At 36.0% G+C, this 72,089-nt stretch overlaps 2 protein-coding genes across 7 annotated transcripts; one reads left to right on the top strand and one right to left on the bottom strand.

The window, feature by feature from the left end:
• The first annotated feature begins 28,811 nt into the window (after positions 1–28,811).
• On the top strand, positions 28,812–31,903 carry LOC131049197 (uncharacterized). The gene is made up of 6 exons (XM_057983230.2): positions 28,812–29,494; positions 29,607–29,839; positions 29,933–30,085; positions 30,222–30,622; positions 30,748–31,147; positions 31,260–31,903. Exons 1-6 carry the CDS (start codon positions 28,896–28,898, stop codon positions 31,772–31,774), a joined length of 2,301 nt encoding a protein of 766 aa, XP_057839213.2. The 5' UTR covers positions 28,812–28,895; the 3' UTR covers positions 31,775–31,903.
• Positions 31,904–34,097: 2,194 nt separating this feature from the next.
• Positions 34,098–61,615, bottom strand: LOC131071620 (lysine-specific histone demethylase 1 homolog 3). 6 transcript variants are annotated; one of them, XR_009112548.2, is made up of 11 exons: positions 61,239–61,598; positions 60,972–61,037; positions 58,400–60,642; positions 49,773–49,914; positions 46,608–49,283; positions 45,072–45,165; positions 42,193–42,683; positions 41,270–42,040; positions 40,747–40,821; positions 34,867–35,013; positions 34,098–34,765 (listed from the first exon to the last, which is right to left on the bottom strand). XR_009112548.2 is itself a non-coding variant. In XM_058007545.2 (11 exons), the coding sequence occupies exons 2-11, from the start codon at positions 61,275–61,277 to the stop codon at positions 34,957–34,959; spliced, it is 6,654 nt and encodes a 2,217-aa protein (XP_057863528.2). In that variant the 5' UTR covers positions 61,278–61,420; positions 61,506–61,615; the 3' UTR covers positions 34,098–34,956. The 6 variants fall into 6 exon arrangements, 5 of the variants coding, with proteins under 5 accessions (XP_057863528.2, XP_057863530.2, XP_057863527.2 ...); XM_058007545.2 differs by having other exon boundaries at positions 34,098–35,013; positions 61,239–61,420; positions 61,506–61,615; XM_058007547.2 differs by having other exon boundaries at positions 34,098–35,013; positions 61,310–61,420; positions 61,506–61,615.
• Between the last annotated feature and the right edge of the window lie 10,474 nt (positions 61,616–72,089).

Below are 72,089 nucleotides of genomic sequence, written 5' to 3'. Positions count from 1 at the left end.
TTTCATAGTCCAAACGGTCCCACCAAGCGTGTCACAAGGATTTGCACCTTGAAGCTAAGCCTAATGCTCAAAAAAACCATGAAACATTGGAACATCTTTGAGCCTGTGGGTTGCTCATTATGAAGATGAACCTCAAGATTATGGGTTGGCCCCCCTTTAGATATCCTAGAAATACTAATTTTGCTTGATAAAAAGGATAGGAAGATACTCTTGAATTAAAACTATTGACTAACAGGTGATGCACCAATGATTTGATTCTAAAATGACTATTATTTCACCTATAACTTGACTTAACTCAAATATTTTTACATTCATAACTTTGCTTATAAAATGCTAATCATAAATGTTTCATGTAAAGGTTTTGTTTTCTTTCCAATTTTTGTTTGAAGGTGAATAGAATCACATAACTACAAATATCTTAAAATGAAAGTAAACACAATACACAACCTAATCAAATCATGATACTGCTTGCCCAAACATCATGAAATTGAAGAAGAAAACAAAGGATTTATACAAAATCACAATGTATTCTCAGAAAATTCATACAAACATAATGAAAGAACTAGAAACATATGCAGGAACAACTAATCTTTATTACTCTTCAAGAAAAGGTTGATTATCATGCATGAATAAACTGCATAAAAACTCAAAAGTGTTTAAGTTACAAAGTATTTTCTTGTTGTTGCAGCAAAGACAAAACTAAGAACTAGAGAAGAAGGGAAGAAGAAGAAGGACTTTTATCAAAATGAGGCTCCAAAATGTGAATTTGAAATTTTCTTTGAGTCCAACTATTTGACTTGACTAGCTTTGGGTATGAACTCCAAGTGTAGGTAAGGTGGTTTCTCATTCTCCTCCAAATCAAGTGCTAATTGTAACGATCTCCTTAGAATCATGACCAAACCACCTTTGAATTTGAAAATTGGTTGGTTGGGCGGATGGATATGAAAATACCTTAAAAATGGGTTTGGAACTGGAAGATACTAGTTGTTTATGCTCTCAAAAGTTGCCTCAATCAGTGGTTGACCCATACGGAGATCCAAACTGACTTTGAATTGCTCTAAACCACTCCAAACCCCCTCATTTTTAGGCTTCTAATTGAACATATTACAAAATTTGAAATTCAAACACCAGGGTTTCTTAGGTTAACCACCACTGTCATTATTTAAAAAGAATGGATGTCTTTGTTCTTGACACTTTGAAATTTCCAATTTGACACCTGTTCTTTATCTATACAAAGAAGTGTGGCTAGTGACTCCTTGTCATGACTTTGATAGTGAACATAGCCTAGAATAATGTCTTTTGAAGGCTTCTCTACACTGACCCTTTAACTAGTATGCATCAATTTCTATGTTTACCTCATAAGCTGTGAATATTCATCTTTATTTAGGGCCTTCATCATGGAGTGCTCTAATTGTTGTAGTTATTTTCTTCTGTCAAATTTATCATGACAACCCCTCCTTACACTGTCCTCAATGGACTGTTATAATAATGTCTTCATGCCACTTTGTTTTGACAGTGAATAACTTTTACAGTAGTCTTTTCTCACAAAAAATGTGATGACTTCTTAATGTGTAAGATATAGGGGATTGCATTTGATGACCCCAGAGACTACTCTTTGAGCTATATGAAACTCTTGATGCTACATTTTGACATATCCATAGTACCATTGACTGAAAACTATGTTTGGTGCCACTATAAGTTTCATTGGTATCTTAAAACCTCTATGTCTTTGATGAACATGCTCGTTGTTGTCTTTGTTTGCTCTCAATATTAAACTATTTATGATTGTGATGGCTAATTCACTATGCAAAATATAGGGACTATTTTGTGTCATTGTTCTTTGTCACATAGATCTTATTTGGTGATGGGATGCTCTTTCAAAAGCCAATTTGACAGGTCTTTCTTTCTATGGAAAGCATGCATCACTATTCTTGCCCTTGTTGATTCATGATCTTCTAACAGAGACACAAAGAACTGTGTCTTGAACATCAAAGCAATCACTGTCATAACTCCAACTATCATGATTGTATACCTTGTTATGAAGCTCATGTCACTTTTGACAACCCTAGAGACTTCAATAAAGCTCCTTAAATGATTGATGTTACTAAATTCTAAGAATGAGAGATCATTATGCCCACTATTTATATTCCCTAGTAGGGCTACTGTCCTTTTATATTTGGAAATTGTCATGGTCTTTTTTTGTCACAAAGACCCTAAACTAGATTCCACCTTGATTGAAATGCCTATGTATGCCAGCCATACATTGTTGCTCCTTAACTGTTGAGACTGTACCTTGTCTTTCTAATTGTGACTATGTGGTGTGAGACCTTTGATGACTGTCCTGAAGACATGTTACAATCAATCCACCCTCCACTATTGTTAGGATTACTGTTGTCATAGGTCTCTTTGATGATGGTTGTCATATGAGAAATATGGACTATTTTCTTTATATCCTCATCAAAGACTCAAAGAGATATAATTTTCTTTCAATATATTTAGGAGCACTACCTTTTATAACTATTGGATTGTCTATAGGATTGCTCTCATTATTTTGTAGTAGTTGTCCTTTAGAACTTTAGATGTCTTGCATCAAGGTTACATAACCTATATTCCCTTAGGATTCCTTTAATGATCTTTGGAGATGCTACTAGAGGCTTTGATCTTTTGTATACCCTTTTATGACTATTATGACAATCATTGAAGACTTGTATCTTTGCCATTTATGATGATTGGGTTGTTTATGAGAACCATCTTATTATCTAACACAAGATTAGGTTACAATTAAGACATGAAGCCTCTTGTTTTTCAAATTGGATAGTGGGACAATGAAAGCTCACTATTTAGGTTGTTGACTCTTTCTATGGGGTTCATGTTCATGTGAAACAACCTTTCAATCATGACTTTCATGTTACTCAAATATGCAATAGAAGACAATATTGCATGCAATATTTTTTTTGGTGAACAAGCAATAACATCACTGCCTCTTATAGCTTCAAATAGTGAAACAAAACCCGCTACCTTCCCAAAAATAGATCCAAACATGAATAAAGCCTAACAAAACAAAAGGTTTTGAGAAGGCATTTCAGGAATAAAGGTTTAGTTTTCTTTTACCAGTGAGAGAACAATTCAAATTTAATCAACACTCTTTTCTTCTTTACGCGTGCTCTTCCATTAAAATATGCCCAGACCTCATGTGATTCACTAGCTGACTGTTGCTACCTTACAATGCATTCACTCTTTACTGAAACTACTGCCATGTTGACTATCCTACCTGTTAATCTTTCGCAAGGACTGTTGTACAAGTATGAATAATTAGGCATTCCATATCATTCTATCTACTACTCCTGGCTATTAATTTGGTACCTTTGTGCCTTGAGACTGGTGTTCCTTCTCCATGCAGTGTTTTTAACTCCATAAACCTGCCTTGCTTCTCTTTGAAACTATTGTTCTCTTACTAGAACTTCTCATTTGGCGGCCATGAAGAGATGAGACAGGATTTTGGAGTTTATTTTCTCTTTCACTCTCACCTGACTCGAGTTAGAGCTTGGGGTTGAGAATTTTTTACCAAATGAAAGCTCCAAATTCCCTCCAAATTGAGAAGTCTCATGATAAAAGATTTTTACAAGCTTTTTGGAAAATTATAAACACAATGGTGAACATTTATTAACTTTACCTTTTAAAGCTTTGACTCATTAAAGGGGAAATTGGCTTGGTTGCTACTCATTTTTAATAAGACCAAGACTTCTAATTTGATCTTTTAAAACTTCCCTTTAAAATATAGAACCTCTAAAGATAACGTAATACCTGACCCAAACCAAAAGTGATGCACAAGGATGAACCAAGGGCATAACCCAAAAAATGAAAACTAAGACTAATTAAAATATAGCTAATAGATAGAATTTCGACCCATGGACTAAATTGGATAACAATTCCTAGGTACAAAGCCGCTATTTTGAGCACTTGGTAAATAGACTCAAACAATTGGCGTTCCTGCTATTTTGAGCACTATGGTCTATGACAGTAAACCCACGACTTCTTACTAAGTGAAATGACAACACCTAGGTTTTTGCATTGCAAACTCACTAATTTTGGTAACAATGACTTGTTTTTTTTTAAAGAAAAAGATAGTAAAGTGGCACAAACACGACAAGCATAAAAATAGTTTTCTGACTAGACTGACAGATGAGGAGGGCCTAGATTAGCCCAAGTGTAATGATTATTGGTATGAACATGAAGACAAATCAAGCACTTGGCAACTTACAACTTGGAAACAAAGATACTACTCACTAAGGCCTTTCGCTATAAATAGAAATACCTTAGACAAAGTGGATATGTAGAGATCTGGTGACATTGGCTCCCCCACCACAACATGGGCACACCAAATCTCATTCTCCAAAATCAAATAATTTATGCCTCACATTGAAGGGTACATGAAGGGTTAAATTCGGGATACAAAATGCAATCCCTAAATTAGTGAGCATGGGTTTTTGGTCACTACAACAAAGGTGTCTAGTCGTAATTCTAAGACTCAGTGGCTAGCCATTCAGCAATGAACTTGTCCCTGTCCTTGTGAGAGGATTTTTATGTCTCACATGAATGTGGATACTGGGGGAATCATCAAGATATCCTTTTCACCAAGAAGACTCAGCTTTTCACCCTAACCATTTATATAGTGGATCAAATTGAGAGTATCGCTTTGATGCATTCTCTCTCACTAGCATATAGAAATGGTAGGCATGCTTTCTAATAAGATAGTACACATTTTGTTACTCCTAAGGTCACCCGAAGGCACGAGGGGAGAGGATACTTGTCTACTATCTTAGGGATCAAATCTAAACAATGAAAACATAACAAACAATGATTCATTACTTTAGTAAATTCAAGTGTTTTCTAACTAAAAGGAAGACACATTGTTCATTTTAGCCCAAAATTTTGTTTTGTGCACCCCTCTTTGGTGGTCCTACAACAAACAAGTGAGTAATTTAGATTTGGGGTCTACTACAATCGAATCTGCATAAATGTTAGCAAAAACAACAAATAGAAACCAGATTAGCAGGTTATGTCAAATTTAACAAATTTATTATTATGGAAAAACACATAAATATGCATTCCCGCCATTAAACAATTCATTCCCACTATTTCCTAATTTTACCTGCAAACCCACTAATTCAAAGTGCACACCCTTCGTTTGATTGTTGAAATGTAAACTGCTAAATAGAGACATAATAGCAAAAACACAGACAAAACAACAATCCCATTATTTTACAAGCAATCTCGTTGTTCCTACCCGCAAACCTACTATTACTAAATTCAAACTCATCATTTGACTGTTAAATGCAGACAAAAAAAAAAAGACTCGAGAGCAAAAATTTAAACTTATACCTTTTGTATGATAGCAGGAATGCATTCCCTCTATTTCTAGTGGCGCTCCTGTTGTTTGACAGTGCGTTCCCACCATTTCTCTAAATTGACCTAGAGTCGAATTGACTTCCATCGAAGCAGAAATCAACCTGTATTCTTGCATTTTTGCCTACAAGTGTCCAAATTTTGCAAAAATAACACACTAAAACAATAAAAAAATGTGAGATATGACTCATGAAGTGGGTCCCATTGGGCATGCCAAAAATGTGTGCAAATTAAAATGATTGAAAATAACAAGTATCAACCTAAGCAAACACAAATCAATCAAACACTCAAGATAAGGACACTAAGAAGGAAATGAAGAATGTGAATAAAAATGTGTGCAAATTAAAATGATTGAAAATAGCAAGTATCAACCTAAGCAAACACAAATTAATCAAACACTCAAGATAAGGACACTGAGAAGGAAATGAAGAAAGTAAATCGATAAGCAAAAAAATTGCAAACTCTCCATTCTTCCTTGATTTGGTTGTCCTTCGAATTGATGTGTGCTCGATCTATGTTTCCAAAGGTACTATCATACGCTCCATGATTGATGATTTATGCAAATTATGTTGAAAACGTATGCAAGATGGTTGGATATGAGTAGCTAAGCCGACATTACAACGATATGTGTAATACCCTAAAAATGGTCACCTAAACCATGGGCCCCTAATCTTGACAACATCACCAAGGTCCTAACCATTGGCAATTAAATCAACCTTGAGCATCTAATTAATTAATTCTTCAATCATTAATGTTAGATGGCAATAAATCACTCTATATTAATTAAATATTTATTTAATTAATTAAAATCATTCCAAGTAAATCATTTTGATCAATTATCCTATTTATTTAATTAAATATCCTAGCATATTTAATTAATAAATCAATTTGTCATTTAATCATAAAAAAAGAAATTAATTTACAAAAAGAGTTTTATCACAAAAAGAGGAATTAATCTTCAAAAGAAAGAGTTAAATTCAAAAGAAAAGAAAAGAATTAAATTGAGAGAAGAAATCAAACTTAAAATATATCTTTTTCTAAAATTGAGATAACTTAAGAAATCAGAAAAGCAATTAAATTGAATTAATCATTTTCTCTAAAAATAAAACTTAAAAACTTTTCTTGAGGAAAGAGGTTCAGTTGCATTGAAAAGGCTTTTTCTAAATAAAAATCTTGAATAAATTAAAGAAAAGCGCATGAAATCACCTATTTTTATCTCAAGTGCATGGAATCAACTAAATTTATCTCCAATGCAGACTTACTTATAATCTGAATGCATTCAATCAAGCTATAATTGGAATCTATCTCAAGATTAATTGAATCTGATCTCTCAATTATTTCAGTTATCCTAAATTGTGCTTTTTCTTGAATAATCTCAACTGCTCATTGCTAATCGATCTTGACCGTTGGTCTTTCTTTTGAGTCCCTATAAATTCAGCCTTCATCTCTCATTCAAAACACCCTGGAGATTTATTGTTATTATGTAGTTTTTGCTCCAGAGTCATTGAAGATATTCTGCTTTGAGATTATTGCATCTTAGTTTAGCTTTTTTGCATATTTAGTTTAATCATGATTGCTTGAATTCATTTAGCTTATTATTCATTCATTTAACTTAATATTCATTCATTTAGCTTATTATTCATTCATCTAGCTTATCTAGCTTAATCTTGCATACATTTAGCTTATTCTTGTGCTCATATAGATTAAATCATTCATCTTGGTGTAGTCTAGTCACTGGTATTGCTTATACAAATCTAAGATCAAGTCTATACTCGCATCTTTTAGAAGGAAATAGGTCAATTTGTTATGGTTTATATATTCATGATTATATCTGTCTAACCATGCATGCAATGACTTAATTGAAGTGTTGTGTCTTACAGCTTGCAGATACTTATTCCACTTTTCACACACACATTTTTGGCCCACCGTAGGGCAGAAGACTACATCTTTCGGCCTCGCAGATTAGCTTACTTTTATTTTTTAGATTTATTTTTCAGATTTATTTTTTGGATTTTTTCCATATAGCCTGATGATTGACAGAGACTAGTTTTTTTTTTACAGGGACAGAGTTTTGATCACTGAGTTGTTTATTGTTTTCTCCAGTTTCAATATTTCAGTTTCAGTTTCAGGGATGAAAACACAGTAAACATGCAAAATGTATAATGATTTGTAGTATCTAGGGTGATGAGACAGTATGGGAGACCGCAGGGTATATCCTAGGAGTTCACAACCTATGCTCAATATGGAGAGGAGAGACAAGGATGGGCACCGAGACTGTCATATGCGTTGAGCAAGCAGGAGTTAGCAGGTTTACAGCCGCAGAGATGGGATTATCTAGAGGATGTAGCAGACGCGGGGGCATTACCCCAGTATAGAGATTGATTTCAGAGACATCCACTTCCTTGGTTTATAGATCCCGGAGAGCATGCACCTCTTATAGAGGAGGTTGAGGAGGATGCACCAGCACAAGTATAGGTACCAAGTCAGGTACAGGGATAGAGAGCAGATGCACCTAGGCGGGCAGGAGGAGATCCTGGTGCTAGTAGCAACAAGGTACCAGCGGGAGTTAGACAATGACAGAGAGGGGAGGGTGGATCCTTAGGAGCTATTGGGGTTGAGGCTGGCGGTTCTAGGGCACCAGAGGTTAGACGTGAGGAGGAGAGAGCGGCTCCTAGGCAGGTCAGGCAATGGAGAGATAAGCAGGGAGGCGGAGAGGGGGATGTCAGGAGAGAGTAGGGAGTATCAAATGTAGTACAGTCTTTAAGGATTAGGTTAACAGGTTTGCAGTCATAGTTGACAGTGGCACAGACGCAGTTGGCAAAGCGAGACCAACAACTTGTTGAGGTGAGAGTAGAGCGTGATGCTCTTCAGTGAGAAGTTTTGCATCAGACAAGTCGTGCAACTTATTACGTTGTAGCTTATAGTGTAGTGATCCCAATAGCGCAGCAAGTTGTTCCATATTCTCAGTATATGGCTCGATCTGAGGGATATAGGGCACCCAAACATGACGTCGGTCAGCAAGCACCACCTCCTCCATCTAGTGATGAGGGAGAGGCAGAGAGTTAGATTTGTTATATCTCCTAGATTTTGTTATATACCCCATTTTTGGGGCCTGTACGATTCTTGCTCTGATGAGACATTGTATTTGATAGTTGATATCATTTGTACTCTTAGACACTGAGATTATGATGAGATATATACGAGCTCTTGATTTATTTCATCGTACTTGTGTTGATTTATTATTAGATGTCTTTTTATATGCTTTATTCTGTATGTATGCATATCTTTTTAGTATGGATGTATGTAATGCAGATGAATATGGATTTTTTATTTATTTCTTTTTCATATGCAAATAAATGATGAAAATGAGTAACGAGTAATGCAAATGTTTATTTTTCATGCAATAATATGAATGCAAATAAGTATATAATGAAATGTATGGATCCATGTAAGATGCTCATGTATGCAGCTAACATCTCAATACACAAGTACTCGATCAGAGAAATGATGATGAAAAATAGACCACCTAGCTGAGAAATGACGATTACTTCAGACCCTCATTCAAAAGATAAAGAGATCATTGTTATCACACCGAAATCACTTTAAATGCATAAAATTTAGAATGAATGCAACCTATACGTAGTCACTAGATTTGGTATGCTTAATTTTCATCACTGGCCATTTTACAAACACAACGGGTGAAACAAAGCTCCTTCCTTTTCATATGCAATATTAATCATCTTGTCCGCAATGACCCTTTTTTCGTTCATATCCTTGGACAGAATGTGCATGCCTCTGGATTGCACATTAAAGAAATTTCCTCAAAACAGACAAAGAAGTGACTCCAACCTCCCTGTAGCATAAAAATAAGTGGAGTCAAGATATGTGTGACGATTTCACCTTGATGTGAAGGCACTTATCACAGACACCCAATTGATTAGATGTTTCCAGATCATCAGATTCATTCCTACAAGTAGAAAACAAAGAAAAGTATTATGCCCCCAATCCTTCCTCCTCTTAGTCAGGATAGACTTCCTCGAGTTACTCAGAGGGAATAATAATCAAAAACCAATTTAAAAGACAACACACAAAGAAAACGTCAATCATATCTCAAACAGTTTAATGATTGTTTTCAGTAGTCTTGTTTTGCTTGTTTACTCAGTGATAAAACTCTTCAGTAATTTGGAGACAAGTGACTGACTCAGATTGGATGACCCAGTACTACCAACAGAAAGATGACTTGGTTGAATTACTTAGGACATGTAGATTGATCGGTCGATTACCCTAAGACTAGGACATTGATCGGTTTCAAACCATGAGGGTTCCAAAAGAAACAGGATGTCACAAAAGCGACTAAAAGATATGTACAAGCGAAAGCAAAGATGCAAGAAAGAAGGAATGAAAACGGGAAATGTCAAATTTGCGTTGATAGATGAGGCGCTTGAGTACAAGAGGCGCATGTTTACTAGGTTTTCATCTACTTGGCAAAGATCCTTTCTTTCTTTTTTACCAAGGTGCTTGTTTACCAAGTTTTCACAAAGGCATTTTATTTTTTATTATTTTATTTTATTTTTTTTCAAGACTTTTTAGCTGTACAAGTTGCTGGAGCAAAGAATACTAAGTGAATAATTTCTTCAAGTGGATGGTGATATGGTTGCATGAAAGTGAATGAATTGCAAAGGAAAATGAGGGGGTTAAATAGGATTTAATGGGATGAGGGAGATGCTTGAAGATTTCTCACTTGTCTCAGTTGAGGACAAGTGGCAATGCGAGGATTGACAAGTGTCCTTCAAAAGGCAAGTGTCATGACAAGTGACAAGTGTAAACAAGTACACACATATCAAATTTGGGAGGTAGCCACCTAAAATTAATTTATTTTCCTAATATATAGGAAATTAGGAATATGCACACATGTGTCAAGTAAGGTTAGAAGGATAAGATTAGTTTGAAGGGATAGGTTTGGTTAGAAATCTTGGGTTAGTTTGCGGGTTAGGCTAGAGGAAGGGTTAGATGGAGGATTAAAGTTAGGAGGCATGCAACCAAATGAATTATTTGATTCAAATAAAAAGAAGAAGAGGATGACATGAACTAGATAAAATAATATTATTGTATTTAGTAGAAGGGTAAAGGAGATTAATTAATTGTTTACACGAGACATTAATCAATTAACTGGAAGGGGATGCAATATTTAATTAATACATGCGGCTAAGGGAATTAAATTTTATTAAATTAATTAACCAAATTTAAGTGTCTACACATGTATATGTATATGTATATGTATATGTATATGTATATGTATATGTATATGTATATGTATATGTATATGTATATATACATGCATATGTATGTATATGTATATATACATACATACATACATACACCAACACACACACACACACACACACACACACACACACACACACACACACACACACACATATGTTGGCATATGTGCAGAATATGTTGACATGATGATATTGTGTTGTCATTGATGTCAATATGCTAAAAGAGAACCAGTAATATGTTGAAGAGTGAACCGGTAACATGATGAAGAGTGAACAGGATTATTGAAGTTAAGCAACTGACAAAGAGAACCGGTATGATGTTGTGAACCAACATATGTGAAAAAGTGAAGCGGTATGCTTGTCCAAGTGAACCGGTATGATGTTGTGAACCGGAACCGGTATGTTAGAACGAGAACCAGTATATGGAATGTTTTGTATCTAGGGTTCATATGGCATAACTACCTATTGGTAGTCTCAGCTTCAGGGTTTTCGATTGAAGTGTTTCGAGCCTGTGTGTTTCAACTGATGCAATTGTGTGATGAGTTAGCATTGTAATGGAGATCAGATCGTGTTGCCACGTCAGCCTCATGCACATGAAGGATCTTGCATGAAGGATCTTGCATGAAGGAGATTGATCCTATCTACCTCGGGAATGCGAGAAGTCTCTGCAAACGATGGAGAATGTGTGATGGGTTATCACCTCTAAGAAGCGGCGAAGAACAAACGATGGAGAACATCTTGAGATCTGTTCAAGACCGTTGTATTCAAATGCAAAGTGTTCAATGGTCAGGATTGAACCAACTAAATTTATCAACCTAAGTGTTTAGGGTTTAGGGTTTATGATACCGACTTATCTGTTTCCTATAAGGTCGATGTGGTGTTTCATGCTGAGGTTGTTGGCAAATGTTGTGTGTGTATCTATGTGCATAGATACGTGATTCTTGCTAGACCAGTTGAGAGGATTGATACCTGCATAGTGTGTGTGCAGAAGGAAGGAACTAAAGCAGATCTACATTGGCATTGAGTGCTATTACCAGATCATTGTAATACCTGTTGATCTCTAATCACTTCAACAGTTGGAAAATCCCTTAACAGGGTAGCTTTAACCAGCTTGTTTTAAATCCTTTAACAAGGTGACTCAAAGCCATTGAGTTCATAAAATCCTTTAACAAGGTAACCTCTAACAGGGTTTAACCCTTAACCAGGTGATCCCTAACAGGATCGGTTCCTAACAGAACCTGTTGTAACAGTCTTTAACCGGACTAGGCTTCTTACAAAGCGGACTTCTAAAGAGTTCAAAATAGCTTGTGGGTATTCATCCCCACCGTGGTCTTTCCCAGTTGGGTTTCCACGTGAAAAATATGTGTGTCATGTGTGATGTCCTTTTCATGTGATGCTTTGTTGTTTTTTGTCAAGCGGTGAATCATGTTGATCTAGCAAATTATTATATCACTAATGATAGATTATTTGTTTATGCATAAGGACAAAGTGGAAATGAGAGAGTAGGTTGTATGGAAAGCTAAGAAGATTGACCGATTCATGTCTTTCATAGTTGCACGGTGTTTAACCGGTAGTAGTCTGGTTTGGACCGGTGTTAGGGATTGCCAGTAGTTTACATTCTCCAATCAAACCGGTTCAGGAAAAGTCTTTGTGCCTGTACCGATTCACCCCCCCCCCCCCCCCCCCTCTCAAAACCGGTTTGGTACTCACTATTCATCACTGAGTTATCAATTGGTATCAAAGCCCCCTCCAGGTCCTCTGTGTTGTAAGCTTAACCGCTTGAGGGAAAGATCCTATTGTAATGATGAAGAGGGAAGGTCCAAAATTCAACAAAGATAACTTTAAACTATGGAAGGACATAATGAAGATATACATCAGAAGCATGGGTGTTGAGCTATGTTGACAATGTTTATGTTATCCCTACCGGTACTCTCACCGATGACCAAAAGAGAGAGATTCAGGAGAATGGGCAAGTCATGGAAGCCCTAATCAGTAGTTTATCTGACATTGAGTTTATTGATGTCCAGTATAAAGAAAATCCCAAAGAAGTATGGGATACTCTTGAGAATATCTATGGCGGTGATGAGCATGTAAAACAAGCTAAGGAAGAAAGACTTAGAGGGAAGTTTGAAGTTTTGCGGATGGTTGAAGGTGAGAGACCATTCAACAATGTAAAATAAGAATCAAAACTGTTGTTGGAGATATCAAGAGTGCAGGTGGTAAAATGGAAGATTCCACTAGTGTTAGCAAAGTTTTGAGATCCCTATTACCAGTCTATGCAATAAGGTTTGCTGCTATTCAGGAGTTGAGATCAATAGACAAGACTAAGGTATCCCTAGACTCCATCGTTGCAAAGTTGACAGCCTATGAGCTAAATAGTTTTTATGGCAGTGTTTAGAAGATTGAATCAACTTTTAGAGCATCTGTTGCACCATCTAGAAAAGGAAAAGAAGCAAGCACCAGCGGTGAACCAAGACAGAGTAGAGAAATGGATGATGAGGAGATTCTGATGGAATTTGAAGCTCTTCTTGCCAAGAGACTTCCTAAGGGAACCGGCAAATACAGAGGTAAGCTTCCTTTGAAATGCTTCTCTTGTAACCGGATAGGACACATCGCTATAAATTGTCCTAATGGTGACAACAAGGACAAACCAGAAAGGTTCAAGAAATTCAAAGGAGGAAACCGGAGAAACTGTTTTGTAGCAGTTGATGAAGGTGTCATAGATGAGAAATCAGAAGATGAAGAAAATGAAGATATTGTGTTTGTTGCAGTCAAGGAGGATGTGTCAGACAAAAAGGCTCTTGTCTCCCGCTTTGATAATTCCAATGAGTGGATTATTGACAGTGGTTGTTCTCACCATATGACTAGCGACCGAAGCAAGTTTTTATCTCTGGAAGAGTATGATGGTGGGGTGGTTCGTTTTGGTAATGATGCACCATGTATGGTCAAAGGCAGAGGGTCCATCTCACTAAATGGAAAGAGCATGCTGACAATGTGTATTGGGTGGAAGGTCTCAGACACAATCTATTGAGTGTTGCCCAGCTGAATGACAGTGGAGTCACTCTGGAATTCAAAAATGGAGTCTGCAAAATCAAAGGAAAGAATGGTGAATTGATGGCCACCGGTATCCAGACCAAAGGTAACTTATTTCAGCTGAATGCAAATATAAGTACATGTCTTATGGCTAAGTTTGATGATAGTTGGATATGGCATAGGAGACTCTGTCATGTAAACTTTGATAACATAGTGAAGGCCAGTAAGATCAAGGCAGTTAGAGGACTGTCGATGCTGAGCAAACCGGAAAATCCTTTGTGCAGAGAATGTCAACTGGGGAAAATGTCTTCCTCAACCTTCAAAGGTAAATCTTTCACTACTGACAACTTACTTGATCTTGTGCATACTGATTTGTGTGGTCCTATGAAAACTAGGAGTGTGCAGGGAGATAGGTATTTTATGATTCTTACATATGATTGCTCAAGAATGATGTGGGTCACATTCTTGAAGGATAAGTCTGAATCCTTTGGAAAGTTCAAAGCTTTCAGAGCACTGGTAGAAAAGGGAAGTGGTAGAAGAATCAAATGCCTTAGAACTGATCAAGGAGGGGAATTCACTTCTGGTGAATTCAACAAATATTGTGAAGAGAATGGCATCAAGAGGAAACTGTCTGCCCCCCAGACTCCACAGCAGAATGGCCTAGTAGAGAGAAACAACTGGACTGTGGTTCAAGCGGCTAGAACTATGTTGATCCAAGGAAAGGTCGCTCACACCTTTTGGAGAGAAGCGGTGAGCACTACAATCTACACAATGAACCGGGTACTCATCAAGAAAGGAAAGGATAAGACTCCTTATGAGTACTAGACCGGTAAGACACCAGTGGTAAGCTACTTCAGAGTGTTTGGTAGTAAATGCTATATCAAGAGGAGTGAACATCAGAGCAACTTTGATGCTAAATGTGATGAGGGAATATTCCTAGGGTATTCCACTAAGAGCAAAGCTCTCAAATGTTTCAACAATAGGACTCAGAGAATTGTTGAAAGCATCAATGTTAGGGTTGATGAAAACTCTGAGAAATCAGAGGAAACCGGTAGAGAGCATGTAGGAGATGAACCGGTAGTAACCTTCTGGGAACCGGTTGCAAATCAGCCCAGTACCAGCAATTGTGCTCCTACACCGATAGATGTTGATGAAGATGAGGATAATGAAGAAAAGCAAGAGGAAGTTGTTAAGAACATACCTAGGTATGTCAAACTCAATCATGATCCAAAGGAAATCATAGGAGACAAAGATGCAGGAATTCTTACAAGAAGAAAGGTCAGAGAAAGCTCATGTATGAACTCTAAATTTGAGCCTAAATCATTCAAAGAGGCACATAAAGATGAAGACTAGATCAAGGCAATGGAGGAGGAACTTGACCAGATAGAAAAGAATGGTACATGGTCTTTGGTACCCAGACCAGAGCATAAAAATGTCATTGGAACCAAATGGGTTTTCAGAAATAAGCTAAATGAGGATGGCACAGTGGTAAGGAACAAAGCCAGACTAGTATGTAAAGGATATGCCCAAGAAGGAGAAGACTATGGTGAAACCTTTGCTCCAGTAGCAAGATTGGAAGGAGTTCGTATGCTTCTTGCATATGCAACTTTTAAAGGATTCAAGGTATACCAAATGGATGTAAAATCTGCATTTTTAAATGGAATACTTGAAGAGGAGGTGGATATAGAGCAAACCAGATGGGTTTGCCCTATCAGAAGACAGTGACATGGTGTGTAGGCTACATAAAGCCTTATATGGACTAAAGCAAGCACCAAGAGCATGGTATGAACGCTTGCATTCCCATCTTGTGAAGATTGGATTTGAAAGAACAAGTGAAGATAGCAATATCTACTTGAAATCAGAAGAAGATCAGATTCTGATCTGTGAAGTATTTGTTGATGACATAATCTTTGGTGGAGATGACAAGATGAGTCATGACTTTGTATATGAGATGAAAAAGGAGTTTGAAATGTCACTCATAGGGGAAATTAAGTTCTTCATTGGACTGCAGATTCAGCAAATGAAAAATGGAATTTTTATTACTTAGTCCAAGTATGTCAAAGAGGTGTTGAAGACCTTTGCAATGGAAGACAATAAACCGGTTGGTACACCAATGGTGACCGGTTACAAACTATCAAAAGAGGATGACTCGGCATTGGTAAATGAGAAGGAATATTGATCAATGATTGGTAAGTTGCATTATGTAGTGCATAGCAGATCGGACATTGCACATGCAGTGGGTATTACCGCTCGGTTTCAGCAAAGCCCAAGAGAATCCCACTTGGTAGCAGTCAAGCGGATTCTTAGATATTTGAAGGGAACTATTGACTATGGGTTATGGTATCCATTTAATAATGATTTCAACCTGAAAGTGTTCACAGATGTTGATTGGGCCGGTAATGTAGATGACTGGAAGAGAACAACCGGTGGTGCATTCTTTCTTGATGGAAGACTGGTCTCATGGTTGAGTAAAAAGCAGAGTTGTATCTCTCAGTCTACAACAGAAGCAGAGTATGTTGCAGCTTTTATGAACTGTACCCAGACAATTTGGATGAAGCATGTACTGAATGGCTTCAAAGTTCCTGTATCTGAACCGGTAAGTATATTTTGTGACAATACAAGTGCAATTAACATATCCAAGAATCTGGTTTTACATGCTAGAACCAAGCACTTTGAACTCAAGTATCATTTCTTGAGGGAAAAGGTTCAGAACAAAGAGGTGGTATTGGAACATGTTTCCAGTAAGGAGCAGTTAGCAGACATATTCACCAAGCCTCTACCGAAGGCTACTTTTACCTATCTGAGAGGTGAGTTTGGGGTGTTGCCCCTCCAAGAGGTAATCTAAAGGTTTGTTCTCCACATCAGTTCGAACTTACTTTTCTATATCTTTTCAGGATTGATGTGTTGAAGGATGCTACTCCTCAGGGGGAGCAGCATAGTGGAACAGGGAAGCTTGTGCCTCCACTTTGGCATTGCTGTCAAAGGGGGAGAAGATGTGAAGTGGAAAAGATATATGTAGTATTAAGGAGAAGATGTGATGCAGACAGAGAGATATCTTTGTATATTGCCATCAATGCCAAAGGGGGAGATTGTTGGCATATGTGCAGAATATGTTGACATGATGATATTGTGTTGTCATTGATGTCAATATGCTGAAAGAGAACCGGTAATATGTTGAAGAGTGAACCGGTAACATGATGAAGAGTGAACAGGATTATTGAAGTTAAGAAACTGACAAAGAGAACCGGTATGATGTTGTGAATAGGAACCGGTATGCCGGAACGAGAACCGGTATATGGAATGTTTTGTATCTAGGGTTCATATGGCATAACTACCTATTGGTAGTCTTAGCTTCAGGGTTTCTGGTTGAAGTGTTTCGAGCCTGTGTGTTTCAACCGATGGCATTGCGTGATGAGTTAGCATTGTAATGGAGATCAGATTGTGTTGCCACGTCAGCCTCGTGCACGTGAAGGATCTTGCATGAAGGAGATTGATCCTATCTACCTCGGGAATGTTAGAAGTCTCTGCAAACGGTGGAGAATGTGTGATGGGTTATCACCTCCAAGAAGCGGCGAAGAACGAACGATGGAGAATGTCTTGAGATCTGTTCAAGACCGTTGTATTCAAATGCAAAGTGTTCAATGGTCAGGATTGAACCGACTAAATTTCTCAACCTAAGTGTTTAGGGTTTAGGGTTTATGCTACCGACTTATCTGTTTCCTTTAAGGTCGATGTGGTGTTTCATGTTGAGGTTGTTGGAAAATGTTGTGTGTGTATCTATGTGCAGAGACACATGATTCTTGCCAGACTAGTTGAGAGGATTGATACCTGCATAGTGTGTGTGTGTAGAAGGAAGGAACTAAAGCGGATCTACATTGGCATTGAGTGTTATTACCAGATCATTGTAATACCTGTTGATCTCTAATCACTTCAACAGTTGGAAAATCCCTTAACAGGGTAGCTTTAACCAGCTTGCTATAAATCCTTTAACAGGGTGACTCAAAGCCATTGAGTTCATAAAATCCTTTAACAAGGTAACCTCTAACAGGGTTTAACCCTTAATCGGGTATTCTAGCCATCCCTTAACCGGGTGATCCCTAACAGGATCGGTTCCTAACAGAACCTGTTGTAACAGTCTTTAACCGGACTAGGCTTCTAACAGAGCGGACTTCTAAAGAGTTCAAAACAACTTGTGGGTATTCATCCCCACCGTGGTTTTTCCCAGTTGGGTTTCCACGTGAAAAATATGTGTGTCATGTGTGATGTCCTTTTCATGTGATGCTTTGTTGTTTTCTGTCAAGCGGTGAATCATGTTGATCTAGCAAGTTATTATATCTCTGATGATAGATTATCTGTTTATGCATAAGGACAAAGTGGAAATGAGAGAGTAGGTTGTATGGAAAGCTAAGAAGATTGATTGGTTCATGTCTTTCACAGTTGCACTGTGTTTAACTGGTAGTAGTCTGGTTTGGAACGGTGTTAGGGATTACCAGTAGTTTACATTCTGCAATCAAACCGGTTCAGGAAAAGTCTTTGTGCTTGTACTGATTCACCCTCACCCCTCTCAGTACCGGTTTGGTACTCACTATTCATCACTGAGTTATCAACACACGCGCACGCGCGCGCATACATACATACATATGATCTGGGGAAAAAGTGATCAGTAAAGAATTTAAATAACTTAAAAGAAAACTAAAATTTGGGAATGTCAAAATGGTGCAATCTAAGGGGGATCTTGAAGGGATAGCTACATTCTAGAGACCCCAATTGGTTCTATTAAAAAAAGATGGTAGAGAACGAACATTGGTTGGATGCAAGGTATGAAGTCTTTCCTCAAATCACCATTTGATTTTGATAAATGTCTATGGACCAATAACATGTATAAAGGGGGATGACCCTACAATGCAACGACAACATTGCAAGTGGTATTGATACCATGTTCTTAGTTTGAGTCTAGGCATGTTCATATGCTAGGTCGAACTCGTCTCTTCATCCGATGTGTTAGTAGGAAAAAAATTCAAAGTGCGTTGGACGAGTTGTACTCCCTGACTACACACTCCTATTGGTACACGTTGGTGTTCATGCCACAGTTTCCCGCAGGTTGAGGTTGATTGGTTGTTGATGGATGATCGTTGATGATCCCCATTATGATCCTCACCACTCATTCGTGATCGGGTGCATGTAGTCGCATGTAGCTTGGCGACAACAAGCTGGAGGTGAAGGTACAAAGCAGTCCCCATTGATGGGTGCACAGTGGTTATCCCGAAGCAAGGAGATGGAGGTGCCAAGACGAGTGAATGGAGAGATAAGGGCAGTGGAGGGATAGGGAGGAGGTGTTAAAGCATGGAGAGATAAGGAGTAGGAGTTATAAGAAAAAGAGATGAGGGCGGAGATAAGGGAAACAGAGGAATAAGGAGGAAGTGCTTATGTGTGGAGAGATAAGGAGTGGGAGGTATAAGGAGAAATATGTGGAGATAAGGGCAGTGGAGAGATAAGGGCAGTGGAGAGATAAGGAGAAGTTTAGTTAGGTTCCACAAATATGATCTTGGAGGTGTTAATACCTCAGATGATAATGTAACCACATGGAGGGGGTCCTCCAATTGTGACCCTCACTAGTTAGAAACTCCAATATAAAAAAACATTATCGGTCAGAAAAAAAATGTACAAAGAAAAAATAAACATGGACTGAGATAGATTAGTTTCTAGAAACATATACAAATGGTTTTCATATTGTTGGAGGGGTATTTAATGCCATACTCCATAGATAAGATAACCAAGGAGGGGTCCAAAAAATGTATGTCTCGAGTAGATTTTCAGGACTTTGTGGAAAGAAGCCATCTAATAAAGATCAAATAAACAATGGAATTCACACTTGGACTAACTGAAGATAGGTCTTGACAACATAGAAAATAAAATAGATAGGTTCTTATGTAAAGGAGATCTAAGCACATTCCCCTTCTTTGAATGCAACACCATTCCTTCCTCTAGTTTGGATCCTTATCTAATTCAACACTGTGTAATGGGGGGAAAATTCCTAGCTAGATGCCCATTTAAATTTGAGAACATGTGGATGAAAGATGGGGAATTTTTCAATCTAATTGAGAAATGGTCGATGGAAGGATATCAATGAAGAGCTAAAATATTATCTTTCATTTCCAAAATGAAATATGTGAAGCAACAGTTAAAACTATGGAACGAGAATCACCTCAAATGTATACTTTGGACTTATTGATATAGAAGGGAGATTACAACCATTGATTAAGGAAATCTTCTTACTACAGATGGATTAAGAAAGATATCAAACCTAATGAGAGAGTATGAGGATGTATTGGCCAAAGAGGATGTGTTTTGGAGGCAGAATTCAAGAGAGATCTGGACTAGTGAAGGGGACGTGAATACAAAATTACCAAGATCAAAATGACAAACAAATCGATTATTGAATATCATGAATTGATAAAAAAGGAAGTAGTCACTTACTTTAAAAACCTACTCAATAACTCAGAAGGCTTAGACTAAAAGGCACAAAATAAAATATGGGGAGCATTCTAAGCTTGGTCACTAAAGAACAAAATAAGATGCTACAAGAAGCCTTTTCAAAAGAAGACATAAAAATAGGTAGTAAAGCAATTGCATCCAAACAAAGCTCTACGCCTAGATAGCTTTTTGGCCATTTTTTATGAAAGGTAGTGGAAAATCATTGGAAAAGATGTAGTGGAAGCAATAGAAGTTTCACGAAAGAAAGGAAAGTTTTTAAAAGAAGTGAATAATACTTTCATAGCATTGATCTCAATAAAAGAATAAGCTCTATCTCTAGAGGAGTATAGGCCTATATCACTATGTAATACCATATACAATATACTGGCAATGGTTGTGGCCAACAAATTGAAAAAAATTCTCCTAGACTTCATATCATAGAAGCAGATTGGGTTTGTCTTGGGAAGGTTAATAAAATATTGGGTAATCATAGCTCAAGATGTTATATCTCGATTCAAAGATTAAGAAAATAGAGTGTGTTAGTAAAGTTAGATATAAGAAAAGCATATGATCATTTAGATTTGAGAATTCTCTTCAAAGTGTTAGAGGCATTTGGCTTTGAAAAATTGTGGATGGGCTAGAAATTCAGATACACTGCCAATCAAATATATTCAGTGTGGCTCCCTTTAAGGCTTCTTCAAGGTCTCACATGGGAAGCGACAAGGAGGCCTATTGCCACCTTTCTTGTTTATTATTATGGGAGAAGCACTAGGTAGAACCTTCTAATAGACATCCATGACTGACAATGAACCCTCAAGAATTTAATCAATGAAAAGGCTACCATATCAAAGCTGTGGAATTTTATGAGTAAATGATCAATTATTATGGACTAACTTACCTGAAATATCCATAATGAAAAATTTGCCATCTTCTAGGAGGATTCTTGGGTGGTGGGTATTCGAGTTGGGACAAGCTTCTGAATGTAGACCAAACAAAAAGGATTTTCAAACAAAATTGGAGGCTCCACATTAGAGATTATGTGATGGAAACTCAAAAAGATGGAATCCTTAACCGATGTTAGAAAGATTTAGGGTCTATGGGGTTGCCAGCTAATAGAGTCATTGGGAACAATCTTAAATAAAAGAACCGTCAGAATTTCAATCGAGAGAGAGATTCGATCAAATGAAATGAAGCCAAATCAGGACAAAATAATGCAAGAGATGGGCATAAGGCAATAGAGAAATTGGTTGATGAAACTGACATTCCAACACATTTATGTTTGAACAAACTTTGCCTACAAAAAGAGAGAACATTCACATGGGCAACATTATAGAAGAAGATTTTGATAACTAATAGGTTAACTTGGTTGGGTTCTCATGGACGATCTAAATGCACTCGATTTTGGAATTGGGAAGATTTGTTGACCACCACTTGTTTGGATGTCCTTTTGTGCAAGAATGTTGGAGATGGCTTTGCACTAAGCTTGGCTCAATAGCCCTTCCAAATGACATTATGAGCATTTTTAAGGCCTAGCTTGCCTTGAATAAGGTTGTCTCCTACTCATGTGGATTATTAACCCCTCAATCTTCATTTGAAGAATTTGGAAGGAAATAAACCAAAGAAATGTGTATGCCTTCTTTCCTAAATAAAGTTGAAGTTGCCATCATGGAAATAATGAATGGAAAAATTGTTAACTAGAGTAAAGGAGCCAATGTGCTAACACAATGGGATATGAGAATGAGGAAAAATTGGTTTAATCTTCGCATTCCATCATTAATGGGGCTAGAGGAGATGAGCCCCAGACAATGAGATTAGTTGTTGAATGGATTTACCATAGTTCAAGTGGCATAAAAGGAAATTGGATGCAACTTTGAGGGGCAATCTGGATATCTTTGGAGCAAGTTGTATCATAAGAGATTGGGATGGTTGATCAATATGTAGTGTCAAAATCTATGTAAGGGAACGAACAAGGAATCCTAATTCCAAACCCTAATCCATGCTCTAAAACAATGCCTGGATCTCAAAATTCAAAATCTGAAAATAGAGGGGGATTCAGCCATACAAATAAGCGCCAACACAATGAAGGCTATTCAGAGCTAGAAACTACAAGCCCTTTTAAATTCTATGCTAAAAATAGTTAGAAAATTCAAAAACGATATTGAAATAAAATTGCCAACTTGATGTTAATCATTTCCACCCAATTTGTACTACAAATAGATTATTATGCCTCAATAAGGAGCACCGAGATACCCAAAACCATTGACAAATTGGGAAAGGTGGATTTGGTAAAAGGGCTTATGGATGGAGGCTATAGACTTTTTACATGCTTGTGATGTCGAGCTATTGATCTGCATGTACAAGCTTGGGTAGAAAATACCCAAGACGAAAATGAATCGAAGTTGTTGTTTAATTCTTAAATTACTTTGTGTACGCTCGACCCACCCGGCTCGTGTGAAATAGGAAGGAAGAGGCCTTCAAAAGCCATGCAATCCAAAGATGAGGGTCAACACAAATTTCCTTCATTGAAGTCTTTGGGAGAGGTAATGATGGACACGTCGATCAATTGGTTAGCTCTTGTCATCAAATGGGTTTTCTAGGCATATTAACAAATCATTGACTGGATATGGTGTTTTTGGAGACAAATTCTTTGATGCTAAAAGCAATTAAGATAGTTTTTTGGAGGACTTGGTTGCGAAGGACAGATACAGAGTCAATACGGAAGTTTCCTCCAGGTTCATAGCATCATTGTTGGATCTGAGCTAGCCCGAGGAGGTGGTGCTAGCCCTTGTGCAGAGATAGATTGAGCAGGCTTTCTTAGGGGGGCTAGTGGATGTGGTTGCAGTGGCAAGAAATGGCCTTGGTGTTCCTGGGCCAAGGGATATTCCAAGGCTCCTAGAGTTCAGGGCTGCCATCCAGTGGCATCCCTTCCTTTCCAATTGTAGAACCAACATGTTGTTTTGTATACACATGCCCTATTGCAGAGGGGGACCTTCAGCTTTTCACATATTAGGTTTGTAGGATTTGCTTAGTTTTGTTTTAGCTTGGCAATAGTTTTAGTCATTTAACCTTTTAGAGAGGATACTGATGTCTTGTCAGTTCAGGATAAGATGAGTGTTGAGTAACCCTTGAAATGTCTTAAAGTGCAATATCTTGTTTTTAGGGGTATAATTTAGTCATCGATTCAATTTAAAATCCATGAGTAAACGTCAAGATTGAGAATTGAGAGTAAAATCATGAGGAAATTCAAATGTTGTCAAAGTGCAAGAAAAGTTGTCAAAATTGTCAAAAATGCAAAATGTTGTCAAGGAAAGATAATGGAAATCCAAAATCAAGACAAGGGAAATTCTTTGTCAAGGTCGGATTCTTCAATCTTGAAAGGAGAGGAAAATTGAGAAAAATTGTTTTTCACAAGTAGTAGAGATTAAAATCATAAAAAATGTGAGAAAATGTCAAGTAAAGATGAGGAGTTCCAAGTTGGGCAAAGGGTCTTATGAATGAATTTCAAATTAAAATCTTTGTGCAAACCATTCATGAGTTCCTACATGGGTGAAAATTTTGCTAGGCATTGGGTCCCTAAGTTCTTTCATAGTCTAATTTTTCACTTGCATAGGGTCCTTGAGTTCTTGCATTGGCCAAATCTCCACCCAACAATAAGGTGCTTTGTTCTTACACAATTCAAAAATTCCACTTGCATTTGGGTGTGTTGTTCCTTCACACCTTAATTTTCTACCAAGGGGAAGGGTTCCTGAGTTCATTCACAATGCAAATCTCCACCAAGGATTCGGGTCTTGAGTTCTTTCACAAGTTCAAATTCTCTCTTAGAGTTCATTCACACTCCTAATTTTTAATGAAGAATGCTTGAATGCTTGGGTGTTGACTTCATTCACAACATAAAATTTTGCTTGAATTTCGTATCTAATAACCCAAAATTTCTGAAAATGAATGACTAAATGAGGGGTGAAATAGTAATCACGTTTTAAGTCACTTAAAAATTCTAAAGCAAGATAAGAATTCTATTTCAAACCTTGAAAATTATGAAACTAAGATGAGTTTTGTTCTTCACCACCTAAAAATTCTGACCTAAAAACCACATGAAGGGCAAAATCTTGCCTAAAGTGAAAACCTAAGTCGAATTTCAAATTGGAAATGAAGGCTTGAGGTGTCAATTCAAGGTGAATGTTTCACCTTATATATACCATTCAACTGCAATTCAAACAAAGGAAGTTGACCTCTTGATAAAGGGAAAATCAATTCACTGAGGGGTAGCCGACCTAAGTTTAGAAAGCATAAAATCCTCAAATTCGCTAAAAAAATGCAAAGGAAGATAGCCAACCTTGAAGAGGGAGTTTAAGGATTTGAAGGATTAAAATTTAAAAAAGGAAAAACAATAAAATGAAAGCTAGTCGACCCCTCTAGGAGGAAAACTCAATTGTCCATGAGTGCATATAAATGCGAAGTCAAACTAAAATTATTTAATCAATTTCAATTCCAAGACATGTGAATTCAAATTAGAGTTAAAGCGAGTTTCTCCTACAAATCAAAGGCGAATTTCATCAAGAGAAATCAAATTCAAGACCTAGAAGGCTAATGCCAACATAGGGTGCAAGTATGATCAGATTTCAAGCAAATCATTGAGTGAAATCTGGAGCAAGTTCAAGTGAGTAGAGTAGAAGTGCCAACTTCAGCAAATAGTGCAATTTGTTGCAAGGCAATCAGACTTCAAGGTCAAACTAATAAAGGGAAAAGGAATGGGTGTTTGAAGTATTAAAGAATCAAGCCAACAAGGTGTGAATTCAAATCATAATTGAGGAGAATCAAGGCAAAATAGAGTGAATTCAATTAGAGGCAAGGTTGAATTGTTATCAAAATCAAGCCAAGTCTTTAAGGGAGGCGAGTGTAGAGGAGAAACAAGTCATTTGCATGTAAATCGGACCTAAAACCATGCATTTCCGAAACTGAAACTTGATTTTACAAATACAAATTGTTGTTTCTAGATTTTTTGGAGGCTTTTGTGGAACAATTTCTTTGAATTGATGATTGTGGGTGTGGTTTCAAAAGTTTCTCCATTGGGTTTATTGTCGTAACATGAGTTAAGAATGCAAAATTATAATTTTCATTTCCATATCAAATTCTTGCATTGCACTAGCTTAGGAATTCAATTGTTATCATAATCTAAGGTGTTTTCTCTCTTTTTCTAGATCGCTTTGCATAATAGAGTAAGGCCTTTACAATGCAAGAGAGTAGATTTTTCAAGGCAATGAAATCCAAGAAGAGGGAGCTTTTTAAGGACATTACTTTATGATGGAGTATTCTACAACCACAAGGCAAGATGACATTCAATATTGAAGGAAAGAAATCAACAATGCGAAGGACGAAAACCACATGGAATATATGACAAGGAAATCAAGGACATCCTAAACAAAGTTATTGAAGAGGTGAAAAGACTCAAGAAGATTGATGGAGGGCAACATCAACATGTTCCTAACGATTACAATTACTACAAGATCAATATGATGGAAGAAGATTGTGAAGATGAAGGTGGAATGTAAAACATCATAAAATATATAGAGAATAATAATGATCCAAATGGTGCAATTTGGGAGTATGAATCATCAAAATCAGTCAAAGGCGTATCAAGAGTTATTGGTACAAAGAGCAAGAAGATGGCAGTTCACAAGGCGTGTAGAAGCTAAGGTATCATCTACTCATCCTCCACCAATCAAATAATCCCAAGTCAAGGCATCTAAATTCAATGAACCTGGCTCATCAACAAGCGGACATTTAGAAGGCACTAAATTAAATGTTACAACTCAATTTTCTCATTGGTCCTTTCTATAGAAGGATGTGCATTCAAAGATTTGTAATTTTCTTATTGGAGGACGTTGAATGTAAGATTGTGGTAGTTGTAACTACCCACATTAGGGTTTTTATGGAATTATCTTGGTCGTTAGTTTCAAATCATTCTGGGTCATTCATTTGTAATCAAGAGCTTTACATAAGGCTTAGCCTTCTCATTTGTAAAAGTTAATAGAATTTCATAGTTGGAAGCAATGGAAGTGGCAATAGGAAGAGAGGACAATAAATTGTTGTCAAGACTATGATGAAATAAATACATAATTTTCATTGAAGATATGGTGGATCTTTTTGTTTTGTTTCAACGTTTTGCATGGCTTCTATTTCTCAAGTTTTAGTTAAAGTTCATTAGTTGCAATGGAGAAATGTGCAGATGTTTGATGAAATTTCAATTCATAACATTTGTAGTTTGTTGATTGCAAATTGCAAATTGCAATGCATGGTTAGTTTGAACCCAATTTAGCACTAGCTTGAATGTGGATTTCATATGGATCGTGCTCGTAGTGGGTGTTTGGATGAATGTTTACAATTTGAAAATCCTTTGTTACCTATGGATATTGCTTAGTTTTGTGTATTTGTTTTCTCATTGCAAAGCAAGGCTTGATTTATGGAATCCATCATCATCACTATCCTTAGGTGTTAAGCTTAAAAAAAAATTAACCCTCATTCCTTTTATCCTTTATTTGAAGTTCAAGTCAATTAGTATTCTAGAATACTAATTTCAGCCAAGTGTAAGTCTATTTGTGTAAACAGCAAATCACATCAATCACTAAGGCTATCCATCGTAAAGTTGGATTGTTCACATTGTAAATCATGGGGTTGCTTTATTTGATCACATTGTTTAACATTTTTAGTTTCCTTATTCAAGGGAGGATAGAATACTTGATATTTTATTGTGTTGGTGAGTGTCACAAAACACACATCTAACACAACACGCTTATTTTGTCTAGGTGAGTGTCACAAAACACACATCAACACAACACACTTATTTTGTCGAAGGTTTGTTCATTTCTTAAGATTACAGACATAGAGCCAATCCATGATGTGGAATGCATACACGAGTTCGTAGAACTGGTTCATAAGGTGACAAACAATTGAAGGTGGATAAAATACAAAGCATTAGCACATAAAATATAGTTATGTAATAGCAATTACATCATGATTTTGACGGAGCTTAATGCAGTAAATTGTACAGGCTATAGAAGAAATAAAATTACAGGTGCAATACGACCTAATTTTACAGAACTAGGGATTGCCTTCAAACTACAAGTTCTGCAAGGATGTAAATGTTGCTTGGACGTTTTCAGCTTCATAAACATCCCTTGACGAAACTTATTGCCTTTTCTATACATACTTTTTAATTTAATACGTTTAACATGTTAATTGCTTTTATATGTACTCCTTGTTTCTGTGTGTAGCATAGTTATTTCAAATTTGTTGTGTACTTTTTAATTTGCAAGGTTAGCATAGTTTCTAGTAGGCTACTGCATGTTCATAATGATTAGGTTCTCATCTATCGACTCGATAGACTAGTCCATGTATTACACACCCTAAAGAAAATGCATATATATATCTTCTACATAATTTTGGTTTATATTTAAAACTACTTTTACTATATTTCATCAAGAGAAAACTTTCGGCAGTGCATAGACATTGGCAGCCACCTCTTAAAACTTTCATGTACTAATCTTGCATTTGTCCCACAAAAAAATATTTAAAATTTAGTCTTATATATCAAATCAATCGGTGCTCAGGCAATAATGGAAACTTGCAAGATATCAGACAAGGACAAAGTCAATTGTTGGCAACAAGCAAATATTACAAATTTTCTAGAAGCATCACAACAATCTTACCTAAATCCTGCCCTCAGGTATTCAAGAACCCCCAGCAGTTGCTCATGAAACCCAATACACGTCTTGGGTGACTCTTAACCAGAGTTCCGAGACTCGCGGCGAGTCACGCGAGTCGCGCGAGTCAGCGGGTCGGGTGACCTCTGCCGGGTCACGGCGACCCTGACCCGGGTCCGGCCGAGTCACAGGGTGTGACTCGCCTAACTCGCCGAGTCAGCGAGTCACCCTCTGACTCGCCGAGTCCGAGGTTCGTGACCCGGCCGGCGCTGCTTGCAAAAAGTGGACGCAAATTTAAAAAAAACACAACACAATTTTATTATTTTTTGTGCCATTTGCCTTTGTTATAACCCTAAAAGGGATTCCCATTTAGTTTTATGAGTGGAAGAGAGGAAAAAAGAGAGGAAGAGAGGAAAAAAGAAAACCATAGTTGTGCAACCAGCAAACAGGAAGAAGGGAAAAGCTAGCACAAATCACATTGGGGCAGCACTATAGTTGCATTGAGAGCATCAAGGAGCTCATTTCAAACACTTGTCAACAAATTTGAAAGAGGTAAGTGTTATTTTTTGTTGATTATGTTGGTTTTTTTTCTATATTTATGGATTTTTTCATTTTTTTGTTATTTTTTTTAAAACTTCAGCTTTCCAAATCTATATTGCTGCTTGCATACTTCAATGATTCAATCACAATGACATAAATAGAACAATAGCATAGCAAACCCTAGACTTTTTTTTTTGAAAAAATTGTATACATGTATTTATAATTTTTTCTAAAAAAAACCTAGGGTTTGCTGATTTTTCTGAATTGTTAATTTCTTTCTTTGAAATTTGAAAATTTTCAAGAAAAAACACAATGCACAAATTAGTCTTTGCTGATTTTTTTTAATTAGTTTAAAATTTTAAATTTAAAACTTTGTCAAACACAATGCTTAAATGGTGATTTGTAAAATTGTCTTATTGCAGCAGCTCTCACGTTTTGAAAACAATTTTTTTTCCTAATGGCTCATCCTAATCCTCCACCTAGGAAACATGGTCAAAAAGATGAGGCATGGAAATACACTGAAGAATTTCCTGGTAGACAAAGAAATCAAACCAAGTGTATGTTTTGTAAGGAAATTAACCATGGGGGGATAAATAGATTAAAATATCATATTGCTGGCATACGTGGTCATGACACTGAGCCTTGTGACAAGGCAACTCCTGAAGCAATCCGTTTTTGTTACGTCTTATTAGAAAACTTTGAAATACATAAGCAAACAAAAAAAAGACAAAGAGAGGAGTTATGTCATATTGGTTCCCCTCCACCCACATCCGCATCTGGCTCCGCATCCGTAGGTTGTGTTGGAGAGGGTTCTTCTATGCCTCCCTTTCGTCCTAGTGCTTCTGCTAGTGCCAGTACTTCTATTCCTACTCCTAGTCACACTTTTGGTCCTAGAGTGCGAAAATCTAAAATAGACAATTTTTTTGTACCACGCACTACTCCTGGCGCACAGCCCTCGCTTGAGAGCATGTCTTGGAACAAGGAGGTCCATGATGCAGGAAGAAAAGCAATTTGCAAGTTTTGGTACTTCTGCAACATTCCATTTATTGCAGCCAGGTACTTTTTTATTTGATTGTTTTAAATTAAAATTTAAAATTTTATGGTTTGAATTTGAAAGTTGAAATTGAAATTGAACTTTTCCTATTTAATCTATTTCAATTTGTGATAGGTCTTCTTATTGGCAAGGCATGATTGATGCAGTAACCATTTGTGGGCCGGGGTTTAAAGCCCCCAGTGATACTGAGTTGAGTGGCCCTCTCTTGTTGGAAATGGTGGAAGATATGAAAGTTGACCTAGAAGACCACCGCCAATCTTGGAGCCAGAAGGGTTGCACCATCATGACAGATGGTTGGACTGATAGGAGGAATAGAACACTCCTAAATTTTCTTGTTTCTAGCGGAGGTGATTGATCATTTTACTTCTCTATATGCATTGTGATTGAAATTGAATAATTTACATTCTAATTTATTGATAATTAATTTGTTTTATTTTCAGGATCCACCATGTTTTTGAAGTCCATCGATGCTTCCTCACATGTCAAAAATGCGGCATACTTATGTGAGGCCATTGAGGAAGTTATAGATGAGGTGGGGGAAGAAAATGTGGTGCAAGTGGTGACGGATAATGCAGCAAGTTATGTTGCTGCAGGTAAACTTTAAAAGTTTTCTTTTAAGTTTTAAGTTTTAACTTTTAAACTTTTAAGTTTTTAACTTTTAAATATTAATGGTAAAATTTCTTGATACGTATCACATCTAATTCTTTAACTAATTTAAAATTGTTGCAGGAAAACTTTTGATGGAGAGGCACCCAAAAATCTTTTGGTCTCCATGTGCAGCCCATTGCCTTGACCTCATGCTGGAGGATATAGGTAAGCTTGGATGGGTGAAAGAATGCGTTGAAAGGGCCAAGAATATATGCAAATTTATTTACAATCATGCATTGGTCCTTAGCATTATGAGGCAATACACGGGGGAAAGGGAGTTGGCTCGTCCTGGTATAACGAGATTTGCCTCAAATTTCCTCACATTGAAATCCTTGTTAAAATCAAAGGCATCTTTGAGGCGCATGTTTGTTGGTGAGGAGTGGACTTCCTCATCCTATGCTACGACCACTGCAGGGATGGATGTAGTAGATTGCATTTTTGATGAGCTAGGTTTTTGGATCCCTTGTGCAGAGATCGTGCAGGTAATTTTATAAATTTATAATATTACATGCATATTTTTGTTTTGTTTGTATTGTGCAACTTTGCAATTTTTCTTATTTTCATGCACACTTGTGAGTTAACTATTTTTGTTTAACATTATTTGCAGGTCACTGAGCCCCTAGTAGTTCTCCTACGAGTTGTTGATGGGGAGAAGCCCGCTATGGGCTACATATATGAGGGCATGGATAGGGCCAAGGAGGCCATTAGATCCATATATGCTGGAGTTGAGGATAAGTATAGGCCCATTTGGGACATAATTGATAGAAGATGGCATAACCAACTTCATAGGCCCATCCATGCAGCAGCTTATTACCTCAATCCATCATTTCGTTTCCGTGCTGATTTCAAAGCGGATGAGGAGGTTCTTAGCGGGCTATATTCAGTAGTACAACGGATGGTCACTGATACCACAGCTACACTTCTTGAGATGGATGCATTTAATAATGCATCAGGGGCAATCTTTGCCAGCCAATTGTGTAAAGAGGGTCGGACAAAATTGCAGCCAGGTAGAAAATTGAAAAATTCTAAAGTTTATGACATGCATTTTAATTTTTCATTTTATAATCTACCTTTAAAGTTGGAAATGAGACTAATGTTTTTTTCTTTTCCTTATCTCAGATAGATGGTGGCAAATGTTTGGGCCTTCAACCCCAAACCTTCAAAAAATTGCCATCCGCATATTGAGCCAGCCGTGCAGCGCTTCTGGATGTGAGCGCAACTGGAGCATGTTCGAGCACATCCACTCGAAGAGGCGAAATAGATTGTCTGTGGAGAGGTTGAATGATCTAGTCTTTGTTCATTACAACCTCCGTCTCAGGACCAGACAGATTGTGGACGATGACTCCTCTCCGATCACTCTAGAGGAAGTCGACCCTGAGTCCGATTGGCTCACTGAGTCCACCGATCCAGTCTTCACTGATGAGGACCTTGAGTGGGTTGACCAGGCAGACAGAGAGGCTGAGGCTGCGGCTATGGCAGAGGAGGAGGATAGAGCACGATCAGGCACAGCACCTATGGCTACTCAGACTGGCACATCACAGGCAGAGACTATGGCTACTCAGTCATCCAGGACCTACCTTAGACGCCTTTGTAGGAGGCAGATAGACTCGGCTGAGCCAGAGCCTGAGCCATAGACTTGTTTTTTTTTACACTTTACAGTTAGATATATGTTTGGGAACATTTGTAGTCATGGATTTTATATTATACATTGGACAACATTTATAACTCTATATATCTATGTTTTCTAATTCCTTCAGCTACAATTTACATTTCTACGCATGTGATGGATGTATGTTTATGTATGTGATCAAATTAGCTTCTATTTGATGATGTTATAGTGTCTTTAAGCTTAATTCAATAATGGGTGTATGAAACAAGTTTTAAATAGTTAAAAATCTCTAAATTTCAAGGGTTTTCTTATTTTGCCGAGTCGTTGCCGAGTCATTGCCGAGTCCGAGCCGAGTCACGAGTCGAGTCAGCCTTGTCGAGTCAGAGCCGAGTCCGAGTCTAGGAACTATGCTCTTAACATCAACGAAACAACAATCATAGATTCTGGTAGTGTTGCAACCACCTAGTATCAGAGTGGCTGCCATATAAGCTGCAATTCTAAATAGCATCTTACATAATATCTGCAATGATCATGCAAAAGTAACTAGATTCTAACATTAAGGTTATAAGTGGTTTTATATGTTCCTTTACAATGTATAAAACAAAATGGGACGATGCCGCCGTCATTAACATACCCTTGAAAGAGAAAAAGAAAGATAGGACAATTCATATAAAGCGAACTAGTTTTGTTCTCAAGTTTCCCATTTAGTGTTAGATTTCCAAGTGCAACTTCAATGTTTTAATGGTGATGAGCATTAACTTCATTTCTAACATTACATTAAAAAGGCAGCATCCAAACTAAACAAATGCATTATTTATTGGTGATATTCTTTAGAAAACACACAAATATTAGAACAAAAATATAACATTTTCCATCTGACGGACTTGATAAGCTTAGAATTGCCTCTGGTCTATGAGTTTTGTTTGGCTGCCATAAAGCTTTTGCATTTATGATTTTTATGTATCAGACATCTTCCCTCATTTTATTTAATCATCCACTCTTTCCACTTTTATAATACTCCACTTGAACTACAAGTTCTAGGATTAATCACAACCTTCTATATTGCATAAGCTTAAAATGAGTGACTTTTTGGTAGAACGCCACTACTGAGACATGCCCTACAGGATGCACCATGTGAAAAACAAAGTTCATTATATTTTGCTACAATTCTGGATCTGGCTGTCAAAATCCAGCTGGGACTTTCACCCTGCTGCATCCCTACTCATACAGGATGCGATTCACCTACATGCTGCAAGATTCAAATGTCTGATTGGTGACTATAAAGTATAAACTCACCAAACCCACCAGCACCTGATACATCTGTCAGGCAAAGACTAGTGGTATTTTACATCTGTTCACTAAGTTAGCAGGCATCATTTACCAACATCTAGAATATCCATGTTTGGACAAGAATTGTTACCCCAAGGTTTACAGAACTGCCCAATCATATGACAGGAAAAGCAGGCCCCACATATACAGGATGCTTCTTTCTTTATGTTTTACAAAGGCCAATACAAAATAAAAGAGTTGATTGAATCAAAAAATTCAAACAAATAAAAACTTGCCAACTGAATAAAAAATGCACTTAGAAAGAGAACATTGAATATTACACGGCAAAACATTTTCTTCATTATGAAATGCATTTAACCCTTTAAGAAATAATTTGCAATCCATCACCCTAAAACAAAAATTGCATGTACACGTAGAAACCTGAGCTAAATAAACTTTCATAACTCCAACGTTGTGCATCTATACAAAATACTACACATTATAGTATAGCAGAGATTGACAGAAACCATAATACTCGAGTCAAACAAATAACGTGCAGCTCTGACCAATAAAATTCCCAATTTCTTCAATTACTCGCTGGGTTTTTCAGTAACTAGAAAGTAATTCCCGAGTTTTCAAGAACTCGCAGTTAGTTCATGAGTTTGTCAATCAATATTTTTTACTATTTTTATGAATATTATTATAGTTATTTAACTTTGCGTGTTTTCCCTGTTTTAAACTCAGGTGATTGAAAAAAAAAAAATCCAGGTTCCTACATGTTAATAACTTGCAAATGGAATGTTACTATGCTTCAAATGATCTGTGTCATATCCGTTGCAGCCATATTGAAACAAATTGGGAAGCTGAGATCAAAAAATACATGAATTAAAAGTGAATTAGCAATCACAGCCCTAGAAAAAGTCACAAAATTACCTCAAAAGATGTATGAGCTATCATGTAATCTTTTCCTTAGGAATGTATCAAATCCCAGTCAGCCATACTCTAGTCTGTTTTTACAATGATAGTTCAAAATCATTGCATTATAGTGATCACTCTATTTGTATAAAATGCAGCCAAAGAAACTGAATAGCCGCTTTCCAGATTTCAAAAGTAACATAAAAATTGCAAATACAAGGAGACAGCCGCCATTGTTTCTTCAGTGTTTTCTCACCACTAGCTACCATACATAAAATGGAGAACCACAGTTAATAATGTAACTATCCAATGAGCATTGGTACTTCAATGCTTTATTTTGTTCATATGTATATTTTGTTCAGTTTCTTGAACCCCTATGAAACTATTGCTAGTAATACAATTGGAGTTTTGCTAGAAGTCAAAATTACCAGGCTCTAAACTATACACAATTCTGAAAGAGGAATGGAGGGATGTGAATCAAAGACAAACCAAATAGCGAAAAAATATTTGATCCTGTGAATTCATACGCATATATTTGGTTCTTGGGTGCCCAATGTGGTATCTCGAACGTCAACATTACCAGACTCTAACCCATAAACTGTATTCTCAAAAAGCAGGTAGGGATAAAGATCAAATACAAACCAAAAGAAGGAAAATTGTTCCCTTCAAAATTCACAGGGAAGAATCCACTTTAAAATAATCATACAGCTGCAGCACCCTTGTCTTCATCAAAGGCTGGTTGCGGAATTATCCAAGTACTCTTTTGAGAAATGACAAGAAAATCTTCAGTAATGAGCCATTATCTACCTTTATTTTCTTGTAATCTCTCAACCTCGAACAAATAAAGAACCAATCACATTTTATCAGAACCAGGTGTACACAAGCACAACAATAAATTGATATAAAGAAACAAAGGTAATGAATGTGACGCACTTCAGAACCTACTGGTGATCTGGAAAAAGTGGATACAACCCACTAGAAAAATAAATCTAATATCAGCATATAGATCGTGTATGCCATTTGTCATTGTTGCCTATTTGCCATATACCTCTCTATAAACTTGTCCACCAAAGAACGAATCTGCACAGAACAAGGTACAGAAGTCCTCCATCATATATGCATAGTCCAAAGAAGAAATTGATCTATTCAATTGAAATGTAAGGCAGAAAAACAATGACAACATTATAATAACAATCCAATCATGTGTTGATAACACATCATCAAAGAATGATTATGTACTCCCAATAATATTTTCCACTCAACCATAGAAATCTGTAATTGAAACTAAATAAGATTTTGAAAGGAAAACAATCTTATACCTTAAATGTTGTCAATATGAAGACAAAAAAAATTCATGAGGAAATGACAAAAGAATATCATTGGCTAACGATATGCACTGCGTTACTCTTTTTAAAGTCCCAGAGTCGGTATGCAACTCTTTCATTTCCATTATCGGATGTTTTCAAAATTCAAATTCTTTCATAACATTGCCTTTTGCATGCCCAGAAAATTACTAGCATGTCATTGTCTTTTCCAGACAATGGTTGTTTGGGTATTAATTTTAATCAGCTATTTTCAGAGTTCAAAATTCTTTTTTTTCCACTTCGATGTTCTACTTGTATTTGTTTTCCTGAGGGAAAGCCCACATAGCATATGTATAAAAAGGAAGTCTCAATTGAAATTCTTAATGAAGCGGAAGCAGAGGCAAAAGATTATTTCACATTTTATCTTCTTTTTCCCCCACTTTGTCTTTGGTTACGTAAATATCACAAGTATATCCTACCTTCCATATTAAATATGAAATATTTTCCCGACTCTCAACTTTCTCATAAGTTTATATTACAGTTTGTTCTCCTGGGCAACAGCAATCAATATGTTGAAAAATGGAAGCATCGCCTGAAGTGAAATTTTATTTAGGATCTTCCAGCTGTTGTGTTATCTTTCATCCAATAACATACTGGAACAATGATCTACAACAATACTATGATGGTGAAACATGGATATTAACAAACAGTCACGTGCTCAAAAGCAGCAATAACTGGTTATATCTCACCCTTTGGGCTTAATGGAGAAAACATGCACTTTTTTATGCATTCGAACTTTATTTTCTCCTCCACATCTCTTATATGAATGAAGACAGTTGCAGAAACGAATAAGTTTGATTATTCTTTAATGTTACTGAAGAGAAGCGGAGGCAGAACCAGGAAAATCGGATATATATTCAACACAAATTTTTATTCAAAGCTCAAGTTTCCTGATTTGGTGATCTCATTCTTGTTTGAGCAACCTGAGCACATGGTTTTGCAAAGTAGAAGCTATAGCATTTAGAAGAACATTCAGAAGAGAAGAACATTCAGAAGAGTTGTAGTAGTTGGTAAGCAATGGCAAGTAACAAACACTGAGAAAGTTCCTTGGTATTAAATAAAATATTGCAATCACTTTAACAGCACAGCTAGTGCTGTTAAGTGCCCTACATTAGTAGAAAGTTTTAAAACTTAAAAGAAATCTCCACCTAACACACACTGTTCTCAGCAAACACAAGCTCGCAGTTAAATTGAGGGCAAGCTAACCACTGGTGGTTCATCTGATGGCCAGTGAACAGTGTGTAGTGTTGTAGTAATTGGTAAGCAATGGCAAGTAACAAACACTGAGCAAGTTCCTTGGTAATAAATAAAATATTGCAATCACTTTAACAGCACAGCTAGTGCTGTTAAGTGCCCTACATTAGTAGAAACCTAATTTTTGTTGCCTATACTGATCATTTTCCTGATTTCATAATATTGTCAATTTTGTCAGGGGTAATCACAACAAAATAAAAATTGAACAAAAAGCCATAGTTCTTATGCAGCAGTCAAAGAAGCTTGTATACCAAATTCCGACATGTTGACATGAGAAATTGATCAGAAGAAATGTTGAAAAGATAAGCACGACACCCTCCTATTGCCTCTAGATTAATCACCACAGCTGGATTGCAAGTACCATCATGTTTCTGGACATGATTATGGAATGCGTGAAGCACTACCACCCCAAACATGCTCAATCAGAACCATCCATGTACACGAAATTGCAAATCTCAGCCCTGAAGTCTTCAAAGTCATGCTGTCTTTCCTAGATGTTGACAAAATAAACCTAGAAGACTAAGCACAAACATTCAATCCCAAGATCAGCAAAAATCATTGGTTCATCAACAGAATGTGGATCCTAGTGTAGAAAAAAAAGTTATTCCAAGATTGAGCTCTCTAGATGCACCAAATTCACAAAGAATACAAAAGTGCTCTTGTGCTCCTATGTCACCAAAAATTCAGATGGGCTCAATCAATTAATGAATACATTAATGAGCAGTGGAAGATGGTAGGTGAAAAGAAACCATTTTATATGACTTTGTATGGTATATATGCTTCTGCAGTCTGAACATAATGTCACCTCTAGGGATCAGAAATTTGATTGAGAAGAATGCTCCTATGTACCAATGTTGTCCAAGGTTTTATCTGGGGAATTTTGAAAGGGATTGCGGAGTGATTGATGATGGCTTATCCTTCAGGTCATCTCTGAATTTCACAGGAATCTAGATTTCTTCAACTCTCAAAAGACAGGATGAGGTCCATCAAGTGCTCGGCATATTGTGAGATTTAAAAAAAAAAGAAACATTCGCATACACATTTGAGCTTTAAGTTTCAGAGGAAGACCATACCACCCACCACATCATGTGTCTGATTTTTCCTTCTCATATAATTCACTCACCAAACCCGCCAAATCAACAGTCTTCAATGAATTGCATAACAGACCATTGCCAATCAGATAATTTAATCCAAATTGGCCATTTCTTGTGCAGAGAAAAAGTGATGGCTGTGGACCTGTACATGGATTTTGTTCATTTTAGATTTACCATGGAAGATGCAACGATCCAAGAGGAAAGAAAAATGAATCAGTATCTCAGCTCTTAAGATGTAGCTTCAAGCATGCTCTTGATGATGACCTTTGGAAGAACAGCTGAGATGACCCGCATGTGAATAGCCAATGGCAGAAATGGAAGTCTACCCAATCAATTGGGTTTGCACCAATGTATTCTCACAGTAACATTGCCATGACTAGCTCCATCAATTGTAGGTGAAATGGAAGTAATGCAAGAATTTCCCCAAAAGATGTTGAAAGAGCCAAAGGACTAGCTGATCCAGTTGTCTCCAAGAGAAGATCCCGTTGTCTCTCACTCTGAGCTACCTGCCACATCTTATCAACAGTTGATTGAACTTCACATTACAGATGCAGCCAGTGGAAGTGGCGAAGGATAAATGGCAAAGGTTGTTTCACATAAAAGTGAACAAGAAGCATCCTCTAAGTCAAATCATATCATGATGAAGAAACTGCCCCACCAGGGGTGGTAAAGGAACAGGAGGCTACAGTGATATTGAGGATCCAAGTCAAAGAAACAAGATTGTCAGAACTCCTGCCTGCCAGTTCTCCTAGGAAACCGAAGAAGACTAGGAAAGAAATAGAAAGCAGAAAGACACCCCTGATAAGGCCCAATCAGGAAGATTAATTACACCAGTTCCAGGAGCAGCTGAGACTTCTCCAATAATTCTAAAAGCATTAATTGTCCATGAACACAAGACTTCATATCTCAGCCCTGATTGAATTCTTTGAAGTTGTGCTGTCTCCCAGATTTTGTTGTTGAAGCTAGCCTATAAGATTCAGTGCACACATGCAATGCCAAGATAAACAATAATCCTTGGTTCATCAACAAAACATGCATCTCAGTACAAAAGAAGAATTACTACAGGATCGAACTCTACACATGCCAAATTCAACAAATACTCGCATTTCATCATGCTCTTGAACCAGATCATCAAAGACCTGGACGCAAGTTTCTTCAGGCCATGGATATTCTTTATGAAGCACGGTTGCAAGATATGTGACCCCCTTCCCCCATACCCATACCAACATATCGGATACAAACATGGGTACAACACAGCCCAAATACAGCCTAAAAACTGTGCCCTCCTATACCCCAAATTAGTTTAATTTGAGAGTCGTGCAAGATACATCTAGATTCGGCAGTCTGAAAAAGTTGTGTCATTGCCAAGTAAAAGCATGTAAAATCCACCAAACAAGTTCCTTATTGCCTTGTTTTAATCTTCCACCTTTCATCATGTATATGTGGGGATATTGTCTCAAAATCAATGGTGAATAGAAGAGGCTGAGAAACTATAGGAGTGAACAAATGTCATTTGCCAACAATAGTCGAGGGTTGCTAGAGGTTGTAACAATCCAAACGATCCAACTATATTGGAAACCTTTCGAAATTTGCATAAAAGCTATTAATTGGCATTCAACTGACACTAAGAAGGTTACTACTGGTGGAAGTGGCATGATCATTCCGACCTTTAAGAGTGCCTTCATCCCTCTCCAACCAGCTTGATTCCTTTCCTTTTTTCTCATCCCATTTGAAAATAAGCATCATAATACAGATTACTAAGTAGATCCACTAGTAGCAAGAGTTCCAAGTCCTCTAATTTAAATAGTCGAACATATGACCAATGGAAGAAGTAAGTGGGTGAATAAAGCTCGATGTAGCTTATTTTATGCTAAGTGCAGAGTCATGAAAGATGATACAAGGGCGTTAATATGTAATACATTTAAGTTGATTTTAAATAAATTTTATTATTAGTTAAATACTCACATTTAAATTTAGATTAAAAATTAAAATAAACTAAATTATATATAATTTAACTATCAATAATTAAAAACAATTAAAACTTTAAACATTTAATTTGAGAGAGCATTATTGTATGTAGCCTATCCATATTCGGGAGTCTTGATAAATAGTTGTATGCATACCAACTACTGTCACCCATATTCGTGTCCAATGTCCATACAACTTTGTTATGAAGCAAGCTTTCTAGGAGAACCAAAAATTCAGATGTGTTTAGATAATTAGTAAATCTGTACATCATCAATTGATACAGGTAGGTGAAAAGAAATAATTTATATGACTTTGAACTTGTTGCATGCACTTCTGTGGTTGGTAAATAGAATATGAGCTCTAGGAAACAGATATTTGATCAGGAAGAACGTTCATGTACCAATGCTATCCAAGGTTTTATTAGAACATTGAAAGGGATTTTGGAGTGCTTAATGATGGCTTCATATTCAAGTCATCTCCTCAACTCTTGTGAGCAGATAAAATCCATCAATTGGTGAATGAATTGATACATCAAAAATTAAAAGCCAATGTACCTGAGCCTTGTCTAGCAATTCATGTCCCTGATTTCCTCATAAAATTCACTCACCAAACCTTGGAAGTCCACACAGTCTTCAATAAATTGCAAAAGAGACCACTGCCAATCAAATATCCAATCTAGATCAGTCATTTCTCATGTACAGACAAATCAATGGCTGCAAACCTGAGGATGGACCTTGTTACTTGTTTGTGGATGAAATTGGTCAATCCCTTTCATTTCTCTGTTTTCCTCCAAACGAAAACTTGGTGTTTTGCATTTTGGCACTACAAGGAGGAACTCTATTTATTTCTTTATTAGCATAGATTTACAATAGTATGTAGTTTCTAATGATCAATTTAACAAATCATCCTGTATTTATGTGAATCTACTTGTTCATATCATCATCTATAAGATTTCTGTAAGCGTTCAATAAAGGGAAACCTTCCCTGATAATAGATAAGGGACTTAGTCCCACAAGCTGCCCCTAATCAATTTGTGCAGATAAATTTCAGGGATAATGCATTGCTAATGGGTGAAGAAAACAAAACATTGCTAGCATCAACATACAACCAAAACAAAAGAATATAATGTATACCTTATTTTTGCGTTTGATATCAAGGAACTCTGAAACAGTCATGGCATTCTCTGCCGATGTGTTGTGCTCCATTACCTAAAATATAAAACACATCACATTAGATCATCAAATTTATATGATATATAAGAAGAATATATGGAGATAAATAATTTATAAAGTTCAACAAACTACAATTGTTTAAAAATGATTATAGCAGTGTTCCACGGAAACGCGTCCCCCCTCCCCAGGCCCCCAAGTCCCCCCGTCCCCGAAACTTTTTCCCTTTGTCCCCCCGTCCCCGAAGCCCGTCCCCCCGTCACCCCATCCCCAATGACCATGGAACAATGTGATAAATGGAAAAACAATATTTGGTATTCTATCATTGTTGCATAATCCACTTAAAATTCTTCAAATATCTAACAAAAAAATTTCTAACAATTTATTATTTACATAAAACCGGTGCAGAGTCAAAAAAATACATATGAAGCTATCATCAGTTAACTTGCATCATGCTGTCTAGAAAAATTACAACACTTCAACTTACCTTGATTGTACTCTTTTTCATTATTGATTTGTACCCATCCCTGTCAATTTTTTTGTTCTTGTACAATGGCATTAACAATGATGCCACATAGTCTGTGATACCCTTTTTGATATGCTCCGATCCTCTGGCTTCATCTTTATAAACACTTTTAGTCCTTGGGGATTCTTTATTTGATCCACCTTCAAAAACACATTTTTCATCTTCACCATTTCTTGAATGGTTAATGGGAACCTGCTCTACCTTAGTTGAATATTTATCATTCATCTGCTGAATATTCTGATCGAGTATTTCTGAATGTGAGCCCAATGAATATGGTTTACATTTATCTGCAGTGTCAAAAACTGTTCCTCCAGAAAATTTGCCAGTGTTATGCACTCGATGTTTTTTTGACTTACTTTCTACTGCCCCTGTTTCTGCTGACCGCTCCTTAAGGTCAGAATGACTATCAATATCATTTGATTGACTTCTTTGTTTCATGTTTAAATCAAGTGTGGCCAAACTATTTCCACCTCCATAATCTGAACCTCCTACTCTGGAACTATCCAGATTACCACACGTAGCAGCAAAATCTACAGACCAATTCCTAACTCTGCAGCTTCTAGAATCTATTTCAGAAGAATCCTGCTTCCCAAGTACCGCACCAGACCACTTTTTCTTTCTGACTTCTGAATCATCCTTTTGCACATATTGCTCGCGCTTGGCAAATTTGTGAAAAGATGGTATCTTTGGTAATTCACGGAAGCTGCTGCATTCTGCTTCTGTTGCATACGCCTGTCAACAATACATAAATTTATTAGATAAGTAAAGGACCATATACTAAGTCATAACAACAGCAGCATAAGGTGACTGCCATAAACATAATGAAGCCTATCATCATGTAAGGTAAACAAAATTCACACCAATTTAATTTTGTGTAAACCAACCTCTGCAGCAGCTATGGCTGCTGCACGAGCTGCTTCTGCAGCAGCAATAGCTGCAGCTTCATATTCAGTGAGAGCACTATCATCCAGTTTATCAACTTGTCCTTGATCACAATTCTGTCCAACTTCAAAATTTGATTCCTTTTTCTGTTCAGTACCAGCATCCACAGCCACAGATTGCAACTCCGAATTTTTATTTTTCAGACCAGCACTAGAATGATCCTTAACAGAAACCAGTTCTACCAGGTTCCCCTTGAAACCATTGGTTGCTGAGTTAGGAAGTTTCCCAATTTGTTCTTTGTATTTTGCTTTTATCACATCTGATAAACCAGAGATCTTAGCAGGTCCATCTGACTGCTTAAGAAGTTTCAAACCTCCATTTGCTTTTTCCTTCCGAAATAATTCAACCCATGTATTTACCAGCTGTTTAGCTACAGCACGAATGTCACGGCTCGTATGGTTAATCACTTTCTGCTTGACCGTTCTTCCAATACCTAACCAAAAAGAATGTGTGAGCTATGAAAAAAGACAATCATCAAAATTATATTAAAAGAGTGTTAAGTGATATCACGCGTGCACTTATATGGTTACCAATATCGAATGTCATACAAACTGACTGATGTGAGCAGCAGCAAAAGAAAGTATCCCTCTTTAATGGATAATATAATGCATTCGCATGATCAAATGAGAGAGGAAGATTGCATTTTACCCTATCTAATTAAAATTGGCCCCGCACAGTCAGGATGTGTTTGGCAACTATAAGGCATGTTTGGTCTTGTGAAAGAGGCCTGGACTATAACAGAATAAGGTAGTTACTATACTGTTTCTGGGATGTAATATCCAGCAAGGGAGACATAATCAGTGCATGTTCTCTTAATCTCCTTTCTGATCAAAGTATGAAACTTCAGATCTAGCACTATCGACTATGTACTGCTATGTCACAAGGTTCGAGTTCGTGTTCAATTTTGGCAAGGGGAAAAATTCGGAAAAAAATTTGTGATTAAATTCACTTTATATTAAAAAAAAATTCTATTAGATATAAGTGATACATCCACAAAAATAAAATAAAAAAATTATATTAACTTTGGATACATTATAATAAATTTAGAAATATTATATGTTTTAAGATTTTGATTTGTATAGTTTCAATATATAAATGATAAATATATTAAAATTTATCTATTAATAATAACTATTAAATTTTGTAAATTAAACAATAAATATTAAATACTATATATATTATAATTATAAATCTAATTTAAATATTTTTCAATACAAAACTTTTAGATATTAAATAAAAAACAAATCGACATTGTTTAAAAATATATGTATAATTATTAAAATATTTTATTTTATTTGAAAACCAAAAAATAAAAATAAAAACAAATCCTAAAAATTTATATCTATACGTTAAATATTAAATTTTGTATAAAAAAACAAAATAAAATATACAGCTAAAGCTGCAGAATAAGCGGCTCACGTCTCTAGATATTTTCATTTAGCCAAGTGAACAAGAAACCTAAACCTATTAAATCCTTACATTGATACCATCAGTGTTTTGAACCATGACATGCTTCGTCCAACACAACACTAGGTTTCTGTGATACTTTCTGAAGGGAGAGAATTATGAATAATAGCTTTTGCTTCACGAGCTAGGTTTCAGCTTGTGTCCTTTGCATCAATACTCCCATTGCAATGACTTGTAGACCTGTTAACAATAGTGATGGAAACATAAAAAGAAACTAAAAAAATCCACTGCCCTTCATCTAGACAAATTTTTTAGGGTTTTTAAAAGTTCGCCGAAATTTGAACCTCATGGATTAAATTTGGTGAACCTTGTGACATAGATGTATTGTACTCTCTGAGATGGAATATCAACAATGTTGGAATGTGTTTAGCGTCTCCCCTCAGGATTTGTGACATCGTTTAACAGCCTCCTGTGAGATCCTTAAAAGGAATGGTAACAGTTTCCTAAAAGTTGCATCTTTTGAGAGATATGGCCAGCTCAACTGCCTATAAGAAAGGGGCACATGATCGGTGTGTGGTGTCTTAATCTCCTTTATAGTGAAGTACACAACTTCGGTTCTAGCACTAATCAACTATGTAAAAGCATATCACACTTCACATGGACATAGAAAAACCCATAATGACATTTGAGTTCTCTCAATCAAGCTCATTGCACAATAGAAATCAAAAGAATCACAAGTCTTGCACAAGCTAAAAATAAAACTGAGATATTCCTCCTGCATAAAGATTAACCAATTTCTCATCTTATATATACCTAGGTACAAGAAATAGCAATTAACATGTAGCCTTGAACTCAAATAAACTTTACAAAACAACAAACAAGCGAAATATACTGTCTCAAAAAATAAATCACAAATTAGCATATGGCATGCAAAAGAATAATGTAAAGGAATTTATCTACACTAGATGAGATATCTTTATTACATCTACTAAATTTAAAAGACACCAAGATATTGGTCTTGAAGCACTTATATTAAATTTGTTATATAGGATAGAATCAGATAGATAAGCCCCTCAAGACTGCTATCTCTTGGCATCTTGTAGATATTGATGCATTTAATATATCTATGCTAATTTAGAATATACATATTATTTATATATATCTATAATGGTGAAATTTGCAGAACCCTATCAATTTCCATTTAGCTTGGAGAATTTTCCTTTACAATATCTATATGTGAATATCAAATTTTAATATCCATTTAAATTACTACATAAGCCAAATGCAAGACTGCTAGTAAAAAAAATAGTTATCCAAGCCTACATAACCAAAAAAGGTACATGATGAGAATTTATGTAAATCTACAAATGGAAAAGAATGAAGAGAAGTTTTGTGAGGATCAGAGTGCTCTTACCAGATTGTCGTACTGACATCATATCAGTTGAAACAATCTGTAGCAACCGCACACAATGCCGCAAGAGTTGTGTTCTGTCTTTACCCATGGAATCCTGTTTGACAGAAAGTGAGGCAGACATTACACCAAATAGGTGGAACATTGCTGCATTTTCTCTATTCACATCATACTACAATAATTAAAGCAGGTGCCTTGAAAAGAACACTGGTTAAAATCCTAAGTACAACTAAATTGAAGCTCTATTTGTAAAAACTAATGATGAACATTTGTAAAATCAGTTCAGTCCTGACATCTTATTGTTCTGGAAACTGCTTCAAATATGGGCTAAACAATTTTTTTAACATCCATATCTGTATATGCATGTATACGTATAGATATATAGAAATGTGTATACACACACACACACAAAACTAGAAAAAGACATTATACTTCTTTCAATAAACTAAGGAGAGAAAATTCGCAAATCAGAAAGGACAATTAAACTTAATTATATCAGATAAACAGATGGAAAATCAGTTCAGGCCTGACATCTTCTCATTGTACAGGAAACTACTCCAAGAGCAAGCTAAACAGTTTTTTGGCTTCCATGCATACATACATGTATACACACAGAAAAACTATTAGGATGCATCTTCCAATAAAGAAGGGAGATAAAGATCAAAAATTAAGCATTCACAAGATCTGTTCAGACCTGATATCTTCTCATTGTACTGGATACAAGGTAAATGCAATAAAAACAGAACAGTAGATTAAACAAACTATTTGGCACCCTGAAATGCAGAATTTGCTGCTAAATACAACCTTATTTTTCATTTCTTCATTATAAGTTTTGATGCCATCAGGAACATCCAACCTTCTCAAGAACAGATTTTGAACATTAGAAATCCCCCACACCCATCCCAGGATTAGCCAGGAATTTTCCATTTTTACTTTTTCTATGTGGAGATCACCCTTGAGGTATGAAGATGTTTAAGAACATCAGAGCCTTGGGCCCAGCCTGATAAGGATGATCTGGGTACATTTTGCAGCCACAAGCCCAAAATAGCAGAAACGCAAGTACACCTCTCCCAGATGCTAGTTAGTGTCTCTATGTTTGACTGACAATACATGCTATTTCAAATTTAGGAAAAAAACATGACTCAATGAAGGAACTCATAAATTGAATGGGAATATATTGTTCTTAAGCTAAGATCAATACTCAATTAGTACATTAAAAGTGAGGACAGAAATATCCAGGCAAAATAATCATGCAAATTTTAACAATTATCATAAGTCTTGCAACCAGGGCACTCAAATAAAGGAGAATTTAAAATCAAACCTATGGATAACAACTCCAAACTAGCAATCACTTGGCAATGCCACATAACACCCAAGGAAACAATCACCTCTGAATTTGTGGTAGCAGAAACTAAAATTCAAAATTCAAATGGAAGCAATGACTTTGCAAAACTAACTAGAAAGTAAACAATTAGTTTTGAATTTTGCGATAGCAAAATCAAATTCTGTGTGTGCCGGTGATTAAAGCATCTTCCATACCAGTATCCACTTATTGAGAATGCTAAGTCCTTCTTTAGTGCCAGCAAATGCCTTCACAGCAGCAGCAGGCACCTGCAGCATCTCCTTGGCCAAATGTAGACGCCCAGATGTTGTCTTTGCACTCCCAAACATGTCTTGAAGTAAAGCATCTTTGCTTAAAGGCTTTTGTTCACCATCTAGAGATCCTTTGCAAAGAACACTAGAAAGTTCTCCTGCATCAAGCCTCTTCTTAATGTCCCTCACTTCATTTCTTTCACTTTCTGACTGTCTCTGTGCAGCAGCCATAGCTTCAGCCTCTGCCATAGAGTCCACACAATTTTCCAGGATGTCAATAATTCGGACAGCTTCTCGAAGCCCACTCATTATCGCACCACCAACTGTATCAGGGTGCTCTTTACAGGTTGCCTCCCCAGCAAAAAATAAACAGTTTTCTACAGGCCTGCCTAAAATATCATAGTCCTCCCCAGAAGCCCCGACAGCAACATAAGAGTAAGCACCCCTACTGAATGGATCACAACCCCAGTTTGTAGTGACAGATGCTATTGGGTCTGGTACAACAGTTTCACCAAAGAGCTTACGAAGAATCATGACTGCATGTTGAACATGATCGGAGGTTTCTGTGGTTTGACTATCCACTGCAGCCTTTCCAACCACAAGAGCAATAAGAACTGGAGATCCAACAGTTTTCTTAAGATTCCAAAACATGAAACATCGACCTCTTAAATCTGTACTCTCTGCAGTTGCCCCAAAATAGTCCACGCTTTCGTCCCAGAAGACTTTGGGGAATTCCATCACTACCTTATTCAAGACACCAAATCCAAGGCGTTGAATAGAGGCCAATTTCCAATCAGGGAGAGCTGGACAAAACTTAACAGTATTTGCTTTTAAGCAGCCAAGGGGTATTGTGATCAAAACTGCATCACCAATAAACTCCCTGCCATTTGCAGTGCGAACTTTGACCTCTTTTTTTATTTCACCTTTTGAATTGGAGTCTTTTACAAGGTATTCAATCTCTGTTACGATGTGGCTAAGGTAGATATTCAGACCTCCTGCTAATGCCTCCATTACAGTGCTATAACCTCCTTTAATCATACAATGAGCTCCCCCAAAACCTCCATAAGCATCATCTTGGTTCCAGTAAGGAAGTGAAACTCGGCGAAGCTCTGCAGCACAGCCGTACTCTAAATTGGCGAAATGCCAATCCATAACCCTCCTTTCTAGTTGGCTTAAGCATTTCTGTTCACTGGTTGAAGATGATTTGATGATATTATATGATGAATCTTTTTCAATTCCATTTTCTGCGATTACATCTTCTGAAACATTACTTTCAGCCTCCGGGGTTACAGTAAAGCTACCATCTGCAGTCCCACCCAATGCCTCTAATCCTGTCATTGAGGAATCTAAAACTATGCCTGTAATATCAGGATCATTATGAGGACTTCTGTTACTTTCCAACTCCAGGTAACTAGTGCTTGATCGTTGACTTCGCCGCTTTTTTAGAGCATATTCAAGCCCTTCTTCAAGAGACATGCGCATTGCTGTATCTCCATTCTGTGCAACAAGCATCACCATATCATCCAGCAGGCTGTTGTACTCCATCTCAAGTGCGTCATCTAAGTTAGAAGGGACTTTTTGACCGGTTACAGAATCATATAAAGGACACTCACTATTTAGCACTGTCAACTCCAAGCCAAGCTGTGTACAAAGCAATGCAGATGGATCTGGCCTTCTCTCTGTAGCTACATCCGCCTCAACACCAGTGATAATACTAGCACCAAGATCAACTGGAACAGACAGAGATAAACGATCTGTATAAACTCTTCCACCAACCCTGTCCCGTGCTTCTAAAACAGTCACATTAAAGTTTAGTCGCTGCAAATGCCGTGCTGCTGCTAGTCCAGCTGGACCTGCACCAACAACAATTATCTTTTTCTGATCTTTTAAATCAGAATGTGCATCAGCTTTGTCCTCTGGCACTGCATTTAAATTGACTTCTTGTTTATCAGTTTGTGAGTCTGTTTGCAACTCATATTTACGAAGATTATGCAAAACCTTTGCACTGTCAATATCACTAAACTCATCTTCATCATATGAATTTTTTATCTGCTCCAAAACAGAAGGGGCTTTCACCACTGAATCAGTTTCAGCTTTTACATCATAGTCCTTTCCTAAAGAATCTTGATCTGCAGTCCCACCAGAGCCAGAAATGTTCCCTGTTCCAAGCTCCTCCTTTTCTTTATTGGGCATGATACTTTCACTTTCAATCTCATTATTCACAAGAGGGCTTCTTAGCGTCCCCGTAATTGTATCACCTTCCTTAAATTGTGCAACCAAAGGAGTTTCATCTATTTCCATCAGCGAAATTTCACATTCATCAGAATATTTTCTCTCGGGCATTGTCAATCCAGAACAGTCCTGTTCAAGTTTGTTGCTTTCTTCCACATTAGGCAACAACATTTGGCTTTCATCTCCCCCTTGAATGTGATTCTGCCCATTTACGCTATTTTCCTCAGAACCCTTGATCTGACCAAGAATAAAAGCAACCTCCTCTTCTGCATCAACTACTTTATCTCCTAATTTTTCAATGTGTGTACATTCATTTGAAAGCTTCAGCTTTGGCTCAGAATCTGCTTCCGCTTTTTCCTTTTTCACCGCAACACCAACATTTATATATCCCTGTGCCACTCATTGAGGAAGACTGTAAGCCATTAATTTTCTTGAAATATATAATCCTTCACAAATTTATACCAGAAAATTTGAAAAAATCAAGTTGTGCCATTCAGAGACAGATATAGTGTTGATCATGAACCAAAGAAATTAAATGTCTGATAAACAAAGCTTAAATTCTGATTTGCAGCTGCAACAACCAAATGATCAGAATATTAGAACCCTTTTAAACAATGAACAAATCCGCTCAAGTCAACCTTGTTTAGGATTCAATCTTTATTCAGATCAAAAAAAAAATTCCATGATTGCTACAAGTATCCCAAATAAGTGAGATCTTAAACAAGAAAGGAAAGAAAATATTCAATCGTATGGAAATAAATATCCATCCAATATCAACCTGAATCAAAATCAAATCCATTGTTCATTAAAATGATACCATTCTAAACTAAAACAACACCAGTATCTAGCCTGATTACAAGGAGGACAAACTATACTTACACGATAATCTAAAAAATTGTAGATGTCACGAATAAGAGAGTCTTGTGGTGATTCATCTTGCAAAGGAACAGAGCTTACTCCACACTCAGACAGAGGCAAGATTCGACGTACATCTTTGCCCCACAGCCACAAGATTGAATTTCTGCAGTATTATAGTCAAATAATGAACATTAAGAGTTCACGACTAATAAAAAGGTACAACAATATTACTCAGCCAGCACTAGGCAAACTCAGTGGAGTCCTAAACTGAAAACTGTGCATTATTATAAGTCTACAAAACTGATGGAAATATGCTGTGCAGTAAATCACCATAAGGATCCAATTAACATATATTTAAATACCAGGCATGAGTCCACAAAGATAATATCCAGAAAACTAAAATATTATAATGTCTTCAAATAACACCACACATGGACTGCAAAAATCATTACAAAGCATCCAACTACTGCCCATTTTACTGTCAGGTACAAGTCCACAAAAGTTTGATGCAGAATATAATTCTAAGTATCCAGCAAATGCCAATTAATTGTTTAGAGACTATCAGGAGGGATAATGTTTGTAAGCCATTATTGGTGATTCTTGCAAGGACTCTAACAGGTAAGAACTTGTGCATGTAAAATATATGAACTATTCTCTTCCAATGATCATGTGTGCAGAATCTGCACTCTATGCAAATCTTTGTATTTTCCACAACCGTATGCAAAATAAGCAAAAAATCACAGCAAGCCATATCTGGATTCTATTCTACTCTAAATTTGAATGTAAAGTAAGCCTTTTGGCCTGTGGCTTTATGGTATTATCTTTTTTCACCTGTGGCCATGATTTTGTTCTGCAACTTATCAGAGATTATACGAGAAAAAAGTTCATCTTTGGGAAACTTTCTCATGGCAACAGAAACAATGCACTTCCATAACCTATCTGCCATTTAGTACAACTAGCACTTGCACCCATAGGAGGTTCAAGGGATATACCAATAGCAAACTAAAGGTAAATTTTAGATATATTTTAATATTACATAATTAGTTATACAATAATTTAGATGTATACACATTTTGATAATGTAATTTTAGTCTAGGCTACTTGTTAATAAGAGTTATAGATAAAAGCTTGAAGTCAGTTTTATTGGCATTATGCATTACTAAAACATACTTGTTATTAACTTATTTGTTTTATCTTTTATTAGTATAAATTGGAATGAGTTAAAGTCACTTGGATTGCAAGCAGCAAGCCTTCAATCAACAAAACATGATGGACAAAAGACTTTAAATAGTAGAAGCTAAACAATGTAACATTACTCGAAATATTTGATTGATGATATTTTCTACTTGTGTTTGTGACAAGATAGATGTTGGAAAGAGAATAAAACACAGCAAAAAAATGATCTAACCAAGTACAGATTCAAAAAATTAAAACTCACTGAAGCCATGGCAAGTTGCTTACGTCAAGATTCTGCACAAATTATGCTGCATTGTCAATGATGCCAATGAATTTTGATTTGTACAAATAATCATCATATCATATAATTAGATGTAGATGTTATTGAACAATTTTTCAAATTTTGTTGAATTTCCTCATTCTATTTGAAATAATCAGATTCCTTTGAAGAATCTAAATAGCCACATGCCATTACATGAATAATATGATAGAATTGATTGACAGTCCATGCCATGGATAGTTGTGTTTGTTTACAACTATAGTTTGTATTGGTATAGGTGGCAACAAGAAGCTCATTGCATAGTATGAGGGGGAGTGAGCCTTTGAGTTTGATATGAAGGATATCAGGTTTTGCATTATTTTTTGTCTTCAGGCATGGTAGGGGTTACATATGAGATATTCCTTGGTCAACGGAAGTACACAACAGAGATTATAAAGATATTTCAGGTGATGTACTGTAAATGGTTCTAATTTAAAGTTCGCAGTAGATTCAAAATCAGATTTAGTGGGGCCTCCAGTGTTTAGGCAGATGATAGGTTATCTCATTTATTTGGTGATTACCTGACTTGTATTTGCTTTGCAGTGAATACATTGAGTCAGTTCATGGTTGATACAAGACAGATTCACTGGACTGTTGCAAAGTGTGTGCCTCAGTACATGAAGCATATGATTCCTTATGGGTTGAGGCATGTTTAAGATTGATGGCCTTGTGGATACTAGTGCTAGGATGTGCACTTCAAAGTTTTGTTTCAACTTGGCTTTGGGTAGATATTCTAGTTCAGCAGAAAGTAGGCAACAGTGGCATTGAGTTCAGCAAATGTAGAGTACATGGCAGCTTATTTTGCTATGTGAGGCTTTCTAGCTCCACAAATTGAGAACAAAAAATACTGATCAGATGTTGGAGCTGACAATTGTGTACCATGACAATCAGATTTGCATCAAGCTCTTTGAGAGTCCAATGTTTCACGATTGCTCCAAGCATATCACCGTTTGGTCACAATTCCTGAGAGACAAAGAAATGAAGTGAGTGGTGGTATTTAAGTATGTTCCATCTGATTTGCAAGTTGCAGATATTTTGGAAAATTTCTCTTATTTATAATTAGGCTTTATTTTTTGAGCAAAATATTTATCATGAGAACATTGCTCAATGTAGTTTTGTGATAAGGTGTCCAAGGAGAAAAGGACTAAATGAGTGCAATAATTACTAATGGAGGTACTCTTATTGGTTAATCATTTTCTGCCATTTTTCACTTCTATGCATCCAAGTTCATTGTCAGCTGTAGAGAATTTCTCATCCAGGGTATATGAACTAGTTACTAGAGATAGGAAATCTCTATCTGAGAGATTACACCTAACATAGGAGGATCACTGCACCACTGCACAGTAAAAGCCCAACAATCTCACCTCTGCATACCCATCAAGAGAGATTTCCCTACTCAATTGGAGTGCTATAGAGATAAAATCAACTCAATCTACTACAAAATAACTGGGACCAAGTTGTAGACCTTGACAAAACCTCAATTTGTCCATAAAGTTGCAGCGTAATGGTAAAGTGGTTAGTTTGTAAAAAGAAAGATTCGGGTTAACCAGGACCAAGTTGTAGACCTTGATAAAACCTCAATTTGTCCATAAAGTTACAGTGTAATGATAAAGTGGTTAGTTTATAAAAAGAAAGATTCAGGTTAAAATCCCACATCACAAGAAAGCAACCCATAAGTCCACATAAATGCTTTAGTTGTTAACGATTCTCAACCTAAAAAAAAAGATTCACCTCAGTTCTATATTAGAAAATCCAGTTTTTCTTTGCAAACGCCCCAAGGTTTCTCATGAAGCATATCAAATCAAAAGGAAATGCGAAAATATTTTTAAATTTGGCAAACAAACTAAAGAAATTTAAGAAATTTATATAGACAAAGATATTCCAAAATTTGTGAATATATAAAGTATATGGTTCCTTGAAGTTCCCCACAGTCTCCTCTTTAGCAAAGCCTCTAATGCCTGAAGACTGATAGAATATAATTGTAAAACCTACCGAAGGGATAAAACATAACAACGACTATTTTGTAGAGACATCTAATGGAAATAAGATCTAAATTGCCTGCAACAACAAAAAATCACTATTACAAAAATCACTATCTCAAAAAATCACTATTACAACAAAACTATATTAAATAACCTGGCATAAGTAAATCTGCCCTAGTTTTGTGAGATTTCAACTTCAGATAAATCAGTTGTGACTTTTTATCTTTCTTCAGTTTGCCAGGCTCAAATTAAAACTATAAAAAGTGCAAACACTCAACAAAAATTTCAGAAATAATTTACAGACGGTTTGAAAAAAAGTGGCACATTCCATAAGTTGTAGATTTTGGTTCCAATACAAAACTCCAACATTGAATTAAGTATGTAGTGTTCGAGTTAGGATTTCCTGTAATTACAAGTTGAAAGAAAACTGTAGAAGAAGAAACATATTGCTATATTCTTTTGGTGTCCTTTCATGCCAATTAGCATCTAAAGGATTATGCATTAGTTGTTGCATCTGAAGCTGAATCTCTCTAAGGAATGCATTATTTTAGAGGGAGAAACTGCACAGCTCATTTATTCATATTTTTTCATTTTAAAGTTTGAGTCATATTTATAATCATTACATTAAATATGCTTTTGATTGGCTTCAAATGTAACTTGTGCTGCAATAAAAGGACAAAACATCAAATTTAATGGATTGATTTTATACTGATTTATTTTATTGGAGCAGATTCATGGTAGAACATGGGGCTTTACTTTTGCTAGATGTTTACATTTTACTCATGGATTTGAATACATGTGTCATCTTCTTCATCCCGTGGTAGTCAAACAGGAGGAAGTCCTCCATCAATTGCACATGTTACAGAACCGCTTTCTATAGTGCCATTTGACAGATATTTAAAGGCAAACTGAAGATGGTTTTCAAGAACAAAAGTATAAGAGTCAAGACAAATGCTATATTAAAAATCACTAGTTAATTGAGAGTCAAGACAAACGCTGTAAAGAATCAGAAATAAGTGTTAGGCACCTCTGAAAGCAGAAGTATTGAAAACAAGGAGAACTTGGGTCAAGAAATGTCAGAAATTTATTTGGAAATAAAAGCTGCTTCATCTGCTTGAATTACAACCTCTCTTCTACAAGATAAATGGCTGTCGTAGAGGCCCATAGTCTTCTTTAGCAAAAAGAAAACCCTCTTCAGCCCACAATAAGCATGCAAGACAATTCCACAGATGAACATATCCAACCTAAGACTTCTTTTATATCTAATTAAATGTTCAAGTCAAAGTTGCATGGACACGGATACAGTATCCGATACGGATACAGTATCGAATACGGATACGGCTATTTTTTAAGACCCCCAATATGGATGCGGCTGGACACGTCATTCATAAAACACACACACATATATTTAACACAATTTTCTAAGTTATTCGAGGAGATTTTCATTACTTCAAAAGCAATATAGACACATAATTTCTATATAAATAATGATAAGTTGATTTAACATTTTACAATATGCAAAAATAGAAGAGTTGCATTGGAAGATAACCCAAAAAATGGGTCACTGAAATAGAAAAACATTTCATTTGTCTTTCTCATTTGGTGTAGGTTTTGTTAATACCATTTTTTTTTAAAAATGCATTAATGAAGTTTTTAAAAATTAAATTTAGGAAGATTTACGTCAATTTTTTTTTAAAATCAAATCACATTAGTATTTAGCATGGTTGGAAATCTAGGATTTTTGGGCATGCGTGGGTACAATATTCGACGTGTATCTGGGCTGTATCCGATACGTATCCGTTTCAGAAACGGGAACGGATACGGGGAAACGCGTTCCCGGGGAGGGACAAAGGAGTTTCTGGCAACTCTGGTTCAAGTTGGTCTTAAATTTAGATATCCTTGGAACCATAAGGTGTCAAGATTATCCATATAACAACACAAACAAACCTAGGTAATAAAGCATTCATGGATGAACAAAACTAAACAGATTGTTCTCAAGGAAATTCAGCATTTAACAGAAAAATAAAAAGGAAAATGTGAAGAATAACAGGATAACTGTGCATAATCTTGGAGAAAAAGTTCTAAATCTATCATCAACCACAAAATTACACAAGAATGCATACTGAATCATTATACAGAATCATCGGATGATCACAATGCCTGGTATTTATGGCACAAGTCTTTTTTGGGCGCAGGTAAGTGGCATGTATTACTTAAATGCCTCTCTCAATGCAGTTTTCTGGTTATGGGAAATAATAGTTCAATGATGGATTGATCACTTCACGTCCAATGTATTTATGTACACTTTTGGCAGCAATTAAGGGCAGCAGAAAGTAGCAGCAATGGATGCATCAACGTAAACTTCTGAAAGGACAGACCAGTTCTGAAAACATAAATGCATCCAAATCCAAAGCATATACAAGGCAAGCAAGGATATTTTTGCTGAGCAAGATTAGACGTGAGACATTTATGCACTCAAATCTGCCATACTTTTCATGGACCGCCTCTTCTGGTTGACATGAGATAAGATTTTTCCCAATTTTTGACGTGAGACGTGAGTGATTGGTACATGACTGGTTGCAAGTTAAAATATGTTTTCAGGCATGACACAAATGTTTCGACGGCAAGCTAAACGTGTTTTCAGATGTGCGACAGGTTTGCCGGTGAAATGTGAACAGGGAAGTCCACTTAAAAGAAAGCCTCGGCTAATTACCAAGTGTGTGCAATTTTGCACAACAGAATTGTAATGCATCAGCTTCTTTTTGCAGACATTGTCATACTGTGGATCTATACACATCTGCAGGATTTTGCAGACTTTAATATGAATCCAGGATTTTTTATATCAAGAACTAAACAAAATCACACAACTATCCGTCCTTGCTGCAAATGTTGCAATTCAATTTGCAAGAAATTCTGCAGCCATTTATCAGACAACATATCACAGAACATTCTTACAAACATTAATTTGGTATCTGGAGATTATGAAAATATTATATATTACTTGCTGTTTGAACATCTTTAAGGGATTCTAGGCCAACATTTGCAAAATTATGACTGCCACAAAAGGAAAAGGGAGAACAAGACGCTCTTGAGGCACACTAACTGCTGAAGACAAAGGCATCCACATTTTAACATAATTCACATAAGCTTTTCATTTTCATAACTTTCATGTGTGGATGGCAATTTGAAACACCTTCTCATGTAGCTGTGTCACACTCTATTGTTCTTTTTGCTGTTAATTCCTAATTCATTGTCTGCTCAATACACAAGGAAAACAAAAGTTAATTCTATGTATGCCCTTTCTTCATACAATATATACTTCCCTCTTAAAACAATTCAAGAGATAACATCATGTAAAAAGAAACATCAAGCACACTATCTGTGAGAGACTTTCAACCACAGGAACATATCTAAGTTAAATTTTTGAGAATCAATTTTGATGTTCAATGGAAAAAAGGTCGAGGAAATCCTGGATAAGGTGCAAATATCAGCTGTCATCAGCATAAACTAGCAATCACACATTACACATTGTCAAAGTTTGCAGAAATGAAGTAGCTTTATTGGATTGGATCTTAATTGGATCCACCAATCCCAAACTTGGGCAGAATGAAAGTCTCCTTTTAATGATCACCTTAGTAAAGAGCTAAAGGAAAATTTACTGCTCTTACTGGAGGCTGGCAATTTAACCAGAAGACCCCTAACAGAAGTCACCGGAGACTAGCAAATCAAATTAAGAAATTCATCAATCTCGTGACAGAAGTAGAAGGTACAACTTAGTGGAATGTGTGATTCTTAAGGTCTGTATTGATGGGGTTCCAGACCTATAAATTAGAAGACTTAGATGAAAGAGTATCCTTTTTGAATCCACTCTTAGTTTTTTTTATTTTGTACTACATTGGAATAACACAGTTAGTCTGAAAAGCATATAATAGCCACTTTGAAATAAATGGTTTCTACAGGTTGAAGGAACTGCCAAGAATTTGAAACATGCATATCAAACATAGAGCCAAAAATCAGGTGTTAGTTGTTTACATTTAATATAAAGTACAATGTGGAGACAACAGTGCAAATATTTATAATGAGTCCACTATAAAATATTGCAATGAGGAAATGCTCATGGTTGAATGAGTTTTATTTATAGAAATATTATATAAAATTCATACAAATTGTCCATTTGATTCCTGAAAAAAACAAATACCATTTACTTTGAAAAGCAGAGTACAAACATCTTTACAGTTCCCAAGGAACAAATACAAATGTCACTGTACAAAACAAATGTATGTTAAAATTTAGGACTTTCTCGCACCGGCTTTGGAATTATTGCAATCCTTCTTACATTCATTGCAATAAACCATGTATGGGTAGCCATTTTAAATTCAAAATCAGCATCAAGATCCTACCAAAAGAATGTTAAAAGCAGAAGGAAATATTAAAATTAAAAATGAATTATGATCTCACAAGCTGATATATTATCTTCTCCGAGTAGAAAAAACACAATAATAATCATGTAACGTGTAAAGAAAGACCAATATGAGTATATCATGTCTTTCCTACACCCCACACCTTCATTGTTTTACTGTCTATAATACAACAACCCAAAAGTTACAATAGCTCACAACAAAAGTAGGCTGTATATAACCAAAGATGGCACAAAAGACCAGTAAAACTAAATAGTTAACCAGGAGTAGCGTAGTTTACCAACCATAGCAGAAATGAGAAAAATAAGCAACCAACCAAATAAAAACAAAACAATAGTTGAAAATTTTAGAAAACAGAAATTGCTTATAACACTCCATTGGGTCCATCCTAATGATGTTCTGATACATCAACCACTTTGACTTCATAACTTGTCTAACCAAGAGTAGCATAGTTACAATAGCTCACAACAAAAGTAGGCTGTATATAACCAAAGATGGCACAAAAGACCAGTAAACTAAATCACTAACCAGGAGTAGCATAGTTTACCAACCATAGCAGAAATGAGAAATATAATCAACCAACCAAATAAAAACAAAACAATAGCTGAAAATTTTAGAAAACAGAAATTGCTTATAACACTCCATTGGGTCCATCCTAATGATGCTCTGATATATCAACCACTTTGACTTCATAACTTGTCTCTAAATTTTGAGAGAAGACACAATGAGAATCGAAGTTATAAACAAGCTAACCTGCAATCCAGGTATTCTTGTAGCCCTCCCCTGCGCTTCAAGACTTCTTTGAATCTTATCTTTTCTGCTGGACCAGCTTGACGCATTTTTAATCCAGCAGCAACAGCTGTTTCCTCACCAGGAACTACTTGTCCCAACAAACTTGAGATCAAGCCACCTCTGGCCCTGCCTTTACTGAGACGTTCTTTGTCACCAGTCTTATTTTCATTAGTTTCTTCCCCATTTATCAAAACATCCCAATCACTGTCTCCCTCATAGGCCATATCACCAAATTTTCGTTTCTTAACCTGCCTTGAAGCTCGCTGTGAATCCAATTGTTTGTTGCCTTTGTCCGTATCTGATACTTTAACTGGAGCATCTTTCTGCAAACCTTCGAGATTTGAATCAGATAACTTTCCTGCTTTTGTACTCTTCCCAGTATGCATTTTCTCAACAGGTACTGAAGGTAATCCTTGAGATGAGGCAATTCCTTTCTGCCGCTTTATACGAGTATCTGTTCCCACAGCTTCTTTAATATCATTTTCTGAAGTAGATGCCTCTCTGATGAGAGAATCAACTTTAGGCATTTTTTTTAAGGTTTTAGAACTCTTTATCGCCTTATCAATCTGTTCAATATTATCTTCTGAATTTTGGGTTATGTTACATTGAAGACTTTGGTCCATGTCTCTAGATATCTCCACTGCATTGTCTACATCCGATTCTAAAGAATCCTTAGCTTCAAACTTTTTCAACCTGCGAGGCTTTTTGGTTTTTGCTGGTATTTCATCGGCACCTTCTAAATTTTCGGCAATGTAACCTTTCAAGCTTTGGTTCATGTCTGTTGATGTCCCTGCAGCATTTTCCACAGCGGCTTCCAAATCATTCTTGACCTCACGCTTTTTTAATCTCCGAGGCTTTTTCATTTTGGCTGGTACCTCATCCACTTCCTTAACACTAATATTATCCTCCAAATCTTGGGCAGTGTTAACTTTTAAACTTTGGTTTACATCTGTAGATATATCCACGGCATTTTCCACATCTGTTTCTAAACCATTCTTGGCATCACGCTTTCTTAACCTACGGGGCCTTTTCTTTTTGCTTGGGAATTCATCCACTTCTTTGATACCAAGAGAATCTTCCAAATGTTCTGTTATGTTGCCCTGAAAGCTTTGGTTTATGCCTGCTGATGTCTCAGCCACATTTCCCATGTCTGCTTCTAAAGTATCCTTGAACTCACCCTTTTTTAATTTGCGTTGCTTTTTTATTTTGGCTGGCATATCATCTGCTTCTTTAGCAGCTCTCTCTTTCACTGGGTTTTGATTCTCATCCCTTGATATCTCCACCATAACCTCTGTATCATCTTCTAGCATATCCTTGTCCTCACCCTTCTCTAATCCGCGAGGGTTTTCTAATTTTGCTGGTGTTTCATCTGCCTCTATAACGGTGGTGTCCTTCATTAAGCTTCGATTCTCACCTCTAGATAGATGCACCATGTTTCCTGTGTCATCTTCTAAAGTATCCTTAACCTCGCCCTTTTTTAATCTGCGAGGCTTTTTAATTTTAGCTGGTACCGCATCTGCTTCTCTAACAGTATTGTCTTTCATTGAAGTTTTATTCTCAACTATAGATATCCCCATCATATCAACTGTATCATCTTCTAAATTTTCCTTGACCTCTCCCTTTTTTAATCTGCGAGGCTTCTTGATTTTGGCAGGTGTTTTATTTGACTCTCTAACAGTGTCATCTAAAGACAAGTTTTGATTCTTGTCTTTAGAAATCTCCATCGTATTTCCAGTATCATCTTCTAAAGCAGCTTTAACTTCTGCCCTCCTCAGACGACGAGGCTTTTTGAACTTAGCTAAAGTTTCTTCTCCATCTGCATCATCCTGCATCCCATCCATGATATCCTTCAGCTTGAGTGCGGGCTGAATATTATCTTTCCCATACTGATCAGCTCGCATCCCATCAACATCATTCCTAGATACTGACAATGGGAGTTCATCATCCCTTTCCTTGTCAGGATCAGCTTGAATCTCAACCATGGGATTTTCACCTTCCACCCCTTCCTGTTGTTTATCATCCATTTCATCACATCCATCTAAACCCACACCATCTTCCATTGTCACGGTATCCATACCATTGCAGTCTGAAGCATGCATGCACCCTGTAGTCTGCGATGAAAAGCTCTTCCTGCTGTTATTTTCTATTCCCAATTCACTGTTACCATTACCACTATCATCACTCATGGGGTTATCCCGCATCTCCTGAAGTTGACAGTATAAATTTCAAAATGTTACAGAAGTTTTTTTCCCATCAATTTCAATGACCTCATGACCAAATAAGATGAACACCCCTAACTAAACCCACAGTATAAACTGCCCTAATAATTGAACATTTGTCATGGTTTCAGAACAGAGGTAGCTAGCAAACGCATGTTTGATAGGGTTTCACCGCATCTCATTCAAAATAAACCCTAAAAGCCCCCTCGAAAGTCCATCTTGTAAAGGACCCAAAAAATGGAAGGCCAATAAATACAAAATATAGCAGTAAAATTAACAGATACCGGTTTCAAATGATGTACTAGATAACATACCTGCTTCCTTCGATTGCAGATCCGGGAAAAAGATAACTTGAATTTTTTTTGCCCTGGTAGTGATCTCTATACATGAAAGAAAACGAATGTCATCTCAAATTTGTCCGAAAGACCCACCGTTCTGTCAAAAAAAAAAATTGACCTCAAGAAGTACGGACAACATTGCAGTTTGGACGAGGTGAAAACCATTAATTATCAATCAGCGAGGAAAAAATAAAAAACAAAACATTGGAAGGGTTTGGGTATGAATGGAAAACAGAAACACACATGCCCATCGTTACCATCCATGTTAGGCATCCATGTCATCCATCAAAGAAACTCTTGTCACAAACTGTTACCTTGTTTAGTGCTCCCTTTATCTGGCTTGGAATGAGCACCGCCCTTAGAAACACCTAATTCCAGGGAGTGAGAAACTCTTTTTTGTTTTTCCTTTTACGTCATTGAGGTTTCTGGGCAAAACAGGATAATAAAACTAGTTTTTGCCTTTGAGATGGTTGATATTTGCAATTGCGAGCAACTGGCAAGGACACTCACCTTCACCCGACCAAAACCTGAGGTATCTTTGCGCCTTTGCCGGTTGGTGTGTGTGCTTCCAATTTCTTTTTTTGTTTCGACCAAAAGAGAGATTGAATTTGTTCTCTCCACCAAAAGCACCAGAATATCTGACATCAATGCTAATACTTGAATTCTGCCTCTAAATTCCGGCTCATCTTAAAAAAAAAAAAATACATTAGATTTCTTTGATTTATTTGTTTTAAATGTATTGCTTAGCTATATAAGTGATGTATTTTAATTCAATAAATTTATTTTTGAGATTTAATTTTTGTTTTTAATTATTAATTTTGGAGTAATTTTGTGCATGTAGATTTCAATTTGGTTTAGATTTGATTCTCAAACTTATAAATTAATGTTAAGGATGAGAAAAAAAGAGGAGTGGGCTTCGGCCCTAGCTCACCCGGTCGTGGATCGCAACTTAAGGCGTGGGTATGCTCCCCATGGTCTTGAGTTCGAGTCCCCGGCTGTGTTAACTCTGTGTGTGTTGCTACCTTGTGAGTGGGTTGTATACACTGGGGGATTAGTCTTGCTTCGGCAAGGACACCTCCAGATTCCATGATAGTGAATATATAAAAAAAAAGAGGAGTAATCATGGTATGATCTTATGATTTGTCATGTCTAACTTACACTTGAACATAACACGGAATAAGTAATAATATAATCAAACTTTTTATTTATCCATGAGGAAATAATATTATAATAATAAATATTGAATTCTATTCACAAATAATTATATCAAGAATTTTAAAATTAAATATAATATTCTTTGAGTTACAAGACTATTGAATTTCTCTAAATTAAATTTAAAAAATAAAAAATGAATAGATAAAATTAAAAAAATATAAATACATCATTTTGCTTCTTTCTTTTCTTTTGCAAACTCATATTAAATAAGGATAGAGGAAAAGCTTATTTATTTGTTTAATTGAACAATATTTTAATTTTATTCTTTTATTAAATAAATAGATTGAGGAAAAGCTTGTTTATTTTGTTTAATTGTACAAGATTTTAATTCTTTTATTAAAATATTAAAGTTTTTTAAGTATTGATATGTTATAGATAAGAAAGAAATTAAATTCTTCGTCATAAATAAAAGAAAAAAGATATGTAATTATTATCATGGTATGATGGTTAAGTTGTAGTGTTGTTCTTCTTACCATTAAGATTCAAATCTTGTTAGGGTGCTATTGTTGAATGTTTAAGTGGTGATGATGTCAAAAGCATCTCAACCCCTTTAAAACAAATGCCACGTAGTGGTTAGTACTTGTCATTTAGATTTGTAACAATAATTGAGTATGCTTTTTTCAAATAATTAGCAAATAAAAGAGATTAATAATTTTGTAACCTTAACTTTACAATTACTAAAAGCATACTAGTCACTACTTGACACTTGTTTATTTTAAATATAATCTAATTATTGAGCAAATGCAATTTAATTTTCATCTCATAGAATAATAATAATAATTTTGAGTGTAACATAGAATATTTATGAATAATTTAAAATGCATCAAAAAGTATATATGGAATTTACCAACACATAATTGTGATTGAACCAAATGAATGAACAAATATGAATATTAGGTGAAAATATATTCTAAATTTATTAAATGTTTTAAATGTTTATTAAATGTGGAGCACTTATTTATTTTAAATCTAAATTGACTAATTGACTAGCATCAAAATATTTTCACCAGTTACATTTAAAGAATTGTAATAGAGTAATCTAAAATTCACCATAAAATAGTTTTCTTTCAGTTATAATTTTTTATACAATAATAGTACTTTTGAGTGTAATATAAAATATTTATGAATAATTTAAAATGCATCAAAAAGTATATATTGAATTTTTGAACACATCTAATAATTGTGTATTGAACCAAATGAATGAACAAATTTGAATATTAGGTGAAATTTATTCTAAATTTATTAAATGTTTTTAAACTTATAATCAAGATGAAAGGAGTGTTTATTAAATGTGGAGCACTTATTTCCTTTCACCTGGTTTCAATAATATCAAATTTATGAAATTTTTATATTATCAAATTACACCGGGATAACTAAAATGAATTTATAAAGATTTAGATACAGATTATAAATAATTTGAAAAGAAAATTAAAACATACTAAATACTATTTTAATGACCTAAAAATTTGCCTAAAAAATTCATGTAGAAAGTGGATCCGGGAAATCCAGTAATAAGATGCAAATTATTTGAGCCAATTAGATTGAAGAAAAACAATTTCCGTAAATGCAAATCCTAAAAATCATGCATCTTAACTATTAAAAAATTAAAAAAATTCATAGATATAATTGGTGGAAAAGCAATTCAATTATAACGAGTCAATGAAAATTGGGTGCAACTGATTGCAATAGTACTAGCCTAACAGCAAGCACAAAAAAAAAGATATTAAATTTAGGATCATATATAGTAAAAAAATATATATTAATTATTGAATTTTGGATAAAAAATGAATAAATATAATGATTTTTTGTGTGCATATATATTTTTTAAATTAAATTGTATAGTAATCAAAAATCTATTAAACGAGTGTTGCAACCATATAAATGCAATGCTCCTATTTAAAAATATATGTATATTTTTATTAATGATATATACAATGGTTTTTCTTTTAGAAAAAAATTAGAATTGAGCATATATCTGAACATAAATATATAGATAAAATTGTTGGGATTAAGTTATATCAACTTTTGAGAGTCCTTGCATGATTTAATTAGTTTATTAGTTCCATATCACACATTTTATTAATTATATCTTAAGAGTTAAGTTTCTTAAGTTGTGATATCACTTTGTGGGACTCAATTGTGATTTGGCTTCAAGAGTTTGATATTGTGCCACTTGTCACTTGGGCAGTCATCTTGCGCAAAGGAATTTGTAAAATTCATAGGAGGTGTGTTATGGTGACATGTGTTATGTGGTTGTTGAGTTAACTCTTAGCAAGATTGAGAAGTTGCTTTGTCGGAACTTGAGAGTCAAGGGGAGTTAATGTTCGATAATTTATATTTATTGTTGAGTTCTTTTTAGCAACTAACTACATGCATGGTGGATGCCTAATTATGGATTTGGCATCTTTTATGTGAGTGGGTGTAGTGCATATTGGAAAGTTACTATTATGGAATGACATATGTTAGTCATCTGCAACATTTTATTTGCAACATGTCAAAGATATGGAAAGTTATCATTTTGGAAACCATGGCCATCTACCTTTCATGTGTCAGCTCTATAAATATGTTGGTGCCTTAGTTGTTTTCATGAGATGCTTTGTTTATTTTCTAAGATGTTTTTATGTTGCCAGAATTACTCCAAAATTCTAATCTTTATTGTTGTAATTACTCTTGAAATTATATTTAATTATTATTATTGATAATACAATTGAGCTTTATGTTTTGAAGTGTGGGGTTTTTCCTGAAAGGGTATTCCCACGTAAGTCATGTGTTATGCTTTTATATGTTTGTGTTCGAAACCAATATTGCCTATGTGAGTCTAATTTATAACTGATTAAAGGGTATAAGAAATATTTTACATTTACTCTCTTGTTAAATTTTGCTATCAAAGTTTGGCTAACTTTGTTTTTGACTAAAAAAGCAGTGAGAACTAGGGCACTGACCCTTTACATAGCAGAACTATTAACGAGACCATAGTGAAAAAACAACACTATAACAGCATTAATAGACCAAGTCTTAGAAATCAAAAACAGCAACATAAAACACAAAAACAAACTACAAGGGTGCCTTTCGCACCCCAGTGGCATCAATGGCATCGTTCCATTCATTGGACAGGAACTTGTACAGGTCCCTAGCCTCCTGCTTATCCTCCTCCGTGTCCGCAGAACGTTCCCTCAACAGAGAGAGGGTGAGCGCCGAGCTATGTAAATCCTGCATATGAAATTTGTTAAGGCCCGCAATTTGGGCATCTCAGGCCTCCATCTTGCTCTTGAGCCGATTGACATCATCCATGATAGCCTATAATTCAAGCACAAGGCCCAAGTTTTCAATCCTTTGTGTGATGTCCAACACATTCGTGTGCAGCTTTTCCATTTGCTCCAGAGTAGGGACACCCTAGGGGTTCACAGCAGCCATGTCATCCATAGTCTTATCCATCTCCTTGGCCACATCTTCAATACAGGGACAGTCAATATCATTACCTAGGCCCATTAGGGGGAGAGATTTCATCACCTATTCCACCATCTTTAAATCCGGGTCCAAGTTACCAGAGTCCAGGGCTTTGTTATCAGAATTTTCCTCACCTGTGACACCCTTAGTGCCCATGTTCATAGGGGTCGTATCCTTAACATCAACAGAGTCCTGGGTTTGCATCTCGGAATTGCCCGTGTAAGCGGCACCAACAATGATTGGAACCATGGGGTCCCTAGTCATATCCACATCCACAGCATCCCCATCAGGGGCCCCATAGTGGTATTAGGGTCCTCTCCCTCCTTGTCCCCAATGGGGTCCTCCTCCAAGTCAATATTTTTCGATCACAGGGGTCTTCTTTTTGCGACTTTTGGAAGCCAATCTGGAGGATCTCCTTTTAACCTCATAATCAGGGGAAGGATTGTCATTCTCAGCATCCTCAGAGGATGAATTGTCATCAAAGACAATATATTTGCGTTTAATAGGGGTTTTGCCTTTGCCCTTGGATAGGGAGCGGGAAGTGTTGGGAGAGGTGGACAAATTCAAACTTAGGGAGACCGCAGATAAGGAAACAACAGAGGCATAAGCAGGCAGAGACATGGTGACCGTAGCAAAGCCTTCATGAGGATACTGTAAAAATCTGGGGAAGGCCATAGACAGGGTGGCAAGCTGTTGAGGGGTAGGCATGGGGGCTAAGAGAGTAAGAGGTTCTGGGGGGGCAAAGGGCCTCATGGAATTTATACAGCCTGTAAATGAGGCCTTGGTGAAGGAGGTAGGGCGACTTATCCCCATGCTTGGGACCCATGGTGTCTTTAACAAAGCTTTCAATGGAATGCAGTAAATAAAAGGGCTCTTTGTTATCCTTATTGGGTAGAAGGGTTTTTTATGTAGATCTTGTTCTAGTGGAAGTCATATGAGATCATAAATGAAAATTAGGTGTGAGATAATAAAGGTAACCACAAAACCAATGTAACACATGATTGGCCCAAATATCAAAACAATTGGAGGAATATGCAAATGTAAATGCAAGCAATAAAAGAATGAACAATTATATTTCTCATGCAAAACACCCACATGACCTCCATTGGTCTTCTCACTTTCAAGGAAGAATAGTATTTTTCTCTCAAACATTATTTTAACAATGTGGTTGCAAGAAAACTTGAAGATTGTGGTTGTTTATGATATATGATAAACGTTGTTTTTATAGATTTTTTGATATCGATCAACAGTGGTGACCTAAGGAGGATTTAATAATCAATGGTTAAGATTTGATGATAGTACTTGATTGGGAGTAACTAATTGTTTGTTGGAGATTGGTTTATCGGTTAAATGAAGTATCTGATTTGTTAAATAGGTTAATTTGTAATGCCCATCATGTTGCTTGTCTATGTTCTTGCTTCTCAATTAGGATTTGGATATGAGCATGTGATTGTACCATTCATTCTTGGGTGTAAACCTTTTTGTGGTGCTTTGCTATTATTCTAGATGCTACATTTGATTTCAGTGTAAGGCCTTGAGTGCCTGGCTTATGCCTTGATTGTATAAATGTTCTGTGTTCATGTTGGACCAGTGATGTTCTAGATTTCTTCATGAGGATCATGATTGTGCTACTGCTTTGGGACGTGTGCTTACTTATGTATCTGGTTATGAGAACCATTGTTCTATTTATTTATTGCATATCTATTCAAGTACGATGTTGATATTAATGTTGATGTGATCAATGTTAGGAATGAAATAAGTGATGTGAATTTGGTTAGGTGATTTAAAAATAATAGATCATTTTTTATACTATTACATTTCTTTCAAGATATTAAATGCTTAGCAATACATTCAATTGATGATGCTACAATTATTTGATGAGATGTCATGTTACTACCAATGTTATTACGTGACCCTGATTGGGGAATGTTAATGATGCTTTCAATAATATTATATGTATATGCATGCACATGTGTTTGTATGTTTTGGTTGGTGTAGGTACAGAGCATCGACTCCACCCGGCTCCACAAGTCTAAGCATGCTCATATCCTCGACAGTGGTTATAGGAGATAGCACACTAGCCATTTATGTTACCCAATCATAGTCATTGTTCCTAATTTAGACAATTTTCCTTGATTTTATTTATTTACACCTCTGGTTACCAATTTGGTAATGTATGGCTACCTATATGCATATTTGTGAATGACCAATAAGATTGTTTGTGCATAGTGTGGCATATGTGATTTTTTATCAATTATAATGCATATGTTAATGGTATTTTAATATTGTTGAGTGAATTTAATATTTAATTGTGATACATGTCTTGTGAGTATTCATTTTAATTGGCATTTGCCCAATTGTATGGGTGTTTGTTGGGGTCAGATTTGGACTTCTAGAGAATTTAAATTTGATTTTTAGATTATCTGATGTTGATTTGAATTTTAATTGTTTTATAGCTATTTAGTGTTTTTGAAATATTTTTATGGAGCTTGATTATATTTATTTTATTATGTTTTTCATTGGGATGAGTTTTTGAATATGAAGATTAAAGTTTTATTTAATCTTTTATCCATTTTATCAATTTCAAAAGCCAATTGGGGTTATAGATGGAAAATAATGTTGATTTTGGGGACTTAGTCTATTTTTTGGTTTCTTGTCAAAAACCCTACATGGAAAATTTAATTTGTTGAGATTGGAGGATTGGATGATTAAAATTTTGTGTGTAGGAGCCTAAAACAATGGTGTTGTAAATCTCTTTGGGTGGTCTAGATTTTTTGAGCTCTCTTGGAGTGTTTGGTCTTCTTTTCCATTTTGAAGTTTCTCCAATTTGAAGGTAAGTTTTCTTGATTTCTCTCTTGATTCTTGATCTAAACGCTTGATTTTTTTTGCAAGTAGTTTATAATTGGTTTTAGATCCTTTCTCCAATTTTAATTTGGTCATTTAGTGGAGATTTGAATTCATTGTTTTAAATTTTGAAAACTATGTTTTACAAATGAAAACTCTACCCAATTTTTCTTGAATGCCTGAATTGTTGTTTTTATTACATTTCTAGGTTGTTGTTCACCTATGGACAAATGGGTTTCCCAAAAATCTGATTGGATATGTTTGAAAATTTAAGCTTTTTGGAAGTCCATCAGGTAGATGGCCCCTCCATGATTGGTTTTTGGTCATTTTGAACATTTGATAAAAGTGTGAATTGTATGCTCTAAATATGAAATTATTATGTGGAGTATTAGTATTATATATGTGAGTTTAACTTTTGGATCGATTTGGATCCATTCTCTTAGCATTATGGCAAATCAAGTATGTTTTGAATGCATACATTAATATGTCAATGCATATTGTGTTTATTTGATGAATATTGGAAATGTTGGGCTCAATTGTAGTAATATTTGGTCTTGCATATTGGCATCATGTCATGAGTTTTATGTTTTGACTTCTTTGAGCCTAGTGTGGGTAATAGGACCAATGATGGGAGTGGTGTCCAATGGGGGTCAAGGTACAAAGGGGCCACTACAGTAACTCATTGGACATTTATTAATCAAGTGAAAACTAATGAGATATTAATAAATGAACCAAGATAAAGTGGATGCCCCTCTCATGGCCTTGAGTGCTTGTTTAGACTAGGGATGAGTTGGGAATCCCTAGTCGTTTGTGGGGCATTGATCTAGCATGATCGAGTCTCCTCGTTCATATGGGAGCACTACTTGGTTCTGTGTGAGCCATTCCTTCAAGCTACGTGATGACACTCCCCTCTCTTGTTCTCTATGTACCTAGCCTTGTAGTTATGAGTAGCACCCAGAAGAGGAATTGCCTTCCATGTGATTGTGCTTAATGATGGATTCTAGAGGTATCCTCATTGATGGCCTTCTTGGTCTTGTTATATTTTGGTAACCGGTTTACATGATTGGGTTATGCTTGATGTTTCAGTGTTGATCTCTTTGTTGAATATTCCCTTGCTTGTTATGCATATAGATTGCATTGAGGTTACACTTCTCTCATATATTGATGTGGCACTATGTCCTTGATTGATTGTATGTTCATGTTGAGTGTTACTTCGTGTTTTCTCTTGAGTGAGCCTACTTGCCTCCCTTGCTTCAGTGTGTGATTGTTTGGGTCGTGTGACTATCTCCATGAGCACAGTAGGGTGGACCTATAGGTTCCACATGGTCGGGTGGCGTTTCCACCATTGGGGACTGAAGGACTCGGTTCATGTGTGGCTTGAAGAGTTCTCTCTTCTCTCTCAATACTTCAAGTTTCTACTTCTCTCATTCTTCCAAATTGTAATCTATGTGATTTTTATATTTAGAATTGTAATCATGGATGATTTGTATATTAAACTCTCGTTGTGTAGATGGATGTAATTGTAATTTTTTGTAATGATTTGATGTATCTTTTTACTAACAAGGTAAAAGTTGCAAGAGATGTTTGTATTGCAGAAAAAGGCATTCGTGATTGTTCTAAAGTGGAGGATGATGAACTTGGTCAAACCAAAGTTGTGCTTGTGGAGGACCAACCTCCTTCTCTTAACCCTACTCCTAATGCATCTCTTTCTATTCCTTCTAGTGATAGTGAAGATGATAATAATAACTCTACTCCTCATGACTCTTCTTCTAGTGATGAATCCATTACTTCTAAAAGAAGACCTAAATGGTTTAAATCTTTAATTCAAGATAGTGATGAATACTTAGCTAGAATGGATAAACTTCAAGCTAGGAGAGTTAATTATTGTAATTATGCTTTAATGACTACTATTATGAATTCTAATGATCCTAAAACATTTGATCAAGCTAAAAATCAACCACATTGGCAAAAAGCAATGAAGGAAGAATATGATACTCTAATTTCTAACCAAACTTGGGATTTAGTTCCCTTGCCTCATGGTAAAAATCTTGTTTCTTGCAAGTGGCTTTATAAAACCAAATTGAATGCTAATAATCAAGTTAGTAAATTTAAAGCTAGATTAGTTGCTAGAGGTTTTTCTCAAATTGAAGGCTTAGATTATACTGAAACTTTTGCTCATGTTGCTAAAATGCCTACAATTAAACTTGTGCTTGCTTTAGCTTCTAGAATGAATTGGCCTATTCACCAAATGGATGTTAAAAGTGCTTTTCTTAATGGTGATTTACATGAGGAAATTTATATGTCTCAACCTCCTGGTTTTATTAAAGAAGGTAATGCACACTTAGTTTGTAAATTAAAGAAATCAATTTATGGATTAAAGCAATCTCCTAGGGACTGGTATTCAAAGATTAATACATTCTTTCTTTCTCAAGGCTTTATTAGAAGTAAAAATGATCCTAACTTGTATATTAAACATAGTGAAGATGATATTATAATTATTATCTTGTATGTAGATGATTTGATTCTTACTTCAAGTTCCAATACTTTGATTTCTGATATTAAGTTTCAACTTAATCAAAAATTTCAAATGACTGATTTAGGTCTTTCACATTATTTCTTAGGAATGCAAATTTGGCAAACCTCTAAAGGAATTTTCTTATCTCAAAGTAAATATGCTCAAGATCTCATAGATAAGTTTAAAATGAATGATGCTCATCATGTTTCAATTCCTATTGAATTAGGCACTAAGTTAATGCTTGATATGCAAACTCCTCTTGTTGATCCTACTTTGTATAGACAATTAGTTGGAAGTTTAAATTATTTAACTCTTACTAGGCCAGATATTGCTTATAGTGTTGGTTTGGTTTCAAGATTCATGTCTAAACCTCAACAAACACACTTTAAAGTTGCTAAAAGAATTTTAAGATATATTAAAGGAACTATTAATGTAGGTTTGTTTTATGATGCAAATTTCGATTTTACTTTAAAAGGTTTTACTGATTCTGATCTAGGTGGAGATCCCAATGATGGGAAATCTACTTGTGGTTATTGTTTTTTTGTTGGTTCAGGAGCAATTTCTTGGAATAGTAAAAAGCAACAATCTACCTCTCTTGGATCCACTGAAGCTGAGTACAAAGGATGCACTAATGCTTTCAAAGAAGTCTTGTGGCTTAGAAGACTACTTGAAGATTTGGGTCTACCTCAACACGAACCAACTCCATTGTATTGTGACAACCAAAGTGCCATTGCCTTGGCTAAAAATCCAGTTTTCCATGCAAGGACAAAACACATTGCTCTCCAACACCACTTTATTAGAGAACAAATTGAAGACAAGCAAGTTTCACTCCTCTATTGCAAGGGGGAAGACCAAGTTGCAGATATTTTGACCAAGCCACTTTGTAAAGAAAAGTTCCAATTTCATTGTAAAAATCTTGGATTGCAACCCATTGAAGCGTTTGATGTAAGCTCCCCAAGTAAAGCTTAAGGGGGGGTGTTAGAATATTTAATCTTTACTTAGCTTAGGTTTATTTGTATTTAGTTTAGGATATTCCTTTGGAATTCCTACATGTAATTTGTCCTCTAGTACAT

The sequence above is a fragment of the Cryptomeria japonica genome, chromosome 11 (genome assembly GCF_030272615.1).
Source record: "Cryptomeria japonica chromosome 11, Sugi_1.0, whole genome shotgun sequence".
In the NCBI taxonomy this organism is placed as follows: domain Eukaryota; kingdom Viridiplantae; phylum Streptophyta; class Pinopsida; order Cupressales; family Cupressaceae; genus Cryptomeria; species Cryptomeria japonica.
Note: the sequence above shows the minus strand (reverse complement) of the source record. Positions and strands in the feature narration are given on the sequence as shown.

Excerpts from the sequence above, each read along its gene's own strand:
- LOC131049197 (XM_057983230.2), top strand. The coding sequence starts at position 28,896 with ATGGCTCATCCTAATCCTCCACCTAGGAAACATGGTCAAAAAGATGAG. Across the intron at positions 29,840-29,932 it reads TTTTCTTGTTTCTAGCGGAG|GATCCACCATGTTTTTGAAG; the intron begins GTGATTGATCAT and ends TTTTATTTTCAG. Across the intron at positions 30,623-30,747 it reads CTTGTGCAGAGATCGTGCAG|GTCACTGAGCCCCTAGTAGT; the intron begins GTAATTTTATAA and ends CATTATTTGCAG.
- LOC131071620 (XM_058007545.2), bottom strand. The coding sequence starts at position 61,277 with ATGACATGGATGCCTAACATGGATGGTAACGATGGGCAT. Across the intron at positions 49,284-49,772 it reads ACAATTTTTTAGATTATCGT|GGATATATAAATGTTGGTGT; the intron begins GTAAGTATAGTT and ends TGAGTGGCACAG. Across the intron at positions 45,166-46,607 it reads TTCTCAATAAGTGGATACTG|GATTCCATGGGTAAAGACAG; the intron begins GTATGGAAGATG and ends TCTGTCAAACAG.